A 72,089-nucleotide genomic window follows, 5' to 3' on the forward strand; every position below is an offset into this window, starting at 1 on the left:
ATCATCGGTCCCTGCATCTAGTTTTGAAGTAATCTGTGAGTCAAGGGGACTCGGCAATCTCACACCCTCGCGATCAAGACTATTTAAGCTTATAGGAAGGGTAAAAGTATGAGGTGGAGCTACAGCAAGCGACTAGCATATATGGTGGCTAACATACGCAAATGAGAGCGAGAAGAGAAGGCAAAGGCACGATCGAGCAACTATGATCAAGAAGTGATCCTAGAACAACATACGTTCAAGCATAACTCGAGACCGTGTTCTCTTCCCGGACTCCGCTGAAAAGAGACCATCATGGCCACACACTCAGTTGATTCATTTTAATTAAGTTAAGCTTTAGGTTTTCTACAAACGGACATTAACAAATTCCCATCTGCCCATAACCACGGGCACGGCTTTCAAAAGATCAAATCCCTGCAGGGGTGTCCCAACTTAGCCCATCACAAGCTCTCACGGTCAACGAAGGATATTCCTTCTCCCAAGACAATCCGATCAGACTCGGCATCCCGGTTACAAGACATCTCAACAATGGTGAAACTAAACCAGCAAAGCCGCCCGAATGTGCCGACAAATTCCGATAGGAGCTGCACATATCTCGTTCTCAGGGCACACTCGGATAGTTCAAGCTACGAGTAAAACCAACCCTTGAGTTACCCCGAGGTGGCCCCGCAGGCTGCCCATTTCGGACCAACACTCAGAGGAGCACTGGCCCAGGGGGTTAAAATAAAGATGACCCTCGGGCTCCGGAAACCCAAGGGAAAAAGAGGCTAGGTGGCGAATGGTAAAACCAAGGTTGGGCATTGCTGGAGGAGTTTTATTCAAGGCGAACTGTCAAGGGTTCCCATTATAACCCAACCGTGTAAGGAACGCAAAATCAAGGAACATAACACCGGTATGACGGAAACTATGGCGGTAAGAGTAGAACAAAACACAAGGCATAAGGCCGAGCCTTCCACCCTTTACCAAGTATATAGGTGCATTAAAGTAGACACGACATAATAATGATATCCCAACAATAAACATGTTCCAACAAGGAACAAACTCCAATCTTCACCTGCAACTAGCAACGCTATAAGAGGGGCTGAGCAAAGCGGTAACATAGCCAAACAACGGTTTGCTAGGACAAGCTGGGTTAGAGGTTTGACATGGCAATATGGGAGGCATGATAAGCAAGTGGTAGGTATCGTAGCGTAGGCATAGCAAAAGAGCGAGCATCTAGCAAGCAAACACAGAAGTGATTTCGAGGGTATGGTCATCTTGCCTGCAAAGTTCTCCGAGTTGACGTTAGCTTGATCCTCGTAAGCGTACTCAACGGGCTCCTCGATCACGTACTCGTCTCCCGGCTCTACCCAAGCAAGAACAACAAGCAAAGGGAGACACAATCAACCACGTGCAATGCACAAACAACATGATGCAAAACATGGCATGACATGTGGGATGCGATATGCGATGCATATGCATGATTTGGAAAGGAAAGATTGAACCTGGCCTCAACTTGGAAAACCAAGAGTGCCACTGGAAAGAGGAGTTGATTTCGGTCGTAATCGATATAAAGATCACCAGATTTGTATGCACGGTTTGGAAATGGCAAGCAAAACAAATATGGCACCGGTCTGCGATTAATAGCACGAGACCATCTAAATGCATCAAGAACAACATGCTACAGCACTCTAACATAGCAACAAAATACATGGCAGGGATCCACTCATGATGCTTGACAAAAGATTAACATTGAGCTACGGCTAATTCACTCAATAGCAGGTTCAAACAAGAATGGCAAAAGTGCAAAAGATAACAGGTTTCATACTTAGTGAAATTAACAGCATGTCAGGAATTTAACATCAGGAAGCAATGTTTAGAGCAAGGTAACAACATGCTACAGGAACATATCAAGGCAAAGCAAGGCATGGCATGAAGCTATTCAAAGCACACAACAAAAGTCCCTTACTAATCATAAGCCAAAAGGGATCAGGAAATACAATTGCAACCACGTGAACATAGCAATTAACGTTAACAGATTCAGACTTAGTGAAAAACTGGAACATGTCAAAACAGATATTAAGTAGGCATGTTTACAAGCTCGATGCACTCATCACAAGGCATGACATGACAAACTAAGCATAAAACCAGCAAGTAGACATGGCATGGAAGCTATACATGGCAAGAACAACAACATAGCATGCACGGATCAACTACAACAAGCTCGGCAAAATTGCTAAACATGTTAACAATCTGCCAGGAACATTTTATAGCAAAAGTAGAGCTCGATTGACTCAATCTAGGGTGCTCCATAAATGCAAATAAAGACATGGATGGATAGAGCACCACAATATCTACAAAACATCCTTACTGATCATGCTCAAAAGAGGCACGGATCACTTGGTAGCAACATGAACACATGGCATAAAAATATAAACAGGGCAATGACTTAGAATATTTCTAAGTCCCTGAAATCAGCAACATTGAGAAGTCTACTTTGCATGCTTGTGCTAGTCACCACAGAGATCACAAAAATACATGGCATACACCCCTGTAAAGATGGCATGGCATACTTCAAAAATCATGTAGAGCTCAAGATCATAGGAGGCACACATTAATCATGGAAAAAATGACAAAAGTGCATATGTTGATAAGAATCTGAAACTAACATCACATTGCCCTCTTCCAACAGCATTTAGGGCATCAAGATGAGCTCAAAACAACATGATGCAATGAGATGAAATGAAGTACTCGTTGCGACGAACATTTTGATATGCTACACGCACAAATCGGGGCAACGGTTGCAGAGTTATGACATGTCAAAGTATGCACAAAACATTAGGGTTTGGGGAGATAGTCAACCGATCCAAAACTCCACATCCAGATCCGGTTTGCACGCAGATCGAGGTCGCCGGAACAGTAGCCGCCGGAGGTCGCCGGAGCTGTAGACGGCTGCCGGAGTCGAGGAGAAGGGAGGAGGGGTCGCCGGACTTGCGGGACGGTGCCAGCGTCGGAGAGGAGATGCGGGGCGGCGAGGTGCGGTCGGTGGAGGCCGGCGTCGGCGGTGTGGTGGCGGAGGACGGCGTCGCCGGAACGGGGCGGTCGCCGGCGATGGCGCGCGGTGGCGCCGGGAGGCCGGTCGCGAGGAGGAAGACGGCGGGGCTTGCAGGCGCGAGGCGGCGCGAGGGGAACGAGCCGCGGGGGCCGGCCACGGGCTTCGGCGGGCCCTGCGCGGTCGGCGGCGAAGTGGGGCGCGCCCGCCACGTGGCACGACGGGATAGGCGGCGGTGGTCTCGTCCGGCGCGAGCGGACGTTGTCCGGCGCGCTGCGGGGGAAATTGCTAGGGTTAGGGGGGAGGAGACCCGGGATTTCGTGGAGGGATCTATTTATAGAGGTAGGAGGAGCTAGGAGGCTCCAAATTGAGCACGGTTTGCGGCCACGCGATCGTGACCGAACGGTCTAGTTGATAGAAGGGGTTTTGGTGGGTTTTGGGCCACTTTGAAGGGGTGTTGGGCTGAAACACACACGAGACCTTTTTGGTCCCTCGGTTAACCGTTGGAGTATCAAACGAAGTCCAAATGGCATGAAACTTGACAGGCGGTCTACCGGTAGTAAACCAAGGCCGCTTGGCAAGTCTCGGTCCAATCCGAGAACATTTAATACCCGCACATGAAAAGAGGTAGAAAGGGACGCCGGAGGTCATAGGAGCGCCGGAATGCAAAACGGACAACGGGGAAAATGCTCGGATGCATGACACGAACACGTATGCAAATGCAATGCACATTGAAAGGATCGATATGGTTGACTAGAGGGGGGGTGAATAGGCAACTAACAATTTTTAGCTTTTCTTTAGCAATTTAAACTTTGCATCAAAGTAGGTTGTCTAGATATGCAACTAGATGAGCAACCTATATGATGCAACACGAATAGGAACACAAGCAAGCAAGATATATGAAACAAATAAGCTACACAAGTAAAGGCATGAGATAACCAAGAGTGGAGACGGTGGAGACGAGGATGTGTTGACGAAGTTCCTTCCTTTTGAGAGGAAGTACGTCTCCGTTGGAGCGGTGTGGAGGCACAATGCTCCCCAAGAAGCCACTAGGGCCACCGTAATCTCCTCACGCCCTCACACAATGCGAGATGCCGTGATTCCACTATTGGTGCCCTTGGAGGCGGCGACCAAACCTTTACAAACGAGGTTTGGGCAATCTCCACAACTCAATTGGAGGCTCCCAACGACACCACGAAGCTTCACCACAATGGACTATGGCTTCGCGGTGACCTCAACCGTCTAGGATGCTCAAACACCCAAGAGTAACAAGATCCGCAAGGGATTAGTAGGGGGAATCAAATATCTCTTGGTGGAAGTGTAGATCGGGGCCTTCTCAACCACTCCCGAGCAAATCAACAAGTTTGGTTGGCTAGGGAGTGAGATCGGGGGAAAATGGAGCTTGGAGCTATAATGGAGATTTTAATGGTGGAAGAGGTGAGTCAACGGGGAAGAAGGAGAACCCTTATATAGTGTGTGGAAAAGATCCAAACGTTACCCACCAACCAGCCCGCGGCCAGCGGTACTACCGCACGGCCGCGCGGTACTACCGCACGGCTGTGCGGTACTACCGTGCCGACCCACGGTACTGCCGCGACCCCAGCACAGAAACAGACGCACAGAAGCTAGGGGCGGTACTTCCGCACGCGCGGTACTACCGCGCCCCCCATACGGTACTACCGCAAGGCAAAAGTCCCAGCCATGGGGAAGGGAAACTTCCGTGCCTACTTCCGCAAAAAAACAGAAGTAGCAAAAACCCGACACAGTAGTACTGCCGAGGGGCGGTACTACTGCCTGACCGCATAGCGCGGTACTACCGCACGACGAAAGCGGTACTACCGCGGCAGGTGCGGATGTAAAAAATTACATCCGCTCCTACTACCGCAAAGGGGCGGCACTAGCCTGGTGGGCGGCGGTAGTGCGGCTCCAGGGGAGCGGTACTACCGTGGGCACCAGCGGTACTACCGCGCCACCGCGCGGTACTACCGTCGATGCCTACGGTACTACCGTTGATCCAGGAGCAGTACTACCGCAACCACAACAGCAGCCAGTCACAGGAGGCAGGAAAACGGAGGAAGCTCCAAGGAAGAAGGAGGGGATAAAAGGAGACGTGTATGTGATGATTCCACCCAAACCTTTCCAACGCGGACCCCTCTTAATAGTACGGCTTTCCTACGACTCAAATCCACCAAAAAGAAATGTAGAAAAGACGCCGTCTTCGTCAATCTTCGAGGGGCACCCAATCGTCTTGTGCCTAGCAAAGAAGTGTCTGGAATACTCATGGCACACGATTAGTTCGCAAATGCATTGTCATCAATCACCAAAACACCTAGGGATAAATATGTCCTTACAATCTCCCCCTTTTTGGTGGATTGATGACAAAACGGGATTTGCACAAAGAAACTACTATAAGTAAATGCAAACCCCTCCTCTCTATAATATAGACGGGCTCCCCCTAAATGTGTGCCACTTAGATGAGCACGAATACTAGGAACAGAGCTCCCCCTATATTATAGAGACAAGGCATATCTATCACTTAGACAAGATAGTACAAACATAAGATAACTAAGATAGATAGAGTGCATATGTCTTACACCATATGGAGGATAGGTCTCAGCACGGGTAGTGGTGTTGGCCCAGTTGGGCTTGACACGGAGGCTGATGGACTCATGGCGAATCCAGTCTGGAGCAAGGAACTCATCACCTGGATACGTCTTCTCCCAAGTGGTGGAGAGCAGCAGAAACAGGTACGGTCCATAGATAGGTACCTTGCGAGTGAACACCGCAAACCGAAGCTCACACCACATGATGTGTGAGACATCAAGTGGCTGAGTCTGAGAAGAACGTGCCTCTGCACACAAGAGCAACATGTCCACTAGATATGCATGTACCTTGTCCTTGTCGCCAATGCGTGGGAACAGAGTGTTGCGGAAGATGCGATGCATGATATCCAGAAAGGAGTTCAACACCCAAGAAGACTTGCCATTGGGGAGTACCTTCTCAACAAGGAAGGGCTGAAGCTGGTTCTTGTTGGTAGACTCAGAGTTGGCATGGGGACGAACGCCAACGGGGGTGTGAAGCCCGTCATCAGGAATGTGCAGCAGATCCATGAACTCTTTCCATGTAGCAGACAGCTGACGGCCATTGGTCATCCAGGTCATCCTCCGCTCCTCCCCAGGATGAAAGTACACAGAGGCAAAGAACTGACAGATGAGCTCAGGGTCATAGTCAAGGTGAAAGGAGATCACCGGCTCAATAGCAAACTTCTCCACCAAGTCCAGAGCCTCTCCAAAATAGTCACGAAACTTGTCCTTCCGCAGGTGATGCATGTCTATCCACTTGACATCCACAAAGGTATTCTGCTTGTTCTTGATCACATCCAGATAGATGAGAGCATGTTGCTTGGTCCAAAACAACTCGGTGCCTCTGAGGATAGCCCGAGGATTCACATAGGGATTGATCTTTCGGCGCTCGACATACTCAGAGGTTGAAATCTTGTCCATGCCCTTAGCCGGTTCCTTTTGCTTGCTGGCAGTGGTCTTGAAATTGCGCTTGGGGGCATTGGAGCCCTCTGGGGCTTCATCTTGGGGGTTGCGCAGACGCTTGGAGACAGTGTCACGACTGGGATTGGAACGGCGAGAGCCACCACCTGAGACACAGAACGCAAAAACACCCACAACAGCCAAGAGAGATTAATGCAAAGACCACAACAAAGCAAGTGAAACAAGCAGAAAGCACACATGATAAATGTCCTAGAGAGAGATTTGATCCCTACGGTAGTACTGCCAAGAGCTGCGGAGCTAAGATAGAAGTACGGCTCTTAGACGCGGTAGTATCGTGCAAGATCACGGTAATACCGGGTGTAGGAGCGGTAGTACGACCTTAGCGACGCGGCCGGCGCGGTAGTACTGCGTCTGCAGAGCGGTAGTACCGCACCGTACGGTAGTACCGCACCTGACAGGCGGTAGTACCGCAAGAGCGGTAGTACCGCACATCGGGCATGGTAGTACCGCACCGCGTCAGATCTGAACTGGTTCAAATCTGAAAAAGCCCGCGAAACCACGTGTAGCGACCCAACCCGAATGGATCAAGTCTCTGTGCTTAAGTGTCATCCCTGGATCGGTATGCTGACACACACAGTACTCGAAGGATTTATAACAGAGGTAATCACATGTATAGAGTAACGTAAATACTATTACCTCAATCCATATAGCGGAAGCAACAAGGTTGTGGTTCCCATCAACACCAACGGCAAAGTTGAGTGTAGAAATCGTAACCCTAACGTATCACTTACTCGTCGTAAGAAACCTGCAACATGAGACGTTGCAGCCCGAAACGGGTCAGTACATTGAATGTACTGGCAAATTCACACCATAGAGAATGATGAACAATGGCTATCACTACATGCATATTTGGCTGGTGGAAAAGCTCTATGGTTATAGGGTTTTTGCGTAAAGCCAATTTTCCCTACTGCAAAGGAATAAATTTATTTAACTATCATGGTGGTTGTGAAACATCGAGAATGGTTGACAGCATTCCGATCCCAATTAAGTGAACAATTAAAACCCAACAACATTAATTAGAAGTAACATGATGAGATTCACATGATATTCAAGTACTAGATACTCAAGATGTCCATGACTGGGGACACGGCTAATCATGATTAGTTTGTACACTCTGCAGAGGTTTGCGCACTTTTTCCCACAAGACTCGATCGCCTCCGTTTGGTTTCTCGCACTACAGGGTGTTTGAGAAGACGGATGACCAAGACATAGTCTTTCAGAAGCGCTAGCACCTTACGATCGGGTAGACCGGTACACCTACATCCCCTACATCTGCTAGTCCACCACTGTAAGAGTTTGCACAACTTAGTCAACTATGCCAGAGCCCATAATGGCTTGTGGCTGCACACGGAAGTTTCTAGCATGAATTATCTTATGATCCCTTTGAGCCTGGGTGGCGGTCCAAAATAAAACAGGCAAGTCCTGATAGACATCAGGTGCCTCAATCGTCCCAGATGTGTGTTTAAGTGGCCACCTTAGATAAACCATTAAAAATTATCAACTCACATCTGTCATGGATATCACTCACCCAATCCACGTATACTAGCATAGCATGGCATAATACGCAACGTAGAAGTAACTCCCAAAGGTTTCATAATAATACAGGTGATAGGTACTACCTCATCTACTTCCCATCCCACAGTTTAATTAGATCCTAATCATGCAATGTGAGAGGATTGATCTAATGCAATAAAACATGGGTTGTAGAAAAGGTATGATCAAAGTGTTACTTGCCTGCAATGTTGATGAAGATGATTCACACTCAAAACTCTTGATAGCTCTACTCGTCACACTCCGGTCAATCTATCGTAAGCAAGTAATAGAACCACACATAAGCAATCACTCAAAAGATCAGAAAGAACGAAGAAGACGATTCGGAAACATCAAAACCAAGCAAATAACTCTTGCAACATAAAACAATTTCTAACAGTACCAAAATTATATGAATTTGGCCTTATTAGAATGTTTAGGTCAAGAGCTTCGATTTGCAAAAAGAATCAACTCAAACGGAGCTACAAAACTCAAGTTATGATCAAATGAAGTTTGAATTCAAATCTGATCTAATTCAAATTTTAAACTTTTCAAAAACATGTTTAAGTTGTTTATCCGGATAGAGAGGATCATAACGAAGACGTGGGCGTTGGTTTCGTTGGATTTGGACTAACGAGCAAAAAGTTACGAGTGTTCGAAGTTCAGGGACTAAACTGTAAAGAAAACTCCTCACATATAAGTCCCTGGCCGAAATTAAAATAGAAAAAGAAAAAGGCTAAATTGCAAACGTTCGTTACCGAACGCTAACGGACGAAAACCGTTCGCTACAAACCCTAAACTAGCGAGCGTTCGCTATATAACTAAACCTAAAAAAACAGATCTAGGTTTTTTTTTAACATTTTCCAGATAAACATAATCATAAAAACAAAAATAAGAGAAAGTATTATATAGGCATATAATATATCAAAATTTTCAGAAAAAGATTTCCAACAACATGGACATTTTTATAACTTCAAATAAAATCCACACAAATTCAGATAAATCAAAGAGTGCTACTGGTCTATTAAAATCCAACAAAAATCATTTTAAAAATACCAAAATGATTTCAAATTTATTCCTCTCCAATTTTCTGTTGTAGGGAAGCATGTTACCCTAATTTCCATATATTTTATTTTTGGAGAAAAATAATTCGAATAAAACTCAAATAACTCCAAATTGAAAATAAATTCAAAAGAACTTTGAATTAAATTCTTTGAAACTCCCAACTCATATTTCATATAATTTGAAGAAGTCATTTTATCTTCTCTCGTGAAAATCATTGAGTTGCATAAAGTTTCTGAATTGGAAAATATTTCCCAATGGAATTCAAATATATTTTTCAAACACCCTTTTCATTTTTAAATGGAAGAAGTCATATCATCTTCACTCAAGGGTTTTGTATTTGAAAAGAATTTGAATTCATGGAGATCAGAAAGCAAATATGAAAGTTTGGGAAAGTCCTTTTATTCCCTCTCATTTAACTTTCAAAAGTTTCGAATTCACTCACTTTCAGTCAATCAATCAAACAATCAATCAAGTCTATCTATTTAATATAACATTCCAAAATTTAGAATTTTGGGATGTTACACCACGACGGTACTACGGTTGGACAAAGCTACCACAAGACAGCATATCAAGTATGTTTCCTACGCATCACAACTCTCCTACATCCTACTCTTGCATAGATTTGGCCTAAAATCTCAAGAACGACAAGTTTCTCCCCAAAATCCTAGAAGCGAGAAAACAGCCAAGAAAAAGAGGGATTTGGGGAAAAACCTTGGTCCATGGCAAGAGGAAGTGGTGGGGAACGATCCCACCGGTCGGAATCCGAGGAGAGTGGCCGGAGACGGAGATCCGGCGAGGGCCTCCGGCGCCTTTCTTGAGAGGCAGAGACGTGGAGAGAGAGACAATGAATGGGTATGGGGAGTCGGAACTCCCCTGCCCGAGTCATAACCCCCACGCGCCCTTGATGGCGCGGTAGTACCGTGCCCAGACACGGTAGTACCGCACGGCGCGGTACTTCCGAAGTACCGCACCAGAGCGGTAGTACCGTGCTGTGGCGCGGTAGTACCGTGCCTCCCAAAGCGGTAGTACTGCGCCCAGACGCGGTAGTACCGTGGGCTCAAGAAGATGCACGTTTCGAGCGCAAAAAACTGGATCTTTGCACAAACCACTCCGAGCCAACACGACACCACAAGACCACGCAACACACAAAACCAGAAAGGCACACCACAAACGAACCAACCACGAGACACCACCTCTCCAAAAGAGAGGGCGGTGGCCGTAGCCACCTATGTTTGAGTCAATTGGTATGGCACCACGAAGAATTATCCTTGGGTCCATGACCAAAACTCGTCTTTGAAGCACAAGTACCATCAAATATGGCTAATGTGAAAGACTTGATTGATTTATGCATAATGGGGGGAGGGAGAGTTCATTGAGAGACATCACTCCCACTATGTCCATGCCTACATCTAAATAGGACAACACATTGAGTATGGTGGGGTGTGCAAGGGTTCAAGCAACATTGCTCGAATCGATGATATTCATGCCTTAACTCGCGAAATCTTGCTTCATCCAAGGGCTTCGTGAAGCTATCTGCAAGGTTATCATGAGTGTTGACGTAGTTGAGCTCGATCTCTCCTCGCCTAATGTGATCCCGGATGAAGTGATACCGGATCTTAATATGCTTCGTCTTGAAGTGTTTCACCGGGTTGAGAGAGATCTTGATGGCACTTTCATTGTCACACCAAAGAGGCACTTTGTCACAAGTGACACCGTAATCCTTTAAAGTTTGCCTCATCCATAAGAGTTGTGCACAACAACTACCGGCCGCCACATACTCCGCTTCGGTGGATGAGAGAGACACACAACTTTGCTTTTTGGAAGACCAACTTACCAAAGAGCAACCAAGGAATTGGCACCCTCCAGAAGTGGACTTCCTATCCACTTTCTCTCCCGCCCAATCGGAATCCGAGTACCCTACAAGCTTGAAGTTTGATCCTCTTGGGTACCATAAGCCAAAGTTTGGGGTATGGGCCAAATATCGAAAGATTCGTTTGACCGCCACATAGTGACTTTCCTTAGGTGCGGCTTGAAACCGTGCACAAATTCCCACACTCAACATGATGTCTGGTCTAGATGCACAAAGGTAAAGCAAGGATCCAATTATGGAACGATATACCTTTTGATCCACCACTTTACCATTGGGATCTAAGTCAAGTTGGCACTTGGTGGGCATTGGAGTGGAAGCCGGCTTGACGTCACTTAGCTTGAATCTCTTGAGCATGTCTTGAGTGTATTTGGACTGATTGATGAAGGTTCCTTCTCTTCTTTACTTCACTTCGAACCCTAGAAAGAACTTCAACTCTCCCATGGAGGACATCTCGAACTTTGAGGTCATGAGAGCGGCAAATTCCTCATTGAAAGCTTTGTTAGGAGAACCAAAGATAATATCATCAACATATAATTGGCACACAAACAACTCCCCTTTGACCTTCTTAGTAAAAAGAGTGGGGTCGATTAGCCCAACTTCAAAACCATGGTCTTGTAACAACTTGGTAAGGTGGTCATACCACGCACGTGGGGCTTGTTTAAGGCCATAGAGTGCCTTATCGAGTTGATACACATGATCAGGAAAGTAGGGATCCTCAAACCCGGGGGGTTGCTTGACGTAAACCAATTCATTAATGGGACCATTAAGAAAAGCACTCTTCACATTGTAACTTAAAGTTATGATGAGAAGCATATGCAATCAACATGCGAATGAATTCAGGACGAGCAACGGGAGCAAAGGTTTCACCGTAGTCAATACCCTCGACTTGGGAGTAGCCTTGTGCTACCAAACGAGCCTTGTTACGAATGATGATCCCATGGGCATCTTGCTTGTTCTTAAATATCCACTTGGTTCCTATGACATTGTGATTTCCGGTCGGTCTTGGCACCAATCTCCACACTTTGTTGTGCTCGAAGTTGTTGAGTTCTTCATGCATGGCATTGAGCCAATCCGGATCTTCTAGCGCCTCATAGACCTTGTGGGGTTCCACACAAGAGACAAACGCGTGATGCTCACAATAATTTGCTAATTGTCTACGAGTGCTTACCCCCTTTCTTAAGCTTCCAAGCACATTCGTCATGAGATGATCCTTGGTGGAGAGCTTGGAAGCAACCTTGGCGGCACGGCGCTCTAATTCCTCATCGGTGGTGAGTTGAGGAGCGGTTACTTGATCATCTTGAGCGCCTCATGAACTTGTTCTTGATCTTGAACTTGCTCGGGGGAGAGAACTTGACCTTGGGCATCACTTGGTGTGTCAACACCGTCTTGAGTATGATCTTGCCCTTGGTCTTGTTCATGAGGTTGAGGGCCTTCACTTTGTTCTTCGGAAGCGTGTGGGCCTTGGGTTGGTGATGGCTCCACTTGAGTGGAGCATTGTCCTTCTCCTTTGGCCACAAGGGGTTCCTCAATGGGTAGGATGAAACCAACACCCATTCTTCTTATGGCTTGAGGAGGAATTTCATCACCTACATCACAAGTGCCACTTTGCTCCACTTGGGAGCCGTTATTCTCATCAAACTCCACGTTACACGTCTCCTCAATAAGTCTCGTGGATTTATTGAGGACACGGTAAGCATGAGAGTTTGTAGCATAACCAACAAATATGCCCTCATAAGCTCTAGCCTCAAATTTAGACAACCGAACACCTTTCTTGAGAATGAAACACTTACACCCGAATACCCGGAAGTACTTGAGGTTGGGCTTGTTACCGGTGAGTATCTCATATGGAGTCTTGTTCAAGCCCTTGCGGAGGTAGAGCCGATTTGATGCATGACATGCGGTGTTGATGGCTTCGGCCCAAAAGTTGTACGGAGACTTGAACTCCGCCATCATGGTCCTTACCGCATCCATCAACGCCCGGTTCTTCCTCTCCGCAACACCGTTTTGTTGAGGGGTGTAGGGTGCGGAATATTGATGCTTGATTCCCTCGTCACTAAGAAACTCATCCAAGGTGTAGTTCTTGAACTCGGTGCCGTTGTCACTTCTTATTGTCAAGATCTTTGCATTGTGTTGACGTTGTGCTTCATTTGCAAAGTCAATGACGGTTTGTTGGGTCTCGCTCTTCCTCTTGAAGAAATACACCCACGTGTACCTTGAGTAGTCATCCACAATCACCAAGCAATACTTCCTACCTCCAAGACTATCGAAGGATGGAGGCCCAAAGAGATCCATGTGAAGGAGCTCCAAAGGCCTCTTTGAATAAATGATAGTCGTGGGAGGGTGAGCCTTCTCATGTAGCTTTCCTTCGAAACAGGCACTGCAAGCACGATCTTTAGCAAAACTAACATTCGTTAGTCCACGGACATGGTCCCCCTTGAGGAGACTTTGCAAAGATCTCATATTGACATGGGCTAAACGGCGATGCCAAAGCCATCCCGCATCAACTTTAGCCATTAGGCATGTCGCGGTCTTAGTGGGTCGCTCCAAAAAGTTAATCACATATAGACCGTTCTCGACATGCCCAACAAAAGCTACTTTAAGAGTCTTGCTCCACAAGAGGGCCACGGTATCGATATCAAAGAAAGTGGCAAAGCCCATGATAGCAAGTTGACGAACGGAAAGTAAATTGTATGCAAGGGACTCAACAAGCATGACCTTCTCGACCGTGAGATCATGAGAGATGACCACCTTGCCAAGTCCCAATACCTTAGAAGATGAGGTGTCACCCCACTCGACATTGGTGGGCATAGATGGAACCTTGTGCACGTCCACCACCAAGTCCTTTCTTCCGGTCATATGATTTGTAGCTCCGCTATCGAGCAACCATGATCCCCCACCGGAAGCAAACACCTACAAGAGATCAATGCTTGGTTTTAGGTACCCATTTTGTAATGGGTCCTTTGATGTTAGTAACAAGGGTTTTTGGAACCCAAATAGACCATTCAATGTATTCATGAAGAGAACCAACAAATTTGGCATAAACATGCCCATCACTAGCACGGCATAACACATAAGAAGGGTTAAAATCGCCGGCTTTGTTGAGAGGGGTGGCATTGCCCTTCTTGACATTTTTATTCTTCTTCTCCTCGGGGGCACTCTCTCCCTCCCTCACAAAGGTTTGCATGAGGGGAGGAGGTCGTTTGGTCTTGTCATTCTTCTTCTTGTTCTTGGAGTCGGGCACGTACCCAACCCCTTCCTTGGCCACACCTCCCTTTTGGTTGATCAAGAGATCGTTGAGGTTCTTCTTGCCTTGTATGCAAGTCGCAAGACCTCTCTCAAGTTGCTCCTTCAACTTCGCATTTTCCTCAACAAGATGTATATGCTCACAACACGGGTTAGTAGCATTTGCATTATCAATTAAAACCATATGAGGAAAAGTTGCTTTCTCCTTAGTTAGCTTCACTTGGAGTTGATCATGAGACTCCTTGAGACTAGCGTGGATACCCTTCAAGGCCTTGTGGGCCTTGTCAAGTATATCAAACTCCTCTTTGAGTCTAGCAAGATCAACCCCGAGTTTGGCCTTCTCGGAATTTAGCACACGAGAAACAATGAGGACATGATCATAATCTTTCTTTAACTTAGCATGATCAACGTTGTGTGACTCCTCAAGAGCCAAACGAAGACCACGCTCTTCCTCAAGAGCATTGGAAAGATCCGAAATCCCATCGACATAGTCACGACTATGCCCTTCCATCTTAGAGATGGTGTCTTCGTGAGCCTCGATCATGTCATTGGCTTCACCAAGTTGTTCCAAGAGAGCAACAAAGTGATTCTTGGATTTTCCCTTGAGTTTGCCCATAAAGGCCTCAAACTCGTTAGCCTCCACATTAGCTCCCTCAAGTTCATTAATGCTATCCGTCGGGGAAGGATGATTAATGATGGTAGTTTTGATGTTGGAGGTTACCTTGTTGGTGGCTTTGGCCATGAGGCACTTGGCGGTGATACTCTCGTTGGGAGACACCCGTGACGTTGTTGCAATGGCAACGGAGGCCATGGCAACCGACTCATCATCTTCATCATCGTCATCATCCTCATTGTACTCTTCTTGCACAACCAAAGCCTTGGGAGGAGTCTTCTTGGTGAAGTTGTTCTTGTTGGGGAACGACTTGGCCTTGTCCTTTCGGATGAGTTTGCCACCATTATCTTCCCTCTTCTCATACGGGCATTCCGCAACGAAATGACTCACGTTGCCGCAATTGTAGCAAGTCCTTACACGTTGCTTGCCCCTTGTGCCACTCGAGTTGTTTTTGCTAAAATTGGTCCTCGAGTTTTTCTTGCTCCAAAATTGCCTTGAAGCAAGTGCCATGTGTTCATGATATGCATACTTCGTATCTTCGGGGTTTCTCTCCTCTTCTTCCTCTTCTTCTTCTTCCACGGTGAGCTTGGCCTTCAATGCAAGGTTAGGCTTATTTGCCCATTGAGAACGGAGCACCGCATTGTCGGCGGTCTTGTCCAAAATGTTCATGGCCACAAACTCATCCAACACTTCGCTTGAGGTCAAAGTGTGGAAGTCCGGTCTTTGACGAATGACGGAGGACATGGCCTTGTGGTAGGGCATCATTGCCTTGAGGAATTTGCGCTTGATCCAATTGTCATCCGTGTCCTTGCTCCCGTGATCTCGTAGTGAGACCGCGAGTTTGGTTACTCTCCGATAAAGCTCACGAGGTTCTTCATCTTCTTTCATTGCAAACTCATCGGACTCATCTTGTACCACTTCATAGTTGGAGCGTTGAATGCTTGCGCTTCCCCGGTAGAGAGACACGACACAATGCCATGCATCTTTGGCCAAGGCGAAGGGACGAAGATGAGGTAGGTCTTCAGGTGGAATTGCATCTTGAATGATGAAGAGAGCATTCTCATTGAATTGATTGTCCGCGGCTTCTCGAGGAGTGAAGTTGCTTGGATCATGTGGATAGAAACCTTCTTCAATGATTCTCCAAAGGTTAGTGTTCACATGATTTAAATGACGTTTAAAGCGGTAAACCCAAGAATCAAAATCCTCATTTTTCACAATCTTAGGGGGAGGACCGGCATGATTCAAATGAGTGGAAGGAACCGGTCCACCATAAACAAGTGGTGGTTCCACATGGGCAAAGATGCTGGTGCCATTCTTGCCACTAGAATAAGGAGCCTTTTCACTACTAGCTTCCCCCTTGTCGGGGATAGCATCCGACACCTTGTTGGCGGGATCACCCACTTTCAACGGTGCGGTGGATAGTTTAAGCCCCTCAAGAAATTTAGTAAGCATGCTTTCAACTTCGGTCGTCATGGAGGTTTTCAATGTCTCCAAGGCCACATTGAACTCCTCACGAGAGACCGAAGTTCCCCCATCGCCCGTAGACGAGATAGGATTCACACCGGAGTGTTCCTCTGCACCGTCTACGGTATCAACCATACTCTTTGGATGGTAAAGTCCTTAATAAAGAGACGAGGCTCTGATACCAATTGAAAGGATCGATATGGTTGACTAGAGGGGGGGTGAATAGGCAACTAACAATTTTTAGCTTTTCTTTAGCAATTTAAAATTTGCATCAAAGTAGGTTGTCTAGATATGCAAATAGATGAGCAACCTATATGATGCAACACGAATAGGAACACAAGAAAGCAAGATATATGAAACAAATAAGCTACACAAGTAAAGGCATGAGATAACCAAGAGTGGAGACGGTGGAGACGAGGATGTGTTGCCGAAGTTCCTTCCTTTTGAGAGGAAGTATGTCTCCATTGGAGCGGTGTGGAGGCACAATGCTCCCCAAGAAGCCACTAGGGCCACCGTAATCTCCTCACGCCCTCACACAATGCGAGATGCCGTGATTCCACTATTGGTGCCCTTGGAGGCGGCGACCGAACCTTTACAAACGAGGTTGGGGCAATCTCCACAACTCAATTGGAGGCTCCCAACGACACCACGAAGCTTCACCACAATGGACTATGGCTTCGCGGTGAGCTCAACCGTCTAGGATGCTCAAACACCCAAGAGTAACAAGATCCGCAAGGGATTAGTAGGGGGAATCAAATATCTCTTGGTGGAAGTGTAGATCGGGGCCTTCTCAACCACTCCCGAGCAAATCAACAAGTTTGGTTGGCTAGGGAGTGAGATCGGGGGAAAATGGAGCTTGGAGCTATAATGGAGATTTTAATGGTGGAAGAGGTAAGTCAACGGGGAAGAAGGAGAACCCTTATATAGTGTGTGGAAAAGATCCAAACGTTACCCACCAACCAGCCCGCGGCCAGCGGTACTACCGCATGGCCGCGCGGTACTACTGCTTGCAACCAAGCGGTACTACCGCACGGCTGTGCGGTACTACCGTGCCGACCCACGGTACTGCCGCGACCCCAGCACAGAAACAGACGCACAGAAGCTGGGGGCGGTACTTCCGCACGCGCGGTGCTACCGCGCCCCCCATGCGGTACTACCGCAAGGCAAAAGTCCCAGCCAGGGGGAAGGGAAACTTCCGTGCCTACTTCCGCAAAAAAACGGAAGTAGCAAAAACCCGACACAGTAGTACTGCCGAGGGGCGGTACTACTGCCTGACCGCATAGCGCGGTACTACCGCACGACGAAAGCGGTACTACCGCGGCAGGTGCGGATGTAAAAAATTACATCCGCTCCTACTACCGCAAAGGGGCGGCACTAGCCTGGTGGGCAGCGGTAGTGCGGCTCCAGGGGAGCGGTACTACCGTGGGCACCAGCGGTACTACCGCGCCAACGCGCGGTACTACCGTGGATGCCTACGGTACTACCGTTGACCCAGGAGCAGTACTACCGCAACCACAACAGCAGCCAGTCACAGGAGGCAGGAAAACGGAGGAAGCTCCAAGGAAGAAGGAGGGGATAAAAGGAGACGTGTACGTGATGATTCCACCCAAACCTTTCCAACGCAGACCCCCTCTTAATAGTACGGCTTTCCTACGACTCAAATCCACCAAAAAGAAATGTAGAAAAGACGCCGTCTTCGTCAGTCTTCGAGGGGCACCCAATCGTCTTGTGCCTAGCAAAGAAGTGTCTGGAATACTCATGGCACACGATTAGTCCGCAAATGCGTTGTCATCAATCACCAAAACACTTAGGGATAAATATGTCCTTACACACATGATGACATGACATGAGATGCATGGCAACGACAAAACAACACGAAGGCAAAAACCCGACAACGAGGAAATAACATAACTTAGTGCCGGAAACGGAAAGAGTTGGAATAGAAATATGGCAAGTTACATACGGGGTGTTACAGAAGGCCCGCAATACGAAGCCATCTAGATACCTGGTGTGCACATGCCTCTGGACCCCATGCCCAAGGTACACCCCCGTGCACACGGGGGTTGCGTCCAGCTCTCTGGACACCCCACGTGCATGCCCATTTGCCCGTGCCTATAACCCCTCTCCCGTGCAAACGGGCTTGCCTGCGAGCAACCATGGGGCAAATGACCCTTGTACCCTTACTTACCCCTTCATTTGCCTAGGACTATATATACTCTTCCCCTACCTCCATCCTAGGGTTAGCAAAGTATACACTTGGACATTTTGCTCCTTGTACCTCCTCCTAGAGGAACAACACCTCCAACTTGAAAAGAGATATCATGATAGATCATCAAGACCTCCAACTTGGAGATCAAGGATAGATGGGGCGATTCAGGTGAGATCCCATGTAGATCTAACTTTCTATTCACTCGTGGATCCAGTAGGGTTCAATAGAGGTATGGTATCGGCAGCCTTTTAGGGAGCGAAACTTGAAAAGAGATATCATCATAGATCATCAAGACCTCCAACTTGGAGAAGGATCTCTAAGTGGACCATCATACCTCATCTCTCCCCTAGAGATTTGGGAAGAACCTACCCTTTTACTTGTGGTTTCTAGGTGTATTTTGATTTGGATGTTAAGAGAGCACATGTGTGATGTGCATATTATTATTGAGTGTTCTCCTTTGTGACATTTTTGTGTCCTTCCCAAAATCCACCTCCAATTCATGAAGATCGGGCAAACAAGGGCTTAACCCTACATCAATAGATCTTTTTAAGTCTTAGCTTCAACCAAACATGGGTGGTATTTATGTCTTTATGTTGGTATCCTTAAACAAACTGTTGTTGGGTCATAAAAGGGTGGACAAGCTGCAACATTTGAGCCTGTTTTATAGGCTAATGTCTTTTCTGGTGCTTTGCGGTCCATTTTGTCCGCTAGGGCTATTTCTCGCTGCTCTGAGACCTAGTTGTTGTTCTTCTATCACAAACTACAAAGTCAAAACATATAAATGTACAAGCTGCGAAGGGGTGCGGTGCTATAGGATTGGCACAATACTGTAGCCGTGGTACGAGTTTTTTCTTTGTTGTTTTCTTATCGGATTTTTCATTGTTTGCAGCAGTTTTCTTCAGGTTCCTCTAGCTTTCTTTGGTTTTTGTTTTTTCTCTTTTTCTTTGTTTACTTCTTTGGGTTTCATATATTTTATTATTTTTCCCTTTTTCTTTTTAAACACATGTCTTCCTTTTTTGTACACATTATAGTACATTTTTTGTATACATCATAAATCTTTTTATACATGTTTAACTTATTACAAATACATGATTAGAATTGTTTCAAATATATGTTTTGATGTCTACTTTTAAATACACATTGGACTTATTTTGAATACATATAAAAAACTATAGACATTTTTTTCAAATACATGATTACATTTTTTAATACATGTTTTTGAATATTTTTCAAATACATGTGCAACATTTTCCAAATACACATTGAAATATTTATTTGAATGATACATTTTTTAACTACGCAGATTTTTTAATAATATATATACATTTATTGAAAGCATATTATTGAAACTTGTGAATATTTTTCAAAATGTATCACACATTTTTTTTCGTGGTATGAAACATTTTTTATGAATTACATGAACATTTTTATATTATTTATCATTTAACGAAAATCCATGTACATTTTTTGAAACAGGTGACCATTGTTGAAATATCACGAACATTTTGTTTGGAATACTATCAAGTTTTATTTAATAAAATACACTTCCAGAAAATATACACACTGTTTACATTTTTCTTTTTTTTGGTTAATATTTTTAAGTACATTAAGTTGTTTTGGAATAAACCTAATTATATTTTCGAAAATACATAGAAAAATGAAAAACAAAACTGTTGTACATGTACGCGTGTGATTAGGGGCGAATTTGGGGCGTTCTTTAGGTGAGACGTGCTCGTGTCTTGCTGTGGGCGAGACACAACGGCTCCCTATTTTGTCACTCACGGGTCAGTTAGTACGAAAATGCTAATGGAGCCCGGCTCCAGCGAGCCTAGTTATAAAATACGGTATTTTTGTCTCAAAAAATAAAATAAAATACGGTATTTATGCATCAGAAAAGAGATAGAGAATATGTGAGTACACATACGCATGTATATTACATACGTGCGAAATTTTATAACTATATCCTTTTACAGTGGCATTGAAAAAAAAAGTATTCCAAATGGGCCATTCTTTTGTTGTTGGGCCAAATTTTGTTTCTTCCGTGTAGCCTACAGATTACAATATTTTCAAAAGAAAGTTTCTCAGATCCGTACTGAACACACACAAGTTTTTCAATGTTTTTTCTTGAATATTTTTCAAAACTTTTAAATATGATTTTTTGGGGGAAAAAAACCTAGCTCCATGGAGCTCAGTAGAGCCCACGCTCCCACTTAGTACTAGTGTGGAACTAGATATTGCTCAAAAATATCACCTATTTTTTTTAGCAAATACTCCTATCACTTAATTTTATGATCAAGTTCCGTTTGAACCTTAGGTACCTGTGAGATACTCCCTCTGTTCACAAATATAAAATGTTTTGAATATTTTTGTATAATCTTTATACCAACTGAAATAAGTGAACGCACACACTAAAACTTGTTTATGTATACAACTGATTCAGAAAAAAGTTGGAACATCTTATATTTGTGAATGAAGAAGGGAGTATTTCTCAAAGAAAAGAAAAAGGTACTCGTGAGATAGTGACATGCTGAAGTATATTTATTTTTTCGCCAGCGTGTACCAGATTTCGCACACATAAGTTTACCATGGACCCCATTTTAGCATTTGAATTGGTTCTTACACGATGGACCCACACATCAGACTGATGTGCCACTCTCTCTCTTTCTTTTTTTGCGGGGGTCTTTGACACGTTGCATGCCAATTACCCGGAAAAAAAGAGACACGCTGCTTGCCAACCGTGGCACATATTTTCTGATTGCACGCCCAATGTGCTCCAGCATGATATAACATTTTAAAAAGAACGCATGCAAGCATCTTTGGTCTCCATTTTTTCGAGCTTTGCTACATCTAGGGAACAATTCTCATGGAGAGGAGGTTACGGGCTTACATGTCCCAGTAGCTCTGCCCTGGGCAGCCTGGCCCGGTCGGCCCGACCCGATCTTGTCCACGGGCCAGGCTCAGGCCTAGTTTTTGAGCCCGAAGGCCGGGCCGGGCCTGTCATATCAGCTGTTTAATGAAGAGGCCCGGCCCAAGGCCCGAGGCCTGACGGATTTTGCAGTGATGGGCTGGGCTTGGGCTTGTTTTTTGGGCTCGACGTCCGGGCTAGGCCAGTCTCAGACCTGGTTTTTTTGCTTTGGGCTTGGTCAGGCCTGGCCCGAAGCCCGGCCCGGCCCGAGGGATGGCCAGTTATATGTCCTTGATTTAATCAGGAGGCAGGGTCAGTTTACAATCACGGGGGAATGAATTTACAATGGAGAGACCAAGAGAGCGACACATCTGCCCGTAAGATCAGTCCGTAGTGCTTTTCCCGTACGTGTAGGATTTTTATTTATTTTTTCTCCTAGAAAGAAACACCTGCATGCAGATCGAGTAGAACTCGACGGAGCGGAACGGGAACAGAATTATGGCAGACGGGACGACTCGACGAGCTTGCTAGGCAAGCAACTAGCGAGAAGAGATCATCATCTGTCGAAGATCTAGAAAACATGAGCATTAGTTTTCCATAAGACCGCGCGAAACGGCCGGCTTCCACAATCATGATGAAGATTAGTGGGAGATCGATCACGGAACAGAGCAGTAGCAGTACCAAGCATCCAAATGCATACAACAGAATAGTTCAAGAGCATAACACTACCCTAGCCTAGCTAGCTATGTGCTCCTGCCTGCAGCTGACAAGCTTTTATTGGGCCTTCCTTGTCCCTCATCGGTCATGGCTAATTCCCTCGCGCCGCCGCCGCCGCCGCATTCTAGGCCTGTATCCCCATCCTCATGCCGACGACGCAAGCTGCCAGCAAAATGACAGCTACGACTAGGACCAAGATGATGGCAATGCACACCGTCAGGCGGTCAGGGCGACGTTCTCCTTTATCATCCTCCCTGCAGCGCATGCATGCAATGCATCGCAAGTCAGAGGCAGCCAGAATCCTCAAGAAATTTACCTGCCGGAGATCAGCTGAGCTACTCACGGGTATGCTCTCCCAGGGGCAGCGGCGGTGCCGATATCTCGAAGCGGAGGTAGCAGTTGGAACCGAGGACGGCGGCCACGCTTCCTTGCACGTCGCCGGCGGCGGGCTCCCAGCTCCTGGCAATATGCAGCGCCGAGTCCCGCAGGCATTGGGCGCACTCCGCCACGGCGCGGTCCGTCGCGCACTGTGCCAGCACGCGCACCGTGTCGCCGTTGCTCGCCGTGGCGGTCGCGTTGACGGCGGGCAGCTGGCCGTTCGCGGACCGCGGGACCAGGGACTGCGCCACGGTCACGAGCTTCTGCACGTCGGCGTCGTCGAGGCGCGGGACGGCGTCCCCGAAGAAGGTCACCGCGCCGATGTCGTCGTCCGCGCGGGCGGAGGAGGAAGCGTTGGTGTCGGCGTAGCCCAGGAAGCAGCGGTCGTTCAGGAAGCCCGCGCGTCGGCCGGCGTCGCCGCACTGGTCGACGATCTTTCTGCCGGCGTCGGACAGGCAGCGGAGGCACGGGTCAGGCGCGGGGTCGCCAAAGCAGAAGCCGCGGGCGAGCGCGCCACCGGCCCCCAGCGAGGCGAAGCCCGTCCGCGCGGCGGCAGAGGGGAGGGCGTCGAGGAGCGGGAGGAGACTGCCGCGGAACGCGCCGCTGCCGTTGAAGGTGGGCGTCGGCGGTGGGTAGCACCTGGTCACGATGACCTCGGAGGTGGTGCCGGTGGGCGTCGGCGGCGGGTAGCACTTGGTCACGATGACCTCGGGGGCGGTGCCGGTGACCGCCGTCATGGCGGCGACCAGGGAGAGGAGGAGGAGGAGGCGGCGGGAGAGCGCCATGTGAACGGGCGATTCTAGGGGGCAGTGGTGAACTGGTGGGAGGAGGAGCCGAGGAGAGTGGTGATCACGAGCTGGAGCTGCTAATGTATGCACCTAGTGCTAGCTGCTGCATCGATTTGGAGAGGGTGGAGCCGAACGCTGCGCTGCGCTGCGTGGCTTCCTGCGTTGCCATTCCAGGCAACGCGGCGACATCGATCGGGCCTGAGCTAAGATCGGGCTCTGCCAAAGGCATGGCGAGCGTTGCATGGTTTTTGCCTCGTCCGTCCACCACGAGCTTTCCGCGCACTTTCCTTCCACTGTCCTCTCTACCTCAACACCAGCACTCATTACTGTTCCTGCCTACCTCGGACGTCGTCACGCCATTGTCTGGATCAACCAGGGTCCTCCACAGCCGGGGCACTCATACACTGATCTGTGATCTCCCACGAGCAACCAGCGATGTGCTACAGGAGCGCTTATCCTAAACACGTGCGATCAGAAATGTCACTACATCGTCTACAGTCGATAATATAAATGAGAAGTTCGTCTAGTTTAAAGGGAAGCATCAACAAGCAACTCGAAAACAGAAAACTGCAACCCTCGGTGCAGCTTGAGAGGATGTGGTCTGTCACTCTGTCTTGATCATTTTGTGTGTTCCCATATAATTTCATTTCATTTCACCGTGTTACACGAGCATAACGGAGATGACGCTACACTTTGACTTAACTGAGGCCGGTGCAGATGAGAAACATGGAGTGGCGGTGCGTGTGGATCAGTAAACCTTCTCTCCTGACCCCATATATCGCTACTGCTTCTTTGAGAGAGCCATGGCACTGAAGTTGATTGACTCTGAGTACCCACAATCGTTGCTTTACGACTCTTGCAACATCCTGCAATTGCATACAAAATAATAATGACAGCGGTACCAAAATCACACATTTGTGTTTCAAAATCACAAATGTTATCCTTTCGTTTCCTCCCCTAACCCTAAGTGGTTAGGGCAAACATTTTCCTCCAGACTTCACCGCCGAGCATGCCAATTCGCCTTCTCTCTGCCTGTCACTCCGGCGGCCGGTGGCGGGGAAGAGAATGCCGGTGCCTTCCGCTCCGGTTTGTAGTTTATGTTAGGTTTTTTTAGTCCTCGCAGGTGCGCTCGGACGGATGGCAACATTTCTTCTGCGAGTTTGTCTTCCGGGTTTCGATTCTCCTTGAGTTCGTCCGTTTGGACGTAGTCGACGAAGCTCAAGCGTAGATTTCTGCCATCTCCTTGGAACGGTGAGGTTAGGGTTTCTCGACATGTGATGATATTGGGTGTCATATACTTTAGATCTATGCAAAGGTTCAACAGCGTCTCCGGCTCCCGGGTGCTGGTTCTTATGGGCATGCGCATGAAGACTTTCCGGCTATCATACACAAGGTCAAGCAGGCTTCGGTAGGGGAGCAACGACAACGGCGCTTCAGCGGCTCGTAATGGCGTCGGTAGTGGTCATTCAGTGGTCTCATAATCTCGAGATAAAAAACACTCTTAAATTAAAAAACGGAAGGAGTACATAACATGAACACAAGAAAAACAAACATAATGCTCCCTCGTATTTGGCCTGCACAATAAAACATAAATATCTTATAATGGGTACTGGTACGCATGCCATTTGAAGCAAGGCTGTGAAAGTCTTGTACTGCATGTATCATCTACTCCCTCCGTTTGAAATTACTTGTCTCAGAAATGGATGTATTTAGAACTAAAATACATCTAGATACATTTATTTCTGTAACAAGTAATTCCTAACGGAGGGAGTACGTGACAACCCGCCGACCAGTAACATTTGTTGAAGTGCAGCACCATCATTTGAATTCGGAATTCCTCTGCATGTTTAGGGCCCGTTCGGCCGTTCACCGGCTCCCAACTCTGTGGAGCTCAAGTGGTGGAGCGGAGCGGCACACAGTTCATTTTTGCGGAGCAGCCATTCTGCCTCTCCTCATTTCTAGCGCTGAGCGAAGCATAGTCGCGGGAGTGGTCCGTTGCCGAACAGTGCTTTACTCATATTGAGCGGTCAGCGAATCATTGCAGCGTCTTCTCCTCGACATGTGTTCCACACACACAAAAAGAAAAACTTCTTAGCATGTGCAACGAGAATGACACTTGGAAGCGTTTTTTCGTTGCGTTCGAACGTTTAGATCTGCACTCGGTGATACAAATGAGAAGCTCGTCTAGCAGGGCGCCAAGCATCAACAAGCAAAAAAAGAAAAAGAAAAAACAAAGGTTAAACTAGCTTGAGAGGGTGTGGTCTGTCTCGATCACTTTGCAGGAGAGTGGCGAGTCTACTGCTCTCCGAGGACCCACCCCAGCGGCCGGTTATGCTTATGCATGCGGGCCCGCGTCCACTGCGGCTGTATCATCACCGATTTAGAAAAGGTTTGTAACTTTTTTTTTCCTTGGCCATTCCATGCAACGGGACGACACAAGGCCCTCACCCCGCACTGGTAATCTGAGCTAGATCAGGCTCTTGCAAAAGCACTCCGTGCGCCGGACCTCTTTCCCTCGCCTGTCTTTGGGAGCTTTCAACGCAACTTGCCATCTCTGTGTTTATTTCGCTGCTGTCTACGCTTCTTCGGAAGAAGAAGAAATGTAATATCCCGCGATCTCCCCCACGTAAAAAATATTTCTTTGAAGTTTTTTACGTACATGATTGGGGTCTTTTGAATTAAAATTTTGTTTTCAATTCTTTTATATATTTGTGAATTACTGGTGGCAATACCTTCAAACCAAGACCAATCCTGGGTGCATTTGAAACTAGTTCAAATTTGTTCAACCTTGCTCTTGTAAATAGTCCAACCATCAAGGTGATCTGAATGGTTTTCACTATTCTTTCTTTAGCTCACATCACATAATAGTCCAACCATCAAGGTGATGTGAATGATTTCAAGTTGCTAAAATGAAAGATACAGAGAGTGTATATATGCATAAATAACATCCATGGAAATCAAGTAAACATCAATGGAAATTGGAGCATCCGATCCAGAATTCAGTTAAATGACTGATCATTCATTGTACACTATGAACTCAATAGGGGGAACCCTAATCATCTGTAGCACCTCGGCCCAACAGTAGCTCGATTTGTGGAGTTAGGTCAACAAACTGGTACAAATAAATGCTAATCTTTGCGTCTTGCCACAAAAAGTTTATCCATATCTTCCGTGACAAGCTTGCTCTTGTGAAATCGATCAAAGAGCAAACATTATTCAAGGCGGGACATCAAACACTGAAATACACAACAGAACTTTTCTCAGCATGATTAACAACGCCTTAGTTCACTCAAATTACTTGATAGAAAACAAAAACTTGCGAGGAAAGCAACTCATTGATCGAGGATATAGGTCGGTCACAACATCCCTTCAAATAGTTGAAAATAGTGTCGACCTTCCACTAATGTGCTCGCAGCTGCATTCCTGGCACCACGAGACTGGGATGACTAGACCCTTGGAAATTTACCACGTGGAACTTGAATAGCACATCCATTTGATTCTTTTTTCCTTGATGAGCACCATAGCAGCAGAACCTCTATGGACCAGCGGGGAGAGCAACGGCGGGGGCGTATGTGTCCCAAAGGCCAGCGGCCCATGCCGCACGCTCGTCCCGTCCAACGGCGGCTGGAACTCTCTCATCGGCTTAAGCGTCATCCTCGACACGGCGGACGCCGCAAGGGTTCCATTGGACCTGGCTCGACTACAGCCGCTTGTTGGGGGAGGTGGGGTGCAGCTGCGTCAACACCAAAAGGAATCGGAGATCTGCCCCCTTTTTTTTTTGAGGGGTCGCCGCTGCCCTTTTCAACAGATCGAATTCGGCTGTGCATCTTAGTGGGCTTTGTGAGGCGACCAGGCCCAGTTAACCAGAGTGCATGAGTGTCCTGTGGCAAAGGAATGAAAAATTGCAGTGGCTTTCGGCAAAGCCAGCCTTTTTCAGTGCGTCGTGGCACGGTGTCCTGCAGCCAATTTTCCCTTTAGAAGGTCAAGTCCAAGTTTATATTTGAGCTGTGAGTTCTTATAAATTCGTTTTCCTATCTGTATTTAGCTGCTTGATATGAATGTTTTTTAATGGACGCGACTAACCACCAGTCGACTGGTGGTTAGCGACAAATCCGCACGATCATACACCTGCGTCCCTCCCCGCGCGTGACCCACTTCGACAGCGCCACCCACGACCCAGCCTTCTCTCGCGAGGCCCACCGCGCGCAACGCATTGAGGCCCAAGACAGTTAACACAGCCCCTTTGGCCCACCTCCCCTCCTCCTGCATGTGACTTACCACCCCAAAACCTAGTTTCTTACCTCCATCGCAAGAAACATCCACCTGCCCCGATCAGTTCTCTCCTCTCTCCCCGACGTGCCTCCATCGACGGCGACCTCCGCCCCAGATCTGATCCACCAAAAAAAGGAAACCACGAAAAACACCACCAAAACACAAGGATTTGAGGGAGGGCCCCGGTTTACCACAACAACATCACAGGGGTTACATCAGTTCATCTCAATTTCGTCATAATCAGGCAAAAAAGAAAGGAGGTAAGTGATTCAACCTCTATACACATGCTGCATTTGATTTCATACCAATAAAATCAAGGGGAAAAAACATGGGGAAAAGAACAACAAGAACTAAATAAGAAAGGCAAAAGCATGCAAAAAAGGTAGTACTTTTACTACATGTGTGTAATTCCTCGGTTGTAATTGAGTTACCACTCAAATTCAGTCAGGCTACCAACAAAAAGATTGACTAAATTTTCCTCTTTTACAGCCAAAAAGTTGGTAAAATTGGTCCATGTTCCTACCTACAGATTACATCATTGAGTTACCTCATCATTAAGTTACCAACATAAACACATATAGGTTATCATCATCAATCCATCAAGCTATCTTTTTTGGAGCATGTTAGAAAATACATGTATGAATTTTCTCATTAAAACTGACATAGCATCTCGATTGAATATAGATTACCAGAGTGTGTGCATTGAGTAATCAGCATCCTTTAAGACTTATTCAACATAAAAAAAGATCATTTTCTTCCTTTTTATATTGAACAAACCCATGTCACAATAAGTTATCATGCTAATTCATTACAATTTACCAGGAAAACTCAGAACCAAAGGTGCTAAAAACACTACAAGAATACCATGTGTTGATTTACATTGTTGCCACCAGACTTTTTTGATAAGAAATGATGTTCATGAAATGAGGTTGATAGAAACTATCGCTGTCATACTCCCATATGCTGGTTACTGCCAAAACGATACCTGTTATAAAAAAGAAGTAATCAGTGCAGTAAAAGGAAAAAAATATAGTTGTTGTGAAAAAATAATCAAAATTGCTTGTAATTGTGGAAAATTAATGGATGCAATCATATATGCTAGCAGGTGCTGCAACACAAGAAAAATGGCGCATGACAACGGGGGTAATGTGGATATCATGATGAGTGGTGTGGGGACAAACCAACAGTGTGAATATGCACACACGGCAAGCTTTGGTTCTGCCAAAACAGATGAAGGTAAAACATTTACCATGCTACCACATTTTTGTACACAAACTTGTTACCATCGTACTTGAATTGCAACTACCACCCTATGTTATTTACAACTATCACATTCACCATGAATCAGTTCATAAATCGCATAGCTTGATGCACACAGGTTACCATGAATTTAGATACAATTACCACACTTACTACATACGAATTATCATGCAATCTGTTTGCAATTGGAATTACATGCTTTCACTTTACAGCTACAAAAAACATCTTAATGCATGCAAACTTTACCAAGCAACTGGAGAACAAGTTACCACTAGTTTTGGCATGCAGAAAATATAACACAAAATAACAACTTTCAAAAACATTACAGGTGCTACATCTAGAAGCAACCCGATGGTTCGAGAGACAAGCAAAGAACCGACTACTAGCAGCATAGGGGGAGAGAAAGGTTCTTTGATCATTCAGTCAGCGAGCCAGCGAGTCCAGAAACAGGAGGAGAGAATGCTGAACAGGGAGACAAAAATACCGAGGCATACTCCACACCGAAACCTCCTGATGAAATGATGAAGTTTGATACTTTTGAGGAAGCTTATGAACACTACAGGCAATATGCACTGAGACATGGGTTTGGAATGAGACTGGAATACAGAAAAACAATTAAAGACAATACTATAAGCAGAGTCCTCTTGGTTTGTGGGAAATACGGCAAGCCAAAAACAAACAAGGAGGAGACAAAGGATGTGCAGGACCCAAAAGGCATCGTGAAGAAGAGGAAAAGAGGGAAGGTTGTGAGGTCGGGATGTCCGGCCCACCTTTACATCACCCACACGGATGCGTGGTGGAGAGTCAAACGCTTCAACGACGACCACAACCACCCTCTAATAAGAAAGCCATCCTTGACAAAGTTCCTATCAACACATAGGAACATTCCAAAAGATGAGCATGACTTCTTGAAGATATTGCACGGATGCAACATAGAGACAGCAAGACAGATGAAACTAATGCAATGGTTCTACGGGAATCGTAAAGATGTACCATACACAACAAAGGACATCGCAAACCAGCGAGCTAAATTCCGGATGGAGTACCGCCATGCTGATGTGGGGAGCACAATCTCGTACTTCCAAGATATGAAGGCACAAGATCCAGATTTCTATTGGAGAATAAAGCTTGATGATGAGGACAGAGTGGAAAATTTATTCTGGATAGATGGTGCGTCGCGCAGGGCATATGCTAGATACAATGATGTCATCTCATTTGACACAACATACATGACAAACATGTACAAAATGCCCCATGCGCCCTTCATTGGCATTAATAACCATGGGCAGTCAATCCAATTTGGTTGTGGGTTTGTTCGAAACGAACTATCTGGTAACTTTGTGTGGCTGTTTAATTCATTCTTGCATGCAATGGGTGGAATTGCGCCAAAGAACATAATAACAGATCAAGATTTTGCAATGAGGAGGGCTATTGATGAGGTGTTCATCGGGATAGTACACAGGAATTGCCGCTGGCATATAATGAAAAAAGCACAAGAGAAGCTTGGGAAGCTGATGGCTGACAATGAGCCACTAAACAATGCATTCAAGGATTGTGTTGACAACAGCCTGGCTGGTATTTTACTTCCCACCCCTCACTAACTTAAAATAAAGAAAAATGGGCACATAGAAAATGGGTTTAGATGCATGATAACAACAGTTACCATCTAACAAGGTGACAAGTTACCAGAGGATTATAACAAAATTACCTACATTAATTGTTTTCTGTACTACCCCTATCATGTTCATGTTTGATGTACACATTTCAGTTGTTCACCCCACTAGTTACAACAAAACTTTTCAATCACCAGCTAGTGCTGATTGATATGAGTATCTTTTTGTTGCTAGTTAAAAATGTTGCTTGTACTACACACAGAGTGGTATTTGCTTTGGAAAAAAAACTTATCCTGTGTGCAAAGTACTTACCATGATGCTTCAACTAAAGTAACCAGGTGTGTGTGACAGAATTATCAACAACAGTGGTGTTCCTAGTTACCAAATATGTTTGAACAAATGTTACCATCCTTCAATACTTGATGTTACCATGTTTATATTATGAATGCAGTTGAGGAGTTTGAGCACAAGTGGTGGGTGATGATGGAAGCGTATGGCCAGACTGACAACGAGCATTTCCAATGGCTGTGGGAGAACAGGAAGTGTTGGGTCCCAGTATACTATATGCACGATTTTTTCCCATTCTTGCAGACCACGGCAAGAAGCGAGGGTTTTAACTCTGTGCTCAAGAAGTATGTCAACCCAAACAACTCACTGGTCGAATTCGCACAACAGTACAATATGATACAGGATAAGGTGATGGCTAGCGTGTCAAAAGAGCAGTTGAAAACAGTGTACAAAGAAACCGAAATGTACTCGATGAACCCGCTGGAGATGCAGGTGCGGGGGCTGTACACACATAACTTGTTTTGCAAGTTCCAGGTGGAGATGAAGGTGAAATCAGCATACATATGCGACGCATTGGATGATGGTACTTTCAAGGTCAGCTCAGTGCGGGGGATAATACCAAAATATGGAAACAGGGACTACCATGTGCAAGCAAACATGGATGAAGAGACATACTCGTGTAGTTGCTGCAAGTTTGATCGTGACGGGCTACTGTGCGCACACGTACTACGAGTTATGGACCGAATTGGGGTATACGAGATACCTGAAAAGTACATCCTAAAGAGGTGGACCTGGGATCCAGAGGAGGATCTTATTCAACCTGATTTCGAACAACCGACAGTTAAGAAGTCGATGCCAGAGGAGGGGAAAAGCGTCATGCGATACACGTCAATTCTTAAAGAATTTAAGGCATCGGCCAAAGACGCTTGCCTAACAGATGACAGGACCAGATTGGCAAGAAAACACCTATATAATTTCAAGGAGGAGCTTGAAACCCTGAAGAACAATCAACTTAAAAAGGCAAGAAAGGAAAAAGAAGAAGCAAAAGGATCGTTTCAAGGACAGCTGGATCCCTGCTCGATACCTGTGGGGCGGATGAATGAAGACAACCCCGTCACACAGCACCAAAACGCCCACGATGCAAGACATTCGGAGAACCCAACCACACAGCAAAAAAGTGCCACTAATGTGCAGCGACAGGAGAACCCCGCCACACAACAAGAAAGTGCTACTAATGTGCAGCGACAGGGTAACCCTGCCACACAGCAAGAAAGTGTGCGGGTGACGATACATGCTAGCAAAAACAATCATGATTTTGTCATCCAGCCCCCACATCCTGATGCAGCTCTGTCCTCAAACACAAAGTTGATACTAGACCCTCCCAAGACTACAATGAAGGGGCGGCCAAAGTCAAAAAGAAAGCAGTCAGGTTTTGAGATTGCAAAACCCAAGCCAAAAAGGAAATGTGGTGTGTGCGGGAGTCTGGAACATGACAAACGCAAATGCAAATCTCCCCTAGCAAGATAAACGAAGAAGGTGCTATTAAAATGGAATATGGTGGCTACATTTTTTTTCATGGACCATAATGTGCAAGCTACAAGCCCCATAACATGCTAGTTACCAGCATTGTATCATGGATTTATCATGGCTTTGTAATGCAAAAAGTGTATATCTATAATTTAAGCAAGCTATCAGTACCCTATTATGCCAGTTACCAGCAAATGTTTGATGGGATTGACATGGATTTGTAAATCCAAAATTTTTATATCTTAACCAAGCTATCAATACACTATTATGCCAGTTACCAGCAATGTATGATGGAATTGACATGAATTTGTAAATCCAATATTTTTATATCTATATTTTTTGAAGGCTACCAGCACTGCATTGTATTACTTATGAACAAAAAAATTAGGCCTGCTTGCACTTCTAAAAATTGCTTATGAACAAATTATAATCACAGTAGTGAATTTATCATATAGTTAGTGACTTTGGACTGTGTATACTATAGTAAAACAGCATGTCAACACTTTTCTCCATGGCATTTTCATGACAGATTCATATAAAAAAGTTATCATCACAGTTTAGTAGAAGTTATCACACTGTCGTAAAAAAATATCACCTCATCACCCGCTGCCAAACAGATGATAACACCACTGTTTGCATTTGTTTTGATAATGATCTAACCACCTCAATGTCATAATTTTCCGGAGAGCTGGAATTTGTTCATGAGTTAAGGCTGGAACATTTTTGCCATCCCACACCTCAAGGTACGTGCAGGCGAAAAATCCGCAATCAATGCTGAAACATTTTGTGATGAAAAAAACAACACAAAATCAGTTTAATTGGAGTTTGTGATCGGGTCAATAAACATGGATGAGAAACATATAGTGGGATATTAAAAAGAGAGTGAATAATCCACAACTAACCTATTATCCTGTTTCAACACATCAATGTACACAAGTTCATAGTCCTGAATCTGCTTGTGCGAGTCCTTGTAATTTATCAACCAAGCCTTCTTTATAGCGTTCATGTATCTTGTCGCATGCTCGAGAAGAGAAGGACTATCTTGTTCACGCAATGAATCTAGAACTTCAAACCTCTTCGCCCTAAGATTTAGTGACAACACATACCAATGCCCGTCATCTGGACCGAGGCCCAACTTTTGCAAAGCAGGGAATAGTAGCTGCAAAAAATTAAAAGGCAGTAAGCATAGAAGGAGTTGGAAAAGAAACAAAATTACCAAGATAACAAATGGTCATGAAATTCACATGGGAGGCAACTAGAAAAAGAATTATCAGGGCAGAAAGGTCAAAGTTGCCAGTGTGCATGAAAGAGGTTATCATGACATGAAGAACAAACAATATCCGCAGATAATAGGAAGTTACTGATATTAACAGGAAGTTACCAAGACACTAACTGTAAAGTTGCCATATCCAGCAAACATAACATACCTGATGCTGATGACTAAGAATGTAAGACTTGTCCCGTCGAAAATACTTCAATACACACTTGGATTTGAAGTCTCCTATCGACAGATACACAGATAGCAGCCAAGGGAAGATGAGCCTGTTTGGCGTTTCCTTATACTGGAGAATGCGAACATGTAACTCGGCAATGTTGGTTGATAGTTGCCCAACTCCCTTCACACAGTTGGCAAGCTCACCGAGGGTGACCCACCTACCATCAATGTCGATGACCCTAACACTACAAAAATACAAAAAAGATTCAAAAAATACATTTCAAAAAATGGCACACAAATAATGATTTATGTTAAAAAAAGATGAGAAAAAGGATGGAAACATACTCTTTAATCTTAGAGTTGGAATCAGTAGTATGCTTGATAACTTCATTGTAAACATACTCTTCCTCCTCGCTCGGTGTGAGGGTGGCAAAAGGCGGGAGCAGGTATTTGGATGGGTGGGTGACCCTAACTTTCAGAATAAAGGATTTAGGGGTTGAACTGCGTACTAAATGCTCTGTGCGAGGTGGTAACTCTGGTGTAACAAATGTTGGACTTTGAGGGTTGTCTGATAAAAAGAGAAAAAACATAATTAAGATGTATAATGTAACAAGCACATGACTAAAACAAAAAGTCAAAAAAAAAACAATGAAAAACATGAGTTATCAGCAGATGGGAGAAAGAATTATCAAGTGGTGGTCCATAGTTGAAAAACAGAGAAAGGGGTTTGTGCAAGGGTTGCAATGTTCATGGAGCAGGAAAAAAATCACCTATTTGAACATTAGATTTCCCTTTTAATGCTGGATTGTCATGCTTAAATTCTTCCCACCACATGAGAACCTCATCATCGTCAATCTCAACATCATACACTTGCACACGACCAGCTTCCGGTATTACTTAAATAAGAAAAGAGCGATGAGGACATGAACAGTAGTGATAAACCAGATAAATTCTTGCAAAAAAACAAGTATTAAAAATTGAGTCAAGATACAAAAAGTTATCAAGAACACAATATAGAAGATACCAGGTAATGTGAATGTGGATTACCAGCACACATGTAAGGTCCTTTTAAGGAACAAATTAGATATCATTGGTGCATAACGAGGAACAGCTGTGATATCAACAAATCATCATAACATGTAAAAAAAGACCAAAAAGAATTGTATAGCCCAGAATTGGTAAAGAATGCATATGTGGATGGAGTTATGGTGTCAATGGTTCGTAAATTGTCAGGATTTGAACATTTGAGTTATCAAGATAGTGTCATATAGACTTATCAGGGTAATTAAAAAATAAGGGAATAATAAAAAAGTTCAGATGAATAAGAGTACACACCTGCTACTACCAGTGCAGTATTGTTTTGTAAGCATGACAATAAATTAAGGAAAATAAATAGGCAATGATAGGAGATGTACGTATCGCGCGCTTACTAAAAGTCAGTAACGAATAACATCGGCTTTCAAAATTGACAAAGTTACAAGGGGGAAAGAGCATGGAGTTATCGTCTATGCTAGCATCGTACAAAATATTGTAGCGGACACAACAGAAATATATATTTCGGGTACTGAAAGCACAGATGTTCATTTACATCACACAAAGCATAGAAGTAGTATTACATTCATCCATACACACGGAATGATAGCAAGTTCCAAACACATAAATAAAAAGAGCACACCAAGGCACAAACAATACGATGTACACTGACATATCTCAATCCATCACTCTCACTGCATAAAAGTGAAGACACAAAGTCTTCACTTACCAGAGTTGGGTGGCGGAGCCCAAGCAACCGGTTGCGCCTTGGTAACTTTTACCACTGCCTTGCCCTTCGAGCTAGCATCAACAGGAGATGCGAGCCCTAGAACGACGACAGGGCCAGTAGCTGGTGCTGCAGGTGGTACTTGAGCCGATGGCGCCGCCGGAGGTGCTTCTGATGCTGCAGGTGGTACTTGAGCAGATGGCGCCGCTGCAGGTGCTTCTGGTGCTGCAGGTGGTACTTGAGCAGATGGCGCCGCCGCAGGTGCTTCTGGTGCTGTAGATGGTACTTGAACAGATGGCACCGCCACCGATGCTTGTGGTGCTGCAGGTGGTACTTGAGCCAATGCTGGTGCAGCTTGAGCCGTTGGAGTTGCTTCAGTAGATGGTGGCACTTGTGGACTCGCACCAAAGATGGCATCAAGTCCAATAGAGCAGCTAGGTGGCGTAAAATTACCATCGTATTCTCCAGCTCCAGGGGTGCTCGACTCCAACGTAGGGTCAACTACTGCTTCAAACACCACAAGTAACACACAAATAAGGAAAAAAATGCATCAGGAAAACATGTAGAGGACATTGTATTTGTTAGTGCCAGAAACATTAACTTGAGTTATCATGGATTAAACAGACAAGTTATCAACATAAGAAAGTCAAGTTACCAACCTGTGCCAACAGGATTATGGGCATCATTCTCTTGACCTCCAGCTGTAGCCGTATCATTAGGCATATTGACTCGGGTACCTCCCACAACTTTCTCAGTGACACGAACGGCTACAGCGGAAAAAGATTCAACACATTGTCAACATAAAACATCATAACATACAAGAAACAAAAACAAAGGTGATGGCGAACAGAAATACCTTCACTTCCATCATGCACTATATTTGGGACGACTTCATTTTCACATTCAACAGCCACAACCACGCTGGCGATATCTTCAACAACAGCAGTAACAGTTGCCGCTGCAGCAAGCTGAAAAACAGCATCATCAGAAACACCAGCCGATGTCGCCGCAACAACATCAGATGCGCCCTTGCTAGATGTTGTTGCTTTTTCAGACGGAGATGTCGCCGTGGGATATTCATCAAGATGGATAACTTCTGTTGTCTCCGATGATGTTGTCTGCGACAATGTTGCCCTTAGTCGTAGAGAGGATCTGGTCTTGGCGAATTTCACCTTTTTCACAGCAGTTTTATATTTTGAACGACTGAAAAAATGGGTACACAAGGGTAGTAGTGAGATTACACATGTTGCTAAACCTAATTTACCACATGTTTCAAACAAAAAAAGATGTCACATACTTCAGGTATAAGTAGCATCCAGGGAAAAAATTATAGAGTTATCAAGGACTAGAAATATAAAGTTACCAAATGATATGAACAAAAAAACCAGCAATTAATTTTGAATAACTGCAAACTAGAAAGGTAAGTGAACACCTTTTTCCTGATACACTTGGTGAACCCTTAGCAGCAGCAACTTGTTTCATCGGTGCACTGAATGAAAAAAATAACCAAATGTTACAAGCACATACAACTATCAAGATTGGTAACTCTAAATTATCAGGGGGGCAAAGTTGAGTTATCAATGTTCATCCAAATAAGTTATCAGACAACAAGAACAAAATAACCATCTTGCTGGTATGTGTAAAACAAAACTATAGTTTCAATGCACATGAAAACAGTATAGAAAAACAGAAAAAGAACTACTGAACATAAATGAAAGTAAGAATGTGAATACCTTTTCACTGGTGCAATCCCTGAATCCTTAGGAGCAACAGATTGTTTGCCGGGTGCCTTGCAAAGGAAAAATGAGCAAGTTGATTACCATCATGAAATTACCCAAACTACCTTACTCAAACAACTGTATTTACCATGTTGTTTCAGGAACATAATTGATAAAAAAGACCATGGAAATAATCATTCACCTGCGTGGGGCCTCCTTCCGCACGGTGGATAGTGGGACGGAGACACCGGTTCCTTTTTCAGCCACAAGTATACCAAGCTCCTGGACCACAACTTTCTTCACAGCTAAATGAATCTCAGATGCTGACAGTGCAATTGGTGAAGATAGCCTTTGCGATGGGCTGGGAGGCACAACTGGTGAAGTTGGACCGGGGGGGGTGATGGCACAGTTGGTGAAGCTGAACGGGAGGGTGATGGTAGCCTCAGTTTCTTGCGCCTCTGGTAAGCCAAAATTTTCAGAAGCTGAGTACCGCACCGCTTGACAGAAGATTCAGTGGCCGCCTCAGCTTGCGTGTCTGTCAGACCTTGCTAGCTGAGCCCTCCATCACCTGATTCGACGGATGCTGCATGAGATGTGCCAGTGAGTAAGATCTGAGACTCATTGAGGTTATCATCGACAGGGCGGACAGGCGTGTCTTCAACATCTGGTCCTGTGCCATCATGAGCTTTGACAGTTGCACCATCAAGATGTGTGGTGTCATCATCAGCTGGACCGCTGCCCATATCTACATCCACGGTACCACTGCCTGAAGCAACAAAAGGATCTTTACGGCTGAGGGAGTCCTGGATTAGGGGGTGTCCGGATAGCCGGACTATACCTTCGGCCGGACTCCTGGACTATGAAGATACAATATTGAAGACTTTGTCCCGTGTCCGGAAGGGACTTCCCTTGGCGTGGAAGGCAAGCTTGGCGATACGGATAGGTAGATCTCCTACCATTGTAACCGACTCCGTGTAACCCTAGCCCTCTCCGGTGTCTATATAAACCGGAGGGTTTTAGTCCGTAGGACGAACAACAATCATACCATAAGCTAGCTTCTAGGGTTTAGCCTCCTTGATCTCGTGGTAGATCTACTCTTGTACTACCCATATCATCAATATTAATCAAGCAGGAGTAGGGTTTTACCTCCATCGAGAGGGCCCGAACCTGGGTAAAAACATCGTGTCCCTTGTCTCCTGTTACCATCCGCCTAGACGCACAGTTCGGGACCCCCTACCCGGTATCCGCCGGTTTTGACACCGACATTGGTGCTTTCATTGAGAGTTCCTCTGTATCGTCACTTTTAGGCCCGATGGCTTCTCCGATCATCAACAGCGATGCGATCCAGGGTGAGACCTTTCTCCCCGGACAGATCTTCGTATTCGGCGGCTTTGCACTACGGGCCAATTCGCTTGGTCATCTGGAGCAGATCGAAAGCTACGCCCCTGGCCATCAGGTCAGATTTGGAAGTTTGAGCTACACGGCCGACCTCCGCGGAGACTTGATCTTCGATGGATTCGAGCCGCAGCCGAGCGCGCCGCACTGTCACGATGGGCATGATCTAGCTCTGCCGCCGAATAGTGCCCTGGAGGCCGCACCCGCATCAGCTCCGACCCTTAATTCGGAGCCAACTGCGCCAATCGAGGATGGGTGGTTGGACACCGCCTCGGGGGCTGCAATCTCTACGGCGATCAAGCTGAACACCAACCCTATTCTCTGTGAAGCCCATGACTCCAAGGAGCCGGACTCCTCTCTAGACTTCGAGCCCTCCGCGCCCCTACCGATCGAACCCGATTGGGCGCCGATCATGGAGTTCACCGCCGCGGACATCTTTCAGCACTCGCCCTTCGGCGATATTCTGAATTCACTAAAGTCTCTCTCTTTATCACGGGAGCCCTGGCCGGACTATGGTCAGCAAGGTTGGGATGTGGATGATGAAGAAATTCAAAGCCTACCCACCACCCACTTCGTAGCCACTGTCGATGATTTAACCGACATGCTCGACTTCGACTCCGAAGACATCGACGGTATGGACGCCGATGCAGGAGACGATCAAGAACCAGTGCCTATAGGGCACTGGAAAGCCACCTCGTCGTATGATATATACATGGTGGACATCCCAAAATAAGGCAATGGCGATGGAACAGCGGAGGATGACCCCTCCAAGAAGCAGCCTAAGCGCCGGCGTCAGCGGCGCCGCTCTAAATCCCGCCAAAGCAAAAACAGTGATTCCGGCACGGGAGATAATAACACCCCGGACAGTGCTGAAGACAACCACCTCCAGCAAGATTCAGCACAGGAGGATGGAGAAGCCAGCCCTCATGAGAGAGCGGCAGACAGAGAGGTCGAGGACGATAATTATATGCCTCCCTCCGAAGACGAGGCAAGCCTCGACGACGACGAATTTGTCGTGCTGGAGGATCCCGTCGAACAAGAGCGTTTCAAACGCAGGCTCATGGCCACGGCGAGCAGCCTCAAAAAAAAACAGCAACAGCTTAGAACTGATCAAGATTTGCTAGCCGACAGATGGACTGAAATCCTTGCGACCGAAGAGTATGAACTCGAACGCCCCTCCAAGAGATACCCAAAGCGCAGGTTGCTACCCCGATTAGAGGAGGAAGCACCTAAACCTACATCACCAGCGCATGATGCGGCCAACCGGCCACCCCGTGGCCGCGATAGAGAGGCCTCTCGGCCCTCCACTCCAGCCGCACCCCGGCGCCGCTCAAAAAATACCAAGGCACGGGAAAACGCGCTAGACCTGTGAGATATATTGGAGGACAAGGAAAGGCAAACAAGATCGATCTACGGATCGCGTGGGCGCCCCACGGCATGAAATGGTAATCATCACTCCGGATACAGTAAATCCGGCCGGGCCGAACACAGTAGACAAAGCTCGTTTGAGCTGCGTCGTGATATAGCCCAATACAAAGGCGCCGCACACCCACTATGCTTCACAGATGAAGTAATGGATCATCAAATCCCCAAGGGTTTCAAACACGGGAACATCGAATCATACGATGGCACAACAGATCCTGCGGTATGGATCGAGGACTATCTCCTTCATATCCACATGGCCCGCGGTGATGACCATCAAATACCTCCCACTCAAGCTTAAAGGACCAGCTCGGCATTGGCTTAACAGCCTGCCAGCAGAATCAATTGGTTGTTGGGAGGACCTGGAAGCCGCATTCCTCGACAATTTCCAGGGCACTTATGTGCGATCACCAGACGCCGATGACCTAAGCCACATAATTCAGCAGCCAGAGGAATCGGCCAGACAATTTTGGACACGGTTCCTAACCAGTAAAAATCAAATCGTCATCTGTCCGGACGCAGAGGCCCTAGCAGCCTTCAAGCATAACATCCGCGACGAGTGGCTTGCACGGCACCTAGGACAGGAAAAGCCGAAATCAATGGCAGCCCTCACCACACTTATGACCCGCTTTTGCGCAGGAGAAGACAGCTGGCTAGCTCGCAGCAATAACATGACTAAGAGCCCTGGTAATTCGGATACCAAGGACAGCAGTGGCAGGTCGCGTCGCAACAAGCAAAAGCGCCGCATTAACGGCGACAATACTGAGGATACGACAGTTAATGCCGGATTCAGAGGCTCTAAACCCGGTCAGCGGAAAAAGCCATTCGAAAGAAATACTCCAGGCCCGTCCAGTTTGGACCGAATACTTGACCGCTCATGCCAGATACATGGCAGCCCCGAAAACCCAGCCAATCACACCAACAGGGATTGTTGGGTGTTCAAGCAGGCAGGCAAGTTAAATGCCGAAAGCAGAGACAAGGGGCCGCATAGCGACAATGAGGAAGAGCCCCGGCCGCCGAACAATAGTGAACAGAAGGGCTTCCCCCCACAAGTGCGGACGGTGAACATGATATACGCAACCCACATCCCCAAGAGGGAGCGGAATCGTGCGCTAAGGGATGTATACGCGATGGAGCCAGTCACCCCAAAGTTCAACCCATGGTCTTCCTGCCCGATCACTTTTGATCGAAGGTACCACCCCACTAGCATCCGTCATGGCGGATTCGCCGCATTGGTTCTAGACCCAATTATTGACGGATTTCACCTCACTAGAGTCCTTATGGACAGCGGCAGCAGTCTGAACCTGCTTTACTAGGATACAGTGCGGAAAATGGGCATCGATCCCTCGAGGATTAAATCCACTAAAACGACCTTTAAAGGCGTCATACCAGGTGTAGAGGCCAACTGTACAGGCTCAGTTACACTTGAAGTGGTCTTCGGATCCAGGACACAATCCGCAACATGGGGATAGACCCAACAAAAATTCGCCATAGCAAAACGTCCTTTCAAGGGGTAACGCCAGGCTCGGATGCCCATTGCATGGGTTCTCTCCGGATAGAAGTTATGTTTGGCTCCCCCGATAACTTCTGTCGCCAACAGCTAACTTTCCACATCGCCCCATTCTCAAGTAGTTATCAAGCACTGCTGGGACGCGAAGCTTTCGCCCGCTTTAACGCAATACCGCATTATGCATCTCTTACGCTTAAGATGCCCGGTCCACGAGGCATCATCTCATTAAAGGGAAAACATTGAGTGTTTCTCCCGCGCGGAAGACAGTGCGGCTGCCTTGACAGCCCCACAATAAAGCGGCTTCACCAGCCAAAGCACCTAAACAGGTCGTTAAGACCGCGGACACGGCTAGACGAGTCCGGCATAAACATACAATTGATAAAGGCTTAATAGCCGTATACCCCTGTACTAGGGGCTCCGCGCATATAAAACAAGAGACAATAAAGCTCAATTTTACCCATTTCGATTTATACTTTGTTTATTTAGTATAACTCATGTTCGGCACGATCTTTCTTCAACTAAGTTCTTCTCTTTTACAGATGAACATCGTGCTACGCCCATCCAGGATACGGCACAATGGAGACACAGGCGCAGACGTGCAGCAGGGACCCGTTCCAAGGATTCTTTTCAGATTAAGACCCTGCGTAACCCTTTTTTACTGTCTCTTGTTGATACACATCCCCTGGTTTCTTGGTATAACCAAGGAGGAGGCTGGCGTTTTGGCATGTGGCCACGTCAGAGTTTTGCGCGTACCTGGACACTAGGGGCTTATTACTAAGGGCGTATCCCGCCCGCCCTCATAAAGACCGAATACCTTAGGGAGTGTTCGGCGTCGCGAGTTTGGCCTTATATGCATCAACTCCGAATCATGTCTTTGGTCAAATGTTGGGTTTGCCTGGCTCTTGTGTTTTGATGCCTTACATTCCGCTCTATCGGCTAAGGCGGCACCAGGAGAACTACTGCGATTGTGCCCCGGTTCGGCCAGGCGAGCACCTCAATAGAGAAAGCCAAAAACTGACTGACATGATATAGCGTGAGACTAGTCAACCACTCGATGACTTACCGGAATCTTTAGGATTCCTTCGCATTAACGAAGGGCCGTTTCCCGGCCAGGCACATACGCGCCCCGAGTTCGGGCGAGCGCAGGCGCCACCAGGGGCTATATAAGTAGCCTCACTGTCAAACTCCTATGGCTAAGTGAAAGTGATAAAGCATCATAGTCCGATTGCCTAGTTCGCTGCGCTATCACCTCCTTTGTAGGACCAAGACATTGGATCAAGTGTGAAAATGCGCCTTCTGCGAACACCCCCGCATTATGTGCGTGGGGGCTGAAGCCGACGACTGCCATCTTTCAGATTATATATACATATATGTTAAACGGCCGCACATGAGGTATTATAATACTTGCAGGCACAAGTATAAAAAGCTTCTACAATTTATCAAAATATTGTTTTACAATAATATATGCTATTCGAATATAGTATCCTTCGAGCACTGCGTCTCTATTAAATGAGCGCCTTGCAGAACTTCCAAAAAATAGTGATCGACAGGTACTCGGCTTCCATCCGAGTCTGGGGATGCAACAGCGGTGGCCTCCATTTCCGCCCAGTATGCCTTGACACGGGCAAGAGCCATCCGCGCACCCTCTATGCACGCTGACCTCTTCATCGCATCGATATGCGGCGCCGCACCAAGGAACTGCTGCACCAAGTTGAAATAACTTTTCGGCTCTGGCCTCTCTGGCCACAGATGACTCATGACATACTTCATGGAGAGTCCGGACAACCTATTTAGCTCGGCCCATTCGGCCAAACGATCGGCTAATGACAGTGGACGCTCTGGATTGTGGAACTGCGACCAGAAGAGCTTTTCCACTTCGCGATCTTCTTGATCTCGGAAGTGTTCGGCCGCATCTGCAGCACTCGCTGCCAAATCCAGATAGGTGTCCGCCGTACTCCACATCTGGTCTAATGGAGCATGTTTAGGATCACAGAACTTCCTTCGTAGCATAAAGGGCTTTCCAGCCGTGATCTCTCCAGCCCTGACGCATCTCCTCCTTCATAGCTCTCATCGCAGAGCGAGCATCCTTGGCATCGGCAACGGCCTTCTCCAGGTCCGTCTGTTCCGCCTGATCTTCTTTTTCAAGAAGCTTGCAATGGTCAGCAGCGTTCTTCAGCTTCACGGCCATCTTGGCCATTTCCTTCTTGCTTCGGCAGTGAGCAGCCTGTTCGGCTTTCAGCTCTTCAATTGCCTTTCTGGCAGCCGCATCACTTCTCCTGGCTTGCTCCTTGGCTCGGGCAAGTTCCGCCCGAAGATTCTCCATGGCAGCAGCACCATCTGCATCAAAGCGCACACATTGTAAGATGTTGGCATAAAGCCCCTCTTACCAGGTGCCGCCGGAGGAATTACATACCTTGTGCCTCATCAAGCCGCTTGTTGACAAGCGCGATGTCGGCATCTGGCACGTCAAGTTGCCGCTTTAGCTCGGCAAATTCATCAATCCGGCTGGCCACCAGACACTTCGCCACCTATGTATGAAGGCGGCATATTAGACCTGGGATTATGATCCTCTGCGCGCTGTCACTTTTGACAACGCACAGAGTCTCAGGGGCTACTATCTACACAGGGCGCATCTTATTTATGCGCAACTGTCCAAAAAGGGTACATTATTTCGCGTACCTCAAAACCTGTCAGTAAACTCCTGACGGCCTCGTGCAATCCGCTCTCCGCGGATGAAATCCTCTCAATCACCGTACCCATCAATGCACGGTGCTCCTCTGAGATAGATGTTCGCCCTAGTAGATCCTTCAGCTCCTCCGACCGCGCACCAGACGATGTCGAACTCGTCCGATGGCCCTTTTCGAAGGCCGGACGCGGAGGGCTTTGGGGGGCCATACGACTACCTTCGGGCCCTGCCAGATTCAGAGAAACCCTCCGCGACGATACCTCAGGGTCGCCTACCTCGCAAGGCGGTACGGCAGGGGGAGGCTTTCCGCTCTCCATCATCTCCGGAAGAAGATCCCCCAAAGACGAGCTCTACTGAGAAGGGCTAAGGTCCGAGCTACAAGGTAAATTTTCGATTACTCTTCTCAGATATAACGCAAGGATTTATCTCATTTCTTAAAAAGAAAAACTCCTCTCTACTTACGGCTCGGTGGAGGGCTGATCCCCTTGAGGGCATAATTCGGCCGAAGTATCCCCCGTCGCAGGATCCTCTGACGAAGATTTCTTCCCTCGCTTTGAGGCCATGGTCTCCGGGTCGTCAGAGGCGGTCCTCTTCTTCCCCTGAGGAGAGGAATTTTCGATTCCTCCCTTCCAAACAGCCTCCTTTGATGAGGCCGTAGCTTCCTTGTCCCCTCCCTCGTTTTCCTCCGAAGGCACAACCTCCAACATCCTGACTAGCACGGGACCTGGCGTGGTCTCGGGGAGGGGGGTTGGACACCTGATTAGCTTTGCTTTCGCTATCCACTCATGTTTAAAGGACAACTCTTTTAAGGGCAATTTTATGATAAATATGCGGATTGCGAGTCTGGGCACATGGCTACTTACTTGAGTATCCGGGCGGTTGCAGCTCAGACCTGCGTCCTCGGTCAAGTCCGGACACATTGCTTGTGATCCGAAGAACAATTTGTACATCTCCATGGGCTTCGCGCCCATAAAATGTTGGAGAGCTCGTGGTCCCTCCGGATTGAACTCCCACAGGCGGAGGGGGCGACGTTTGCAGGGCAGAGCTCGGCGAATCAGCATAACCTGTGTCACCACGAGCAGACTGATATCTCTTTCTAGGAGATCTCGAATGCGGCCCTGCAACAAGGGCACCTCCTTGGATGGCCCCCAGTCCAGTCCTTTATTGACCCATGACACTAGCTGTGGTGGGGGACCCGAGAGAAAGGCAGGTGGCGCCACCCACTTGGTGCCCCTGGGAATGGTGATGTAAAACCACTCTCGTTGCCATAAGCTGGATTCCTCTTGAAAAGAGCCCTCAGGCCATGGAGCACCAGCATTCTTGCTTATAAAAGCACCTCCGCACTCCGCGTGCCATCCCTCGATCATCTTCGGCTCTACTTTGAAGGTCTTGAGCCATAGTCCTAAGTGAGGAGTAATACGGAGGAAGGCTTCACACACGATTATGAATGAGGAAATATGGAGGATGGACTCCGGAGCTAAGTCGTGAAATTCCAGCCCATAATAAAACATGAGCCCCCTCACGAAGGGATCCGTCAGGAAGCCTAGCCCCCGAAGGAAGTGAGACATGAACACCACACTCTCACCAGGCTTGGGAGTGGGAATGACCTGCCCTTGAGCAGGCAGCCTATGCCAGATTTCGCCGGTCAAGAACCTGGCCTCTCTCAACTTCAGCACGTCCTCCTCCGTGACGGAGGAGGGCATCCATCGGCCTCGAAGGTCGGAACCGGACATTGTCGAAGGTCCGAAGCGCCTGAAATCTGGAGCCTTGGGTGTTGGAACTCGAGGCGAAGGGCGAACTCGTTTGAGATTGAAAGAAAGGAGTAAGGCCTTGGTCTCTTTATAAGAGGTTGAATACCAAGGGCCCTCCCCATGACCATTTGGGACTCGCCTTTGATCGAGAAAACATGCCAATGGGTACGGTTGGGTTACCCACACCCGTATTGATGAGAATCCCGGAATAAGGGGACACGATCTCTGCTTTGACAAGACGTGCCAAGGAAACCGCCTCGCTAAACGCGCTGAGGTGGGACAGTAAAACGATTCGAATAAAGACTTGGCCGTGGTGTGATGTCACGCTACGGAATATGTCAGCAGATTAGATTTCTGTAAATATTATTCTCTCTATGGCAATATGTGGAAACTTATTTTGCAGAGCCGGACACTACCTTTGTGTTCAAAATCTTCTATGAAGTACTTGGAGGAGGAACCCGGCTTGCAATGCCGAAGACAATCTGCGCGCCGGACTCGTCGTCATTGAAGCCTGGTTCAGGGGCTACTGAGGGAGTCCTGGATTAGGGGGTGTCCGGATAGCCGGACTATACCTTCGGCCAGACTCCTGGACTACGAAGATACAAGATTGAAGACTTCATCCCATGTCCGGAAGGGACTTTCCTTGGCGTGGAAGGCAAGCTTGGCGATACGGATATGTAGATCTCCTACCATTGTAACCGACTCTGTGTAACCCTAGCCCTCTCCGGTGTCTATATAAACCGGAGGGTTTTAGTCCGTAGGACGAACAACAATCATACCATAAGCTAGCTTCTAGGGTTTAGCCTCCTTGATCTCGTGGTAGATCTACTCTTGTACTACACATATCATCAATATTAATCAAGCAGGAGTAGGGTTTTACCTCCATCGAGAGGGCCCGAACCTGGGTAAAAACATCGTGTCCCTTGTCTCCTGTTACCATCCGCCTAGACGCACAGTTCGGGACCCCCTACCCAGTATCCGCCGGTTTTGACACCGACAAGGGCGATGACGAACAACTCGATAGTCCATATCATTAAAATCATCATCATCATCGGAGTCAGCGTCAGAATCAGAATCATTGCCTCCGTGATACTCGTCATCACTGTCAAAATCTTCGGCAACATTCTTTCCAGGGCTTTCTGGCCGCCTGCCTTGCGATGAGCGCGTAGTCCTTGACGTCGTACGGGCGGCAGAAGAGAGAACGTTCAATCCAGCGTCTAGCTGACGGGATGCATCTGAATGGCCCTCATCATCTAAAGCGGTGAATGATTCCACAAGATTGCCTAGGATGCCAGCCATGGCGGACGTGAACCGAGCAACTATCTGAGTTGATTTGGCAAATTTCTGTTCAACATAAAAATGCAAAAAAAATAGAAATAACTAGTAAGTTATCACCAAAATGCAACAAAAGTTATCATGAGTTAACAAAAAAGCACACACAAAAGAACAATACCAAAAACAAATGTGTGGTGTCGTTGCAGTAAACAAATGAATGTATTCATGATTTAGTAAACATTCAGTCACCATGAAAATGAAGATCAATGTACGAGAAAGCTAAAACAGCACAGTTAGATATCAACAAAAAAACTTAAGTTATCTAAGAATCATCACAAGAAATGCAACCAAAGTTATCACGATATCAAGTTATCATAGGAATGCAACAAAGTTATCAAGGCATTACACTAAGAATTATCACATGGTTGCATCATAATTATTATCCTTTATAGAGGATATGACACATTGGAAACAAACAAATTAGTAAAGAGTATCAAGTTGGCATCAAAAGACGGTCACCACATTGAGTGCAACAAATAAGTTATCAGCCAATGAAAGAACATAAAATAGCAAAAAAAAATCAAGAAACTAGGTTACATGCTCACCTCCTGACTGCAGCTTGGGGCAGTATGAACACGCATAAACTTGTCAAGACCTTCCAGACCACTAAACAGACAGAAATTCATGCCAAACTCAGGCTTCAACTGGAAAAAATGTAGCGACATGTCAAATAAGTAACAACAAAAAACAATGAAAAGAAAATGCAGTTGCAAAGCAGTGTGTGAACTGAAAAACATAGATATATATTACCGGTAGTTTCCCAAAAGAAACTTTGTCAGCCTGAACATCCTTGTTGAGGACAAGAGTTATCAGCTTCTTTGTCCAGACATTGATGGGAAAAGGACCATCAGGCAATACGATGCCAAGTCCAGAAAGATCAATCGCATGAATGTACAGTAGCTGATAAGAAAAATACAAGCGTCATGGTAAACACAAACAAAAATCAGACACAAAATGACAAAGAAATGACAAATGACAAAAGAGAAGGTAAGAGGAAAGCATCGTCACTTACATTGTAGAAGAGAAGGCAACCCCTGGTAGGCTTGCGTTTCAGCAGCCCCTTGTGTAGTTCATCAGCAATAAATTTGGACCAATTGAGATTTTTAATACCATCGATGTCACGCTGCAAGTTAAAAAACAAAAAGAAACTGAAGTTCACCGAATGCACCACAAAAAAATATGAAAGTTACCACACTGACATATAGTAAAGTTATCAGGCACACAAGAAAGAAAATGACATAATTACAAAAAAACTTACCAGCACAGCATACCATCGGGGGCTAACTTTGTTGGAGGTGGTCGGGGCAATGACTGTATTCCCCGCAAGCAGAAGCCACATACTCTTGAAAGTATCATCAGAATTTTCAGAACCCTTTATGAGATTAACGAGTTCAGTCATTTTAGGGGCATATCCAAGCTCGCCAAACAACTCAAGCCCTAACTCAATATCAGCTTCAGTAGGGAGGTTGTAAGGGACATCCTTCCCTCCACGCGGCACGCCCATAACACGATGCACATATTCCTCATTGACCGGAAGCCTGCCTCGGCCTGGTACGACCACCTCACGCGAATTGGGGCCGTAGAGATCAGCAAGCCACACACTGAGATTGTTGAATAGATGGTCACACTGGATATTCCGAAGGCTAGTTAAATCCATATCATCAATGGCAGCCTTCCTGTCATCATTCATGTCCTTGCATGCTAGAAGAAGCGAACTGGGTGAGGCTCTGTTCTGCAGAGGAGGGCGTTTCGCCTTTTTCGAAGGAACCTCATCGATTCCATCACCATCTCCTTTGCGCTTCCTCGACATTGTCTCCCTGACACGTAGGAAAAAAAGGAAAGCGAATGAAACCATTAGATGACTTTGAAAAACTGATATCACAATTAACTGCAACATTTATAAAACTGGTGTTTGACAAAGCAATAATACAACTGATAAAAGAAAACAAGCAAACTACACTTGGTTCATCACACCTGCTAAAAAAAGTAAAACAGATGGCACAGGTATATAAAAGCATGTGTGACTGATAATTGAGGCACAATGCAATTGGTAAGTTACAACCAAATTACCAGTGATAAAAAATAGCATTCACACATGTTCATTAATAAACCAACCAAACAAATGAATGAGAAATGAGCATTGTGCTACATGTAGTTAGACTAGAAAACTACTGGTAACTACAGTAACATGACAGTAGTAAGTGTAATACCATCATCATGATAATTTAACCATAACACGACAACACCGATAAATAGCAGTGTTTCAGCATCTAGTAATTTGAGTGCAATGTCATTGGCAAGTTCAATATAAACATCATGATATTTGAACAGAACAAGACATCACAAGAAAATCAAGCATTGTAAACATGCTAATTGGAGCACCACAAAGCTTAATCAATAGACACACCGCATCAAACAAAACCAACATAAAACAACATTATGTGAAAAAACTTAGGGTTACTTTTCAAATCCTCAGCCAGTGATGCACAACTTGAAATCCATAAACACCAAACACTATTGGATGTCCTAAACATCCACATCCACAACACTAACACCAGACCAAAATCCTTGTTAGAACCGACCACGCTTACCACCACTAAGACCTATCCACACCCACGCTTACCACAAATTAAACCAGATGTCCGAGCCATATTCAACTGGAATTAGAAGGCGACCTAATCTAACCTAATAGCAACAACAACGGCCAGAATCGAAGGGTCCGAGCACCAAAAATCAATGGCGAAGCATGAAGGCGGAGCAACAGGAAATACAGAGCGGGGCGGGTGTGTGGGTGGGGGAAGGGGGGATGCGCTGCTCAACGCCGACTCAGAAACTAGAAGCCGGCCTTAATCTAACCTAATGGGAACAACAAACCACCGGATCCGAAGGCTCCGTGCAGCCTAAATCAATGGCAGACCGGCGGCACAGCAAAACAGGAAGGAAACAGGGGTGGGGAATGCGTTCCTCACCGCAGATTCAGACGCCGTCCGCCGCGAACCGGAACGCGCCACCACCAGGAACCGTCGCGGACGAGGGGGAGGGGAAGCGAGAGGAGATTCGAATGGAAACCGCAGCAGAAGAGGAGGAAGAAATAATGCGGGCGAAGAGGGAGAGAGGGCGAGTGGGGATCGTGCGCATTGGGCGAGACGGGCGGTTTCGGAGGGGCCCACATGTCATCGACGGAGACTAAACGTAACGGCTAGCGCCACGCGCGCTGCGCGCAACAGGGACGACGCGGGGCGTTGGATGCGGATCGAACGGCTATCGCTTCGTACACGCCTGTTGCAAACCACCAGCCGACTGGTGGTTAGATTTCTCGTTTTTTAATTGAAAAATATTAGTTCAGAGAGTACCATGCATGGCTGCTTAATAATTGAAATATTATTTGCTTGGTGCATCTTTCTGTTGGAGTTACATAGCCTTATTTGATTGCATAGGACTATCTTACGGCCTGTCCTGTGTGCAAATAATAAATTACTACATATAGAGTAATACAGAGAGATGCCATTTGGATTCAAAGGGAATATGGAAAATATACTCGTCAATAGATAAGTTTTTTTCCTTTGATATGGAGGAAGTGCATTCACAGAGCTTGCATAGTTAGCCCAGATCTATAGAGAATGTTAGCAAGGAGTCTGGAAACATAAATTCTGCACAGCCAACCTGTTGCATACAATCCGATGTTACGTGCTACGTGTCACGAGTGCATGAGTCAGTTGTACTCCACATGGAAACTTTAGGGTTTATTTAATCCACATGGAAACTTGATGACTAACAAAAACATTAGGTGTTCTCTTACGAAATTCCATCTAGCTACTCAAGAGTCACCGAGTAATAATTGTACAAAGAAAACAAGTCTAAAGTTGTGACCATCTTCATCTGTTGATTTCAGCATCACTCGAAGAACAAGAAGTGCTTTGTCTGCAATAAACCAACGCTTGGCATCTTCAATGCGGCGCAGGAGATCCGGAAGAAGATTGCCCAGGACAAGAAGCAGCAGGACCTTTGATGACTGTTGCACAATGTAGGATTACTTCTCTTCTGTAAACAGTATTGTTTGAAAATGAGGGGGAAATGTCCAGGAATCAGTTTTGTTTCTTTAGCTCTGTACAAAGTTGAGTCATCTATTTTGGAACGGAGAAAATAGCTCCTACTTAACATTAGCCACCATCTCAGGTTCTTGTTGCATTGCAGAAGCTTGTTGTCTCACTGGTTCTGAATGGGTCCGAATCTTCAAGTGTCATGCACATTTACCGCAACTTAAAAAATGGGTCGGGTACGGAGGTATTATTTTGGAGGTATTATTTCCATCTGTCTTACGCTTTTGGCTTTGGGCCGTCCCAGGTCGTGGTCAGCGTGGCACATAATAGAGACGACAGCAAGAGGGGCCTGAAAATCGCCAAACTCGCTGGTCTTTTATGGTGTTTCGATTATCAGCAGCCACATTGCCTTGCCTCAAAAAAAAAAGAGAAAAATAGCCAGACGTATTGGCGCCCTGCCAACCCGTCCGTTCGGTCTGGGGCAAACATCTTCAGTGTCCGGTTATGCACGCGGGCCCGCGTCCACTGCTGCTGTATCACCGATTCAGAAAAGATGGAGAGCGCCGTATAACCTTTTTCCTTCGCCGTTCCATGCAACGGGACGACACAACCCCTCACCGAGCTGTACCCCGCACAGCTAGCGTGGGCTAGATCAGGCTCTTGCAAAAGCACTCCACCTCTCTCCCTCGTCTGTCTTGGGAGCTTTCGAAGCATCCCCCTTATGCACCGGAGCTCATATGCACTCTCGTGAACGGTAAAAATAAATAAATCTGAGCGTCAATTTTGTTTCTTTACGGTAGCATTTTTGGAATGTTGTTTCCTCATGAAATTTTGCATGCATGTTCATAATTCGTCAAAGTTTGTCTCCAAAAAATGTCAGATTTTTTTTGATTTTACTGTTCATGAGGGTGCATATGAGCTCGGGTGCAGAAACTTCATGTCGGCATCCCCGTGGTATATTTCACTGCCGTCTAAGTTTCTTCCAAAGAAAAATGAATGCAATACCCACGATCTCTCCCACGTAAAATTATTTCTTTGAAGTTATTTACATGATTGGGATCTTTTGAATTAAAATTTCGTTTCTGAATATTTTTTACGTTTATGAATTACTAATGGCAAGACCTTCAAACCAAGACTATTCCTGGGTGCATTTGGAACTACTAATTCAAATTTTAGCCATTTCAGTTTCGCAGAAACGTGATTTCAATTATTTCACTATTTCAAAAGGTGGCTTTAACTATTTTTCAAGACATTTCAGTATTTGAAACTGATGATTTCAGTATTTGAAACTGATGATTTCAGTTTGTAAAACTGAAACGTTCTAAGTGAAATATATATCATAAATATGTGTATTCAATTTCGCAAGTTAAAAAAACTATTTCACATAATTTAAAAATTGGTTTGGCATACTGAAGAAAATCTATTTCACATATTGCAAAAACCCTATTTCACACATTAACAAAATCTATTTGACACATTTTGGTTTCACATATTGAGGCCAAAGTTGTTACACATATTTGAAAATTCAGTTTCACACATTTAAACAGAATCTATTTCACATCATTTAAATATTTTTAATACATTGAAATAAAATATGTTCAACATATTTTAAAAATCGGTTCACACATTGAAACAAAATATATTTCTCATAATTCAATATTTTGTTACACGTATTGAAGCATCTCACTTTGACATGTTTGAAAATGATAATTTCAATATAATGTGTGAAACTGATTGTTTTCTAATAAAGTGTTTTACTTTAAAAAACGGAAACACTAACGCCCACACGTGTGGGCGTTTGCATCTCGCCCACACGCGTGGATCCGCGTCCGTTTATGGGTGCATGAATCTTGGCATGTTTGTGGTGCCACGTAGAACTGGGCTGGTGTGTGGGCATTCCGCCGACCGCCCACACGTCCGTTTCACCACACGGAGGAGACGGTGTGTGGACGTTTAGCAGTTCGCCCACACGTCAGTTTTCACTCACGCACAAGGGTTGATGTGTGGGCATTTGCCATCTCGCCCACACGCCCGTCTTCTCTCCCAACCCAAGCTGCCAGTTGCCATACGTTTTGCAGTGTACATGGCAACTGCCCTAGTGTGCTTGTAAGCAGATGACAACCCTCTTTTTTTACCCAAACATGTCGGTTGCCATGTGTTTTGCAGGGTACACGCAATTGCCCTAGTGTGTTTGTAAGCAGATGGTAACTCTCTCTTTTACTCGAACATGTTGTTTTGCCATGTCTCTTTTGTAGCGCTACAAGGCAACTGCCTAGTGTTAGTAAGTGGCAACTCCTAAGGTTTTTAAATCATGGCAACTGTAGTAAACCAGATCATACATGACAACTGCTTAGTGTTAGTAGGCGACAACCTCTCTAAACTTTTCAAATCATGACAACTATAGTAAACCAAACCATACATAGCAACGGCTGCAGTTGTCCAAAATGGCATCTGGCACTTGACCTGAGATGGCAACTGCAGTTGAGCAACCATGACAACTGCAGTTGAGCAATCATGGCAACTGTAGTTGTCCGATATGGCAACTGCAATTCAGCGACATGGCAACTGCAATTAAACGGACATTGAAGAGGGTCCGGACCATGACAACTACGGGGACGCGTGGCGACTATCACGCGGGGCGTGCGGGATCGTAAGGTAGGTGGCTGAGAGAGGTCGTGTTGGCTTATGCATTTTGCCCCGCACGTAGGCGTGTGAGAGGGACCGCAAGAAAAAAAAAGTGTGTGGGCGCTAGATGTTTTGTCCACACGTAGACGTGTGGGCTGATCCTTTTAAACACCACACAAAATATGTGAGCAGACTCTTTAATGCCAACACGTGCGACAGTTATCGTCGTAAAAAAAAGATTGGCCTGTCCAATTGCCGGTGCCTAGTACTACTGAGTGTCGTTCCACCGCAACACGAACTGCAGCGTCCTGTCCGGGTTGAGTTGGAGGGCATACATCTCTTGGGCGGGGTCTTCATGCGCTCTCTACGAGACCGTGTGGCACCGGTCTTGTCGTACCCCAGCTTCCCGCGGGGGATCATGTCACCGATGTAGTCGAGGCTCTGGTAAGCGGTAGCGGGTTGGATCACGAGGCGAGAACAAGGTTGCTAGTGTTGAGGAGAACGACGACCACCGTAGCACCGGTAGTACTACTAGTAGTAGAGACGGCGTTGGTGCATGAGTTGGTAGACTAGACAACGAAGCCAAAATCGTCAAACAGGACAAGGTTGCCATCCGACAAGATGGAGTCTTCGACGTGGCCAGATCCATGAGAGTCTGTCGCAGTTGGCCACCTAGACTCGGGTCTGTGTAGGGAAACGCAGCAGAAAATTAAAAAAAATTGACCTACGCACCAGCCCAGGATCACTATAAAGACTGCATACAAGGTTTTGATTCGATCGTTACCGACTCGTAGCGGAGCGAAGTAGAGTCGACGTAGATCATCGATGCAAATCCCCGCAATAGAATTTACAACCTCCCAATCATGAGGATGTACTCCCTCATTGGAGCTCCTATTTGACGCTCTTTGCGTCAAATTGGCAGGAAAACGCACACGAGACGGCTTGACTGGGCCGGCCCATCCAGCTGTACAGCGGGGTGAAAAAAGATAGCAAAAATCAAGGCGATGTGAGGATTCTAACAGGTGACCTGCTGCTTGCGACTGTGACCTCAAAGCCACTAGACCAGGCAAGTTTCTTATTTTATGTTGCAGCGCACGGCTTAATGAACCGACGGTAGCATAGAACTGGGCTGCTGTACTCTAGCGAATATGAATCAGGTATTGTAGCGAACTAGAATAATTTACTGTGGTGGTAGTTTTGGTTTGAAAAAAGCGTACTTTTATTGAAAGTGTATACTTCAGAATTGTGCAAGCATTTTTAGAGTTTATAAACAAATTGTTGGCAACGGGAATATAATTTTCGAATATGTGAACAAATTTTGAAACCGCAGTCATTTTTAAATAATTTGCACAAATATTTAGAAAAATAGAACATTTCATGAAATTCCGAACAAAAATTCATGACTACGACCAGTTTTAGAATCTATGACCAAAAACTAAAAAATGGAACTTTTCATCAAATTCCCAAAAAATTGGAACAGTGAACATATTTCAATTTTTGACTAAATTTTGAAACCGTGAACATTTTTAGAATTGTGAACAAATTTTCAAAGAATATGAACCCATTTTGAATTTGTGAACAAAATTTTGAAATTGCGAACAAAATTGTAAAAACGAGAACATTTATCGAAACACAAACATTTTTAAATTTTTCTGAACAAATATTTGCAAAAGTGGAACATCTCTTGAAATTCCGAAAAAATCGTGACTACGAACATTTCAAAAATTTATGAAAAAAAACTAAAAAAATGAACTTTTCATCAAATTCCCCACAAATTGGAACAACGAACATATTTAAAATTTAGACCAAATTTTGAAACCGTGAACATTTTAGAACTGTGATTTTTTTTTCAAAGAATAGGAACTGTTTTTGAATTTGTGAACAAATTTTTGAAATTGCGAACAAAATTGTGAAAACAAGAACATTTTTAAATTTTTTGAACAAATATTTGGGAAATGGAACATCCCATGAAATTTCGAAAAAAATATTATGACTACGAACATTTTTACAATTTATGGGCAAAAATTTAAAAATGGAACTTTTCATCAAATTCCCAAAAAATTGGAACAGCGAACATATTTAAAATTTTGACCAAATTTTGGAACCATGAACATTTTTGGAATTGTGATTTTTTTTCAAAGAATAGGAACCGTTTTTGAATTTGTGAACAAAGTTTTGAAATTGTGAGCGAATTTATGAAAGCGAGAACATTTTTCGAAACACAGATATTTTTATATTGTTTGAATAAATATTTGGAAAAATTGAACATTTCATGAAATTCCGAACAAAAATTCATGACTACAGACATTTTTAGAATTTATGAACAAAAATAATGAAATGGAACTTTTCCTCAAATTCCGCAAAAGTTGGAACAATGAACATATTTAAAATTTTGACCAAATTTTGAAATCGTGAACATTTTTTGAATTGTGAACAAATTTTAAAAGAACAGGAATTGTTTCTAATTTGTGAACAAAATTTGGAAATTGCGAACAAAATTGTGAAAATGAGAACATTTTTTGAAACACGAACATTTTTTAAAACTGTGGACAAAATTTTGAAAATGAGAATAGTTTTTTGAAATTGCTGAACGTTTTTTGAAAAATGAGAACAAAATTATGAAAAAGAGAACATTTTCTGAAATTCTGAACAATACTTGAAATTTTTGAACAAATAAATATGAAAAACAAAAAAAGGGGGAAAGAGAAAAACAAAAGGGGGGAGAATAAAAAATAAAAAAGGAAAGTAAACTTGGCGAAAGGAAATAAAAATGAAAAAAATTTAAAAAAGAAACGTACTAAGGAAAAATGTAGAGAGAAATAAACAGAAAAATGAAAAAGAAGCAGGAGAAAAGAAAATGAAAAAGAAATATAATAAGAAAAAAGGAAAAAAAACCCGGAAAACCCCCGGTCAGAAACGTCCAGAAGGTTCCCAAAACCAGGATCGCTGAAGCGATTAAACGGGCCGGCCCAAGTAGATTGGTCGCTCAATATCCCTGCGCGAAACAAGGTCAGTTTGACGCAGCGAGCGTCCGTTAGGGAATTCCCTCCCTCATCTGCCCCTCGGACAGCCCTCCGACATGCGGTCGGACAGTCCTCCGGACGGTGTCACGGGCAGCCCTTCGGGAGGCACTCTCGAACTTGGACAGTACTCGGACAGCCCATCGGGAGGACCCTCGAACAGCCCCTCGGGAAAAAGATCGAACCTACGACCTCTCTACGGGGTTGCACACATACGGTGTCATCTATTCGGCAGGGCTTCACCCGTATGAGCTAGTCTTAGAGGCCAGACTAGGAATACATTTTACCTTTTATTATTCCACGCGTGCATATGAGTTTCCCTTCGAGCCTCGTGGTTATTGTAGACTTGAAAACCATAGCAGTTATAGCACAGAATATAAACTTGATTATGAACATGGGGATAAATAATAATATTTATTATCGCCTCTAGGGTATAACCCATAAGTATAGGGGATCGCAACAGTTTTCAAGGGTAGAGTATTCAACCCAAATTTATTGATTCGACACAAAGGGAGCCAAAGAATATTCTCAAGTATTAGCAGCTGAGTTGTCAATTCAACCACACATGGAAACTTAGTATCTGCAGCAAAGTGTTTAGTAGCAAAGTAATATGATAGTAGTGGTAACGGTAGCAAAAGGTAACGATAGCAAAAGTAATATTTTTGGTGTTTTGTAGTGATGATAACAATAGCAATGGAAAAGTAAATAAGCGAAGAACAATATATGGGAAGCTCGTAAGCAATGGATCGGTGATAGAGAATTATACCGGATGCGGTTCATCATGTAACAATCATAACCTAGGATGACACAGAACTAGCTCCAATTCATCAATGTAATGTAGGCATATATTCCGAATATAGTCATACGTGCTTATGGAAAAGACCCTGCATGCCATCTTTTGTCCTACCCTCCCGTGGCAACGGGGTCCTAGTGGAAACTAAGGGATATTAAGGCCTCCTTTTAATAGAGTACCGGACCAAAGCATTAACACATGGTGAACACATGAACTCCTCAAACTACGGCCATCATCGGAAGTGGTCCCGGTTATTGTCACTTCGGGGTTGCTGGATCATAACACATAGTAGGTGACTATAGACTTGCAAGATAGGATCAAGAACTCGCATATATTCATGAAAACATAATAGGTTCAGATCTGAAATCATGGCACTTGGGCCCTAGTGACAAGCATTAAGCATAACAAAGTCATAGCAACATCAATCTCAGAACATAGTGGATACTAGGGATCAAACCCTAACAAAACTAACTCGATTACATGATAAATCTCATCCAACCCATCACCGTCCAGCAAGCTTACGATGGAATTACTCACGCACGGTGGTGAGCATCATGAAATTGGTGATGGAGGATGGTTGATGATGACGACGGCGATGGATTCCCCTCTCCGAAGCCCCGAACGGACTCCAGATCAGCCCTCCCGAGAGAGTTTAGGCTTGGCGGCGGCTCCGTATCGTAAAACGCGATGAATCCTTCTCCCTTATTTTTTTCTCCCCGAACACGAATATATGGAGTTGGAGTTGAAGGAAATATGCCCTAGAGGCAATAATAAAGTTATTATATATTTCCTTATATCATGATAAATGTTTATTATTCATGCTAGAATTGTATTAACCGGAAACATAATACATGTGTGAATACATAGACAAACAGAGTGTCACTAGTATGCCTCTACTTGACTAGCTCGTTGATTAAAGATGGTTATGTTTCCTAACCATAGACATGAGTTGTCATTTGATTAACGGGATCACATCATTAGGAGAATGATGTGATTGACTTGGCCCATTCTGTTAGCATAGCACTTGATCGTTTAGTTTGTTGCTATTGCTTTCTTCATGACTTATACATGTTCCTATGACTATGAGATTATGCAACTCCCGTTTACCAGAGGAATACTTTGTGTGCCACCAAACGTCACAACGTAATTGGGTGATTATAAATGTGCTCTATAGGTGTCTCCGAAGGTACTTGTTGGGTTGGCGTATTTCGAGATTAGGATTTGTCACTCCGATTGTCGGAGAGGTATCTCTGGGCCCTCTCGGTAATGCACATCACCTAAAGCCTTGCAAGCATTGCAACTAATGAGTTAGTTGCGAGATGATGTATTACGGAATGAGTAAAGAGACTTGCTGGTAACGAGATTGAACTAGGTATTGAGATACCGACGATCGAATCTCGGGCAAGTAACATACCGATGACAAAGGGAACACCGTATGTTGTTATGCGGTTTGACCGATAAAGGTCTTCGTAGAATATGTAGGAGCCAATATGAGCATCCAGGTTCCGCTATTGGTTATTGACCGGAGACGTGTCTCGATCATGTCTACATAGTTCTCAAACCCGTAGCGTCCGCACGCTTAAAGTTCGATGACGGTTATATTATGAGTTTATGTGTTTTGATGTACCGAAGGAGTTCAGAGTCCCGGATGAGATCGGAGACATGACGAGGAGTCTCGAAATGGTTGAGACGTAAAAATCGATATATTGGATGACTATATTCGGACATCGGAAAGGTTCTAAGTGATTCGGGTATTTTCGGGAGTACCGGGGAGTTACGGGAATTCGTATTGGGCCATACGTGAAAGGAGAGAAAGGCCTCAAAGGGTGGCCGCACCCCTCCCCATGGGCTGGTCCGAATTGGACTAGGGAGGGGGGGCGCCCCCTTCCTTCCTTCTCATTTCCCCTTCCCTTTCCTTCCCTCCTACTCCTACTACTTGGAAGGGCTCCTAGTTCTACTAGGAAAGGGGGAATCCTACTCCCGGTGGGAGTAGGACTCCCCTAGGGCGCGCCATAGAGAGGGCCGGCCCCTCCCCTCCTCCACTCCTTTATATACGTGGCCAGGGGGCACCCCATAGACATAACAATTGATCCCTTGGATCTCTTAGCCGTGTGCGGTGCCCCCCTCCACCATAGTCCACCTCGATAATACTGTAGCGGTGCTTAGGCGAAGCCCTGCATCGGTAGAACATCAACATCATCACCACGCCGTCGTGCTGATGGAACTCTCCCTCAAAGCTCGGCTGGATCGGAGTTCGAGGGATGTCATCGAGTTGAACATGTGCAGAACTCGGAGGTGCCGTGCGTTCGGTACTTGATCTGTCGGATCGTGAAGACGTACGACTACATCAACTGCGTTGTGCTAACGCTTCCGCTTTCGGTCTACGAGGGTACGTGGACAACACTCTCTCCTCTCGTTGCTATGCATCACCATGATCTTGCATGTGCGTAGGAATTTTTTGAAATTACTACGTTCCCCAACAGTGGCATCCGAGCCTAGGTTTTATGCGTTGATGTTATGCACGAGTAGAACACAAGTAAGTTGTGGGCGATATAAGTCATATTGCTTACCAGCATTTCATACTTTGGTTCGGCGGTATTGTTGGATGAAGCGGCCCGGACCGACATTACGCGCACGCTTACGCGAGACTGGTTCTACTGACGTGCTTTGCACACAGGTGGCTGGCGGGTGTCAGTTTCTCCAACTTTAGCTGAACCGAGTGTGGCTATGCCCGGTCCTTGAGAAGGTTAAAACAACACCAACTTGACAAACTATCGTTGTGGTTTTGATGCGTAGGTAAGAACGTTTCTTGCTCAGCCCGTAGCAGCCACGTAAAACTTGCAACAACAAAGTAGAGGACGTCTAACTTGTTTTTGCAGGGCATGTTGTGATGTGATATGGTCAAGACGTGATGAGATATAAGTTGTTGTATGAGATGATCATGTTTTGTTGAAGTTATCGGCAATTGGCAGAAGTCTTATGGTTGTCTCTTTATTGCATAAGATGCAAGTGCCAAATAATTGCTTTACTTTATCGCTATGCGATAGCAATAGTTGGCGAGACGACCATGTGACGACACATTGATATAGATCAAGATGATGGAGATCATGGTGTCATGCCGGCGACGATGGAGATCATGACGATGTTTTGGAGATAGAGATCAAAGGCACAAGATGATGATGGCCATATCATGTCACATATTTTGATTGCATGTGATGTTTATATTTTATACATCTTACTTTGCTTAGTTATAACGGTAGTATTATAAGATGCTCTCTCACTAAATTTCAAGATAAAAGTGTTCTCCCTGAGTATGCACCGTTGCCAAAGTTCGTCGTGCCCAGACACCACGTGATGATCGGGTGTGATAAGCTCTACGTCCATCTACAACGGGTGCAAGCCAGTTTTGCACACGCAGAAATACTCGGGTTAAACTTGACGAGCCTAGCATATGCAGATATGGCCTCGGAACACTGGAGACCGAAAGGTCGAGCGTGAATCATATAGTAGATATGATCAACATAATGATGTTCACCATTGAAAACTACTCCATTTCACGTGATGATCGGTTACGATTTAGTTGATTTGGATCACGTGATCACTTAGAAGATTAGAGGGATGTCTTTCTAAGTGGGAGTTCTTAAGTAATATGATTAATTGAACTTAAATTTATCATGAACTTAGTCCTGGTAGTATTATCATATCTATGTTGTAGATCAATAGCTCGTGTTTAGCTCCCCTGTTTTATTTTTGATATGTTCCTAGAGAAAACTAAGTTGAAAGATGTTAGTAGCAATTATGCGGATTGGATCCATGATCTGAGGTTTATCCTCATTGCTGCACAGAAGAATTATGTCTTTGATGCACCGCTAGGTGACAAACCTATTGCAGGAGCAGATGCAGATGTTATGAACATTTGGCTAGCTCAATATGATGACTACTTGATAGTTTAGTGCACCATGCTTAAACGGCTTAGAATCGGGACTTCAAAGACGTTTTGAACGTCATGGACCATATGAGATGTTCCAAGAGTTGAAGTTAATATTTCAAGCAAATACCCGAGCTGAGAGATATGAAGTCTCCAACAAGTTCTATAGCTAAAAGATGGAGGAGAATAGCTCAAGCAGTGAGCATGTGCTCAGATTGTCTGGGTACTACAATCGCTTGAATCAAGTGGGAGTTAATCTTCCAGATAAAATAGTGATTGACAGAATTCTCTAGTCACCATCACCAAGTTAGTAGAACTTCGTGATGAACTATGATATGCAAGGGATAACGGAAACGATTCCCAAGCTCTTCGTAATGCTGAAATCGACGAAGGTAGAAATCAAGAAAAATGTCAAGTGTTGATGGTAGACAAGACCACTAGTTTCAAGAAAAGGGCAAAGGGAAGAAGGGGAACTTCAAGAAGAACGGCAAGCAAGTTGCTGCTCAAGTGAAGAAGCCCAAGTCTGGTACTAAGCCTGAGACTAAGTGCTTCTACTGCAAAGGGACTGGTCACTGGAAGCGGAACTGCCCCAAGTATTTGGCGGATAAGAAGGATGGCAAAGTGAACAAAGGTATATTTGATATACAGATTATTGATGTCTATTTTACTAGTGTTCGTAGCAACCCCTCGGTATTTGATACTGGTTCAGTTGCTAAGAGTAGTAACTCGAAACGGGAGTTGCAGAATGAACATAGACTAGTTAAGGGTGAAGTGACGATGTGTGTTGGAAGTGGTTCCAAGATTGATATGATCATCATCGCACACTCCCTATACTTTTGGGATTAGTGTTTAACCTAAATAAGTGTTATTTGGTGTTTGCGTTGAGCATGAATATGATTTGATCATGTTTATTGCAATACAGTTATTCATTTAAGTAAGAGAATAAATTGTTGTTCTGTTTACATGAATAAAACCTTATATGGTTACACACCCAATGAAAATGGTTCGTTGGATCTCGATCATAGTGATACACATATTCATAATATTGAAACCAAAAGATGCAAAGTTAATAATGATGGTGCAACTTATTTGTGGCACTGCCGTTTAGGTCATATTGGTGTAAAGCGCATGAAGAAAATCCATGCTAATGGGCTTTTGGAATCACTTGATTATGAATCAGTTGATGCTTGCGAACCATGCCTCATGGGCAAGATGACTAAGACTCCGTTCTCCGGAACAATGGAGCGAGCAACAGAATTGTTGGAAATCATACATACTGATGTATGTGGTCCGATGAATATTGAGGCTCGTGGCAGGTATCATTATTTTCTGATCTTCACAGATGATTTGAGCAGATATGAGTATATCTACTTGATTAAACACAAGTCTGAAACATTTGAAAAGTTCAAAGAATTTCAGAGTGAAGTGGAGAATCATCGTAACAAAAATAAAAGTTTCTACGATATGATCGCAGAAGTAAAATATTTGAGTTACGAGTTTGGCCTTCAGTTAAAAACAATGTGAAATAGTTTCACTACTCACGCCACCTGGAACACCACAGTGTAATGGTGTGTCCGAACGTCATAACCATACTTTATTAGATATGGTGCGATCTATGATGTCTCTTACCGATCTACCACTATCGTTTTGGGGTTATGCATTAGAGACAACTGCATTCACGTTAAATAGGGCACCATCTAAATCCGTTGAGACGACACCGTATGAACTATGGTTTGGCAAGAAACCTAAGCTGTCGTTTCTTAAAGTTTGAGGTTGCAATGCTTATGTGAAAAAGTTTCAACCTGATAAGCTCTAACCCAAATCGGAGAAGTGCGTCTTCATAGGATACCCAAAAGAAAATGTTGGGTACACCTTCTATCACAGATCCGAAGGCAATATATTCGTTGCTTTGAATGGATCCTTTCTAGAAAAGGAGTTTCTCTCAAAAGAAGTGAGTGGTAGGAAAGTAGAACTTGATGAGGTACCTGTACCTGCTCCCTTATTAGAAATTAGTTCATCACAGAAATCTGTTCCTGTGACTACTACACCAATTAGTGAGGAAGCTAATGATGATGATTATGTAACTTCAGATCAAGTTACTACCGAACCTCGTAGGTAAACCAGAGTGAGATCCGCACCAGAGTGGTACGGTAATCCTGTTCTGGAGGTCATGTTACTTGACCATGACGAGCCTACGAACTATGAGGAAGCGATGATGAGCCTAGATTCCACGAAATGGCTTGAGGCCATGAAATCTGAGATGAGATCTATGTATGAGAACAAAGTATGGACTTTGATTGACTTGCCCAATGATCGGCGAGCCATTGAGATTAAATGGATCTTCAAGAGGAAGACGGACGCTGATAGTAGTGTTACTATCTACAAAGCTAGAATTGTCGCAAAAAGGTTTTCGACAAGTTCAAGGTGTTGACTACGATGAGAGTTTATCACTTGTATCTATGCTTAAGTCTGTCCGAATCATGTTAGCAATTGCCGCATTTTATGAAATCTGGCAAATGGATAAACAAAACTGCATTCCTTAATGGATTTATTAAAGAAGAGTTGTATATGATGCAACCAGAAGATCCTAAAGGTACTAACAAAATATGCAAGCTCCAGCGATCCATCTATGGACTGGTGCAAGCATCTCGGAGTTGGAATATACGCTTTGATAAGTTGATCAAAGCATATAGTTTTATACAGACTTGTGGTGAAGCTTGTATTTACAAGAAGTGAGTGGGAGCACTACAACATTTCTGATAAGCATATGTGAAAGACATATTGTTGATCGGAGATAATGTAGAATTATTCTGCAAAGCATAAAGGAATGTTTGAAAGGAGTTTTTCAAAGAAAGACCTCGGTGAAGCTGCTTACATATTGAGCATCAAGATCTATAGAGATAGATCAATACGCTTGATAAGTTTTTTCAATGAGTACATACCTTGACAAGATTTTGAAGTAGTTCACAATGGAACAGTTAAAGAAGGAGTTCTTGCCTGTGTTACAAGGTGTGAAGTTGAGTAAGACTCAAAACCCGACCACGGCAGAAGATAGAGAGAGAATGAAAGTCATTTCCTATACCTCAGCCATAGGTTCTATAAAGTATGCCGTGATGTGTACCAGACCTATTGTATACCATGTCCTGAGTTTGGCAAAGGAGTACAATAGTGATCTAGGAGTAGATCACTGGATATTGGTCAAAATTATCCTTAGTGGAATAAGGATATGTTTCTCGATTATGGAAGTGACAAAAGGTTCGTCGTAAAGGGTTACGTCGGTGCAAATTTTGACACTGATCCAGATGACTCTAAATCTCAATCTGGATATATATTGAAAGTGGGAGCAATTAGCTAGAGTAGCTCTGTGCAGAGCATTGTTGACATAGAAATTTGCAAAATACTTACGGATCTGAATGTGGCAGACCCCTTGACTAAAATTCTCTCACAAGCAAAACATGATCACACCTCAGTACTCTTTGGGTGTTAATCACATAGCGATGTGAACTAGATTATTGACTCTAGTAAACCCTTTGGGTGTTGGTCACATGTCGATGTGAACTATGGGTGTTAATCACATGGTGATGTGAACTATTGATGTTAAATCACATGGCGATGTGAACTAGATTATTGACTCTAGTGCAAGTGGGAGACTGAAGGAAAATAAAGTTATTATATATTTCCTTATATCATGATAAATGTTTATTATTCATGCTAGATTCGTAGTAACCGGAAACATAATACATGTGTGAATACATAGACAAACAGAGTGTCACTAGTATGCCTCTACTTGACTAGCTCGTTGATTAAAGATGGTTATGTTTCCTAACCATAGACATGAGTTGTCATTTGATTAACGGGATCACATCATTAGGAGAATGATGTGATTGACTTGACCCATTCCGTTAGCATAGCACTTGATCGTTTAGTTTGTTGCTATTGCTTTCTTCATGACTTATACATGTTCCTATGACTATGAGATTATGAAACTCCCGTTTACCAGAGGAACACTTTGTGTGCCACCAAATGTCACAACGTAACTGGGTGATTATAAAGGTGCTCTACAGGTGTCTTCGAAGGTACTTGTTGGGTTGGCGTATTTCGAGATTAGGATTTGTCACTCCGATTGTCGGAGAGGTATCTCTGGGCCCTCTCGGTAATGCACATCACCTAAAGCCTTGCAAGCATTGCAACTAATGAGTTAGTTGCGAGATGATGTATTACGGAACGAGTAAAGAGACTTGCCGGTAACGAGATTGAACTAGGTATTGAGATACCGATGATTGAATCTCGGGCAAGTAACATGCCGATGACAAAGGGAACACCGTATGTTGTTATGCGGTTTGACCGATAAAGATCTTCGTAGAATATGTAGGAGCCAATATGAGCATTCAGGTTCCGCTATTGGTTATTGAACGGAGACGTGTCTCGGTCATTTCTACACAGTTCTCGAACCCATAGGGTCCGCACGCTTAAAGTTCGATGACAGTTATATTATGAGTTTATGTGTTTTGATGTACCGAAGGAGTTCGGAGTCCCGGATGAGATCGGATACATGACGAGGAGTCTCGAAATGGTCGAGACGTAAAAATTGATATATTGGATGACTATATTCGGACATCGGAAAGGTTCTAAGTGATTCGGGTATTTTCGGGAGTACCGGGGAGTTACAGGAATTCGTATTGGGCCTTAATGGGCCATACGGGAAAGGAGAGAAAGGCCTCAAAGGGTGGCCGCGCCCCTCCCCATGGGCTGGTCCGAATTGGACTAGGGAGGGGGGGCGCCCCCTTCCTTCCTTCTCCTTTCCCCTTCCCTTTCCTTCCCTCCTACTCCTACTACTTGGAAGGGCTCCTAGTTCTACTAGGAAAGGGGGAATCCTACTCCCGGTGGGAGTAGGACTCCCCTAGGGCGCGCCACAGAGAGGGCCGGCCCCTCCCCTCCTCCACTCCTTTATATACGTGGCCAGGGGGCACCCCATAGACACAACAATTGATCCCTTGGATCTCTTAGCCGTGTGCGGTGCCCCCCTCCACCATAGTCCACCTCGATAATACTGTAGCGGTGCTTAGGCGAAGCCCTGCGTCGGTAGAACATCAACATCGTCACCACGCCGTCGTGCTGACGGAACTCTCCCTCAAAGCTCGGCTGGATCGGAGTTCGAGGGACGTCATCGAGTTTAACGTGTGTAGAACTCGGAGGTGTCGTGCGTTCGGTACTTGATCAGTAGGATCGTGAAGACGTATGACTACATCAACTGCGTTGTGCTAACGCTTCCGCTTTCGGCCTACGAGGGTACGTGGACAACACTCTCTCCTCTCGTTGCTATGCATCACCATGATCTTGCATGTGCGCAGGAATTTTTTGAAATTACTACGTTCCCCAACAGGAGTTGAGGTCGGTGGAGCTCCAGGGGGCCCACGAGGCAGGGGGGCGCGCCCAGGGGGGCAGGCGCGCCCCCTACCCTCATGGCTAGGGTGTGGGCCCCTGGCCTTGATTCTTTGCCAATATTTTTTATTATTCCCAAATATAATCTCCGTGGAGTTTCAGGTCATTCCGAGAACTTTTGTTTCTGCACATAAATAACACCATGGCAATTCTGCTGAAAATAGCGTCAGTCCGGGTTAGTTCCATTCAAATCATGCAAGTTAGAGTCCAAAACAAGGGCAAAAGTGTTTAGAAAAGTAGATACGACGGAGACGTATCAACTCCCCCAAGCTTAAACCTTTGCTTGTCCTCAAGCAATTCAGTTGACAAACTGAAAGTGATAAAGAAAAACTTTTACAAACTATGTTTGCTCTTGTTGTTGTAAATATGTAAAGCCAGCATTCAAGTTTTCAGCAAAGATTATGAACTAATCATATTCACAATAAATCTTAGGTCTCATGTTTACTCATATCAATGGCATAATCAACTAGCGAGCAATAATAATAAATCTCGGATGACAACACTTTCTCAAAACAATCATAATATGATATAACAAGATGGTATCTCTCTAGCCCTTTCTGAGACCGTAAAACATAAATGCAGAGCACCTTTAAAGATCAAGAACTGACTAGACATTGTAACTCATGGTAAAAGAGATCTATTCAAGTCATACTCAATGTAAACTAATCAGTAATGAATGCAAATGATAGAGGTGATCTCCAGCGGGTGCTTTTTAATAAGAGGGTGATGACTCAGCATAAAAGTAAATAGATAGGCCCTTCGCAGAGGGAAGCAGGGATTTGTAGAGGTGCCAGAGCTCGGTTTTGAAATAGAGGTGAATAATATTTTGAGCGGTATACTTTCATTGTCAACATAACAACCAAGAGATGGCGATATCTTCCATGTTACACACCTTATAGGCGGTTCCCAAATAGAATGGTAAAGTTTATACTCCCCCTCCACCAACAAGCATCAATCCATGGCTTGCTCGAAACAACGAGTGCCTTCAACTAACAACCGTCCCAGGGGAGTTTTGTTTGCAATTATTTTGATTTGATTTGCATAAAGCATGGGACTGGGCATCCCGGTGACTAGCCATTTTATCGTGAGTGAGCAGCGGAGTCCACTCCTCCTGAGAATAACCCGCCTAACATGGAATACAGACAGCCCTAGTTGATACATGAGCTATTCGAGCATACAAAATAGAATGTTTATTTGAAGGTTTAGAGTTTGGCACATACAAATTTACTTGGAACGGCAGGTAGATATCGTATATAGGTAGGTATGGTGGACTCATATGGAACAACTTTGGGGTTTATGGGATTGGATGCACAAGTAGTATTCCCGCTTAGTACAGGTGAAGGCTAGAAAAAGACTGGGAAGCGACCAGCTAGAGAATGAGAACAGTCATGAACATGCATTAAAATTAATCAACACCGAATGCAAGCATGAGTAGGATATAATGCACCATGAACATAAATATCGTAGATGTTATGTTGATTTTGTTTCAACTACATGCGTGAACATGTGCCAAGTCAAGCCACTCGAATCATTCAAAAGAGGATACCACCCTATCATACCACATCACAACCATTTTAATAGCATGTTGGCACGCAAGGTAAACCATTATAAGCTCCTAGCTAATTAAGCATGGCATAAGCAACTATAATCTCTAATTGTCATTGCAAACACGTTTATTCATAATAGGCTGAATCAGGAACGATGAACTAATCATATTTACAAAAACAAGAGAGGTCAAGTTCATACCAGCTTCTCCCATCTCAATCAGTCCATCATATATCGTCATAATTGCCTTTCACTTGCACGACCGAATGATGTGAATAATAATAACAGTGCACGTGCATTGGACTAAGCTGGAATCTGCAAGCATTCAATAAACAGGAGAAGACAAGGCAATATCGACTCTTGGTTAAATCAACAATAATGCATATAGGAGTCACTTCAACAATTTAATTATGGTCTTCTCCTATCGACCCCCAAAGAAAAGAAAAGAAATAAAACTATTTATACGGGAAAGCTCCCAACAAGCAAAAGAAGAATAGAAAATATTTTTGGGTTTTCTTTTTAATTACTACTATAGGCATAGAAATTAAAGCTAGCTAAAAGCTACCACTAATTTTTTTTGGTTTTTCTTAAGTTTTATCAAACACACAAGAAGAAATCATAAAAAGGAAATAAACTAGTATGGATGATACAATGAAAAAGTATGAGCACCGACAACTAGCAATGAGTGTGTGAACATGAAGGTAATGTCGGTGGGAAATACGTACTCCCCCAAGCTTAGGCTTTTGGCCTAAGTTGGTCTAATGCCATGGATAGCATGGCGGATATCCAAATTGTAGTTGGGGTCGTACTGAGATGCAGCATTCATTGCATCGTGGGCTGCAGCTTGGAGGCGAGCTATCTCAGCCCTCCTCTTATACTCTTCCGCCTCCTCTCTGGTTATAAAATATCTCCCTTTTGCTTGAAAGTCAAAGAAAGTAGAAGCAGGGAGAGCGACGTGATAGGTGCGTCATCTGTCAAATATTAGTCGGTACTGGAGGAACTGATTGTTCCTCTCAACAAAATGATGACGAACCATAGCCTCATAATCCAAATAAGCAGGAGGCAACTCAATATCAACCTCACGTATGGTTATGCCAAGAAAATTAGCTATACGGGTTGCATAAATTCCACCAAAGAAATCTACATTAAATCTATTATGATGCAACCTACATGCAACAATGACTCCCAAATTATAAGATTTATCTCCTAACACAACACTCCTAAGAATACTGAGGTCAGGGACACACATATGACATGCTTCATCTTTACCATTTATGCACCTACCTATGAATAGAGCGAAATAATGTATAGAAGGAAAATGAATGCTCCCTATGGTAGCTTGTGCTATATCTCTAGATTTCCCCACAGTTATACTAGCAAGAAAATCTCTAAACTCAGATTTGCCAGGTTCACTAGTACTACCCCATTGTGGAAGTTTGCAAGCAGTGGTAAAATCCTCTAAGTCCATAGTATAAGAATTTTCATAAAGATCAAACAAGACAGTTTGAGAATTGCGTGAAGATGAAAATTCAAACCTCCTCACAAAGGAACTAGTGAGATAGTGGTACTGACGGCACTTTTCTGCCTCGAAGCTCACAAGATCAGCGTTACGCAAATATGCGTTAAATTCTTCCTTAATTCCTGCTCGATCCATGAAGTCCTCTGAAGGACACTCACAAGGCCGCACTGGAGCGTCCCTTGGTGGCTCATCACCAGCATCACGCATTGCAAGCCTGGGTCCTTGCTTCCTTGAAGGACCTCCTTGGTACATTTTCCTAAACATATTTCTTCTTCTGAAAAATTTCTGAAATGTTTAGTAACTTCAAAATAGAAGTAAACCAAACTCAACAAAATTGATAGCAACTACCCCTACAAGTGCCTAGAGCCTATATCATGCATTAGAACTACTTGGAACCATATAAATTTGACATGAAATCTCAAGAACATGGTCACCTAGGTAGCACAAATTTGGAATGAATAAAGCACTAGAACAAAAACTAATTGGACCAATGGAGGAGTCACGTACCAAGGAACAATCCCCCAAAGCAGTTTTATGAGAGGTGCTTTGAGCAAGGAGATCGAAAATCGCAGCAAAATGAGCTAGAACTCGTGCTTGAGCTGGATGGTGATTTTTTGGGAGAAAGAAGTGTGTGGGTGTAGGAATAAGTGGAGGGGAGCCACCATGGGCCCACGAGGCAGGGGGCATGCCCAGGGGGGTGGACCCGCAGAGGACCCTCGTGGCCAGGTGCTTGCTCCCCCTGCTGTGTTCTTAGTGCCAGATATTCTCAAATATTCCAGAAAAAATCATATTTAAATTTTAGGGCATTTGGAGAACTTTTATTTTTGGGGTATTTTTATATTGCACGGATAATTCAGAAAACAGACAGAAATTACTATTTTTACTTTATTTCAACTAAATAACAGAAAGTAAAAGGAGGGTACAGATTGTTGTGCTTTCTAACTTCATCCATCTCATGCTCATCAAAAGGAATCCACTAACAAGGTTGATCAGGTCTTGTTAACAAACTCATTCCGAATAACATGGAACCAGAGAATTTTCGAATAACACTAGGTTATGCACATCCCCAACAATAAGAATATCATATTTCTTCTTGACAGTAGGAAGAGGAAATTCAAAACCTCCAAAAATAATTGATGAAAATTTTCCAATAGAATTGATACTATGGACTTGAGGTTGTTTCCTCGAAAAGTTTACCGTATGCTCATTACCATTAACATGAAAAGTGACATTGCGTTTGTTGCAATCAATAACAACCCTTGCAGTATTCAAAAAGGGTCTTCCAAGAATAATAGACATATTATCGTCCTTGGGAATATCAAGAATAACAAAGTCCGTTAAAATAGTAACGTTTGCAACCACGACAGGCACATCCTCACAAATACCGACAGGTATACCAGTTGATTTATCAACCATTTGCAAAGATATTTCAGTAGGTGTCAACTTATTCAAATCAAGTCTACGATATAAAGAGAGAGGCATAACACTAACACCGGCTCCAAGATCACATAAGGCAGTTCTAACATAGTTTCTTTTAATGGAGCATGGTATAGTTGGTACTCCTGGATCTCCTAGTTTCTTAGGTATTCCACCCTTAAAAGTATAATTAGCAAGCATGGTGGAAATTTCAGCTTTCGGTATATTTCTTTTATTAGTGAAAATTTCTTTCATATACTTAGCATAAGGATTCATTTTGAGCATATCAGTCAATTGCATACGCAAAAAGATAGGTCTAATCATTTCAGCAAAGCGCTCAAAATCCTCAAAATCCCTTTTCTTGGATGGCTTAGGAGGAAAAGGCATGGGTTTCTGAACCCAAGGGTCTCTTTCCTT

At 44.8% G+C, this 72,089-nt stretch overlaps 3 protein-coding genes and 1 pseudogene across 4 annotated transcripts; 1 reads left to right on the forward strand and 3 right to left on the reverse strand.

Annotated features, from left to right (window-relative positions):
* Positions 1-22,162: 22,162 nt before the first annotated feature.
* Positions 22,163-23,601, reverse strand: LOC125547147 (uncharacterized; annotated as a pseudogene). Its single transcript, XR_015599871.1, has 2 exons — positions 22,551-23,601; positions 22,163-22,461 (listed from the first exon to the last, which is right to left on the reverse strand). The product of XR_015599871.1 is annotated as an uncharacterized LOC125547147 (transcript).
* Positions 23,602-26,884: 3,283 nt separating this feature from the next.
* On the forward strand, positions 26,885-32,333 carry LOC147981113 (protein FAR1-RELATED SEQUENCE 5-like). Its single transcript, XM_087515871.1, has 4 exons — positions 26,885-27,095; positions 29,329-30,480; positions 30,970-31,892; positions 32,049-32,333. The coding sequence occupies exons 1-4, from the start codon at positions 26,885-26,887 to the stop codon at positions 32,331-32,333; spliced, it is 2,571 nt and encodes an 856-aa protein (XP_087371997.1).
* A 3,189-nt stretch (positions 32,334-35,522) lies between these two features.
* Positions 35,523-37,988, reverse strand: LOC147981114 (uncharacterized). Its single transcript, XM_087515872.1, has 8 exons — positions 37,814-37,988; positions 37,448-37,703; positions 37,371-37,383; positions 37,261-37,316; positions 36,960-37,016; positions 36,384-36,730; positions 36,187-36,294; positions 35,523-36,031 (listed from the first exon to the last, which is right to left on the reverse strand). The coding sequence occupies exons 1-8, from the start codon at positions 37,986-37,988 to the stop codon at positions 35,523-35,525; spliced, it is 1,521 nt and encodes a 506-aa protein (XP_087371998.1).
* Positions 37,989-47,877: 9,889 nt separating this feature from the next.
* On the reverse strand, positions 47,878-49,154 carry LOC147981115 (uncharacterized). Its single transcript, XM_087515873.1, has 4 exons — positions 48,603-49,154; positions 48,294-48,467; positions 48,095-48,244; positions 47,878-47,988 (listed from the first exon to the last, which is right to left on the reverse strand). Exons 1-4 carry the CDS (start codon positions 49,152-49,154, stop codon positions 47,878-47,880), a joined length of 987 nt encoding a protein of 328 aa, XP_087371999.1.
* Between the last annotated feature and the right edge of the window lie 22,935 nt (positions 49,155-72,089).

The sequence above is a fragment of the Triticum urartu genome, chromosome 3A (genome assembly GCF_056163025.1).
Source record: "Triticum urartu cultivar PI428250 chromosome 3A, HENAU_Tu73, whole genome shotgun sequence".
NCBI classification, from domain to species: domain Eukaryota; kingdom Viridiplantae; phylum Streptophyta; class Magnoliopsida; order Poales; family Poaceae; genus Triticum; species Triticum urartu.

What these genes read in the sequence shown, in the direction of transcription:
- LOC147981113 (XM_087515871.1), top strand. Translation starts at nt 26,885, where the DNA reads ATGAGCACCATAGCAGCAGAACCTCTATGGACCAGCGGGGAGAGCAAC. An exon ending in ACAGCCGCTTGTTGGGGGAG is followed by an intron (nt 27,096 to 29,328) that starts GTGGGGTGCAGC and finishes TTGATCATTCAG; the next exon opens with TCAGCGAGCCAGCGAGTCCA. An exon ending in TGGATCCCTGCTCGATACCT is followed by an intron (nt 31,893 to 32,048) that starts GTGGGGCGGATG and finishes ACTAATGTGCAG; the next exon opens with CGACAGGGTAACCCTGCCAC.
- LOC147981114 (XM_087515872.1), bottom strand. Translation starts at nt 37,988, where the DNA reads ATGGGCAGCGGTCCAGCTGATGATGACACCACACATCTTGATGGTGCA. An exon ending in GGGATTGCACCAGTGAAAAG is followed by an intron (nt 37,017 to 37,260) that starts GTATTCACATTC and finishes TTTTTCATTCAG; the next exon opens with TGCACCGATGAAACAAGTTG. An exon ending in CCATAATCCTGTTGGCACAG is followed by an intron (nt 36,032 to 36,186) that starts GTTGGTAACTTG and finishes TGTTTGAAGCAG; the next exon opens with TAGTTGACCCTACGTTGGAG.
- LOC147981115 (XM_087515873.1), bottom strand. Translation starts at nt 49,154, where the DNA reads ATGTCGAGGAAGCGCAAAGGAGATGGTGATGGAATCGATGAGGTTCCT. An exon ending in CCCGATGGTATGCTGTGCTG is followed by an intron (nt 48,468 to 48,602) that starts GTAAGTTTTTTT and finishes TTTAACTTGCAG; the next exon opens with CGTGACATCGATGGTATTAA. An exon ending in TCATTTCTTTGTCATTTTGT is followed by an intron (nt 48,245 to 48,293) that starts GTCTGATTTTTG and finishes TTTTCTTATCAG; the next exon opens with CTACTGTACATTCATGCGAT.